General features: G+C 34.6%; 7 protein-coding genes, 1 long non-coding RNA gene and 1 pseudogene across 12 annotated transcripts in view; 4 read left to right on the plus strand and 5 right to left on the minus strand.

The window, feature by feature from the left end:
• The first annotated feature begins 1,249 nt into the window (after positions 1–1,249).
• LOC132174002 (VQ motif-containing protein 31 pseudogene) lies at positions 1,250–1,789 on the plus strand (annotated as a pseudogene).
• Positions 1,790–10,065: 8,276 nt separating this feature from the next.
• Positions 10,066–10,605, plus strand: LOC132173379 (VQ motif-containing protein 31-like). Its single transcript, XM_059584868.2, has one exon. The coding sequence runs from the start codon at positions 10,066–10,068 to the stop codon at positions 10,603–10,605; it is 540 nt and encodes a 179-aa protein (XP_059440851.2).
• Positions 10,606–12,291: 1,686 nt separating this feature from the next.
• LOC132175451 (protein CANDIDATE G PROTEIN-COUPLED RECEPTOR 2) lies at positions 12,292–16,757 on the minus strand. Its single transcript, XM_059587404.2, has 6 exons — positions 16,322–16,757; positions 15,576–15,767; positions 13,054–13,216; positions 12,863–12,965; positions 12,694–12,775; positions 12,292–12,606 (listed from the first exon to the last, which is right to left on the minus strand). The coding sequence occupies exons 1-6, from the start codon at positions 16,610–16,612 to the stop codon at positions 12,529–12,531; spliced, it is 909 nt and encodes a 302-aa protein (XP_059443387.2). The 5' UTR covers positions 16,613–16,757; the 3' UTR covers positions 12,292–12,528.
• Positions 16,758–18,538: 1,781 nt separating this feature from the next.
• On the minus strand, positions 18,539–23,327 carry LOC132176604 (flavonoid 3'-monooxygenase-like). The gene is made up of 3 exons (XM_059588861.2): positions 22,880–23,327; positions 19,706–20,146; positions 18,539–19,316 (listed from the first exon to the last, which is right to left on the minus strand). The coding sequence occupies exons 1-3, from the start codon at positions 23,324–23,326 to the stop codon at positions 18,660–18,662; spliced, it is 1,545 nt and encodes a 514-aa protein (XP_059444844.2). The 5' UTR covers position 23,327; the 3' UTR covers positions 18,539–18,659.
• A 675-nt stretch (positions 23,328–24,002) lies between these two features.
• Positions 24,003–27,263, minus strand: LOC132174935 (flavonoid 3'-monooxygenase). Its single transcript, XM_059586692.2, has 3 exons — positions 26,795–27,263; positions 25,332–25,775; positions 24,003–24,793 (listed from the first exon to the last, which is right to left on the minus strand). The coding sequence occupies exons 1-3, from the start codon at positions 27,239–27,241 to the stop codon at positions 24,146–24,148; spliced, it is 1,539 nt and encodes a 512-aa protein (XP_059442675.2). The 5' UTR covers positions 27,242–27,263; the 3' UTR covers positions 24,003–24,145.
• Positions 27,264–35,709: 8,446 nt separating this feature from the next.
• On the minus strand, positions 35,710–40,891 carry HSP101 (heat shock protein 101). 2 transcript variants are annotated; one of them, XM_059585255.2, is made up of 7 exons: positions 40,710–40,891; positions 37,988–39,173; positions 37,712–37,893; positions 36,986–37,611; positions 36,603–36,882; positions 36,315–36,512; positions 35,710–36,210 (listed from the first exon to the last, which is right to left on the minus strand). In XM_059585255.2, the coding sequence occupies exons 2-7, from the start codon at positions 39,138–39,140 to the stop codon at positions 35,908–35,910; spliced, it is 2,742 nt and encodes a 913-aa protein (XP_059441238.2). In that variant the 5' UTR covers positions 39,141–39,173; positions 40,710–40,891; the 3' UTR covers positions 35,710–35,907. The 2 variants fall into 2 exon arrangements, with proteins under 2 accessions (XP_059441238.2, XP_059441239.2); XM_059585256.2 differs by lacking the exon at positions 40,710–40,891 and adding an exon at positions 39,659–39,756.
• A 5,620-nt stretch (positions 40,892–46,511) lies between these two features.
• On the minus strand, positions 46,512–54,369 carry VIP4 (leo1-like family protein). The gene is made up of 11 exons (XM_059586475.2): positions 54,167–54,369; positions 52,950–53,281; positions 52,010–52,136; positions 51,711–51,896; positions 50,929–51,105; positions 50,008–50,139; positions 49,042–49,221; positions 48,829–48,960; positions 48,436–48,540; positions 48,079–48,339; positions 46,512–46,916 (listed from the first exon to the last, which is right to left on the minus strand). Exons 1-11 carry the CDS (start codon positions 54,278–54,280, stop codon positions 46,782–46,784), a joined length of 1,881 nt encoding a protein of 626 aa, XP_059442458.2. The 5' UTR covers positions 54,281–54,369; the 3' UTR covers positions 46,512–46,781.
• A 6,376-nt stretch (positions 54,370–60,745) lies between these two features.
• On the plus strand, positions 60,746–61,893 carry LOC148587088 (uncharacterized). The gene is made up of 2 exons (XR_015911808.1): positions 60,746–60,830; positions 61,732–61,893. It is a non-coding gene; the product is annotated as an uncharacterized LOC148587088 (long non-coding RNA).
• A 7,571-nt stretch (positions 61,894–69,464) lies between these two features.
• Positions 69,465–70,724, plus strand: part of LOC132173664 (dentin sialophosphoprotein-like protein) — a 16,856-nt gene continuing 15,596 nt past the window's right edge. For 2 of the 4 annotated variants that reach the window (XM_059585224.2, XM_059585225.2), the window contains exon 1: positions 69,465–69,624. The gene's annotated coding sequence lies outside the window, so the exon portion shown is untranslated. The remainder of the gene's footprint in view (positions 69,625–70,724) is intronic. The other 2 variants (XM_059585226.2, XM_088514604.1) reach the window with 1 other exon arrangement.

The raw sequence follows: 70,724 nt of genomic DNA on the forward strand, positions 1-70,724 counted from the left end.
TTCTAATGTAAAACTCTATCATTTTTTACACACTCAACATAATTTTATGATGATAGATGCTCTTGGTGCGTAATACTACGTGGACCATCATGTTCCCAAGCCACATTGCAAGTAAATTTCAAAATCCATGTAGCCAGGATTAGACTTTTCACCAAATTTTCTCTGCACAAGATCCAGCTGTCATAGTCACTCGCCTTTGTGCCCAAAACCAGCTAATATTATCCACATCTTTTGCTTCTCTTTCTATTTCTCCAACTCTGAATGAAAGTGTCCAAGACGGATGTATCGATCTTTCCATTTCTCTCAAAGCGTGAGTTAACAAGGGGGACATCACGTTAACTTGGAACAAAAGAATTGAAAATGACCAGACACGATAGGCTTAGTAAGCACATCTGCAATCTTGTCTTTGCTCAAAATAAAATACACTTCAAATTGTTTGGTACCAACCCTATCACGAACGAAATGGAAATCGATTTCAACATATGCTTGGTCCTAGCATGAAAAATAGGATTAGTATAGAGGTAAGTAACCCCAATATTATCACACCACAATTTGGGTGGAGATCGATGAGAGAACAACACCGAGATCCCGAAGTAAGGAGTGAATCCACAGTAACTCTGTAGCCGTATTGGCAAGAGATTTATAATATTCCACCTTAATACTGATCTAGAAATGGTTGGTTGCTTTCTAGAACTCCATGAAATCAAATTAGAACCCAAGAAAACACAATAAGATCCTGTGGGCCAACTACTATCAAGGCACCTAGCCCAGTTAGCATCTAAGAATTAAGGCTTCTAGTTGAGAAGAAGATGATAGATCAGTGAAGAAGAGACCATGTGTTTGAGATACCTCGTCGCAACTAGGCTAGTTATACTCTCTTAACTGACAAATTTTGCTTACAACATTTTTTGAAAAAAAATAAAGTGTTTATCACATATATGACTTCAATTCCAACATGCCACGAGTTATTGTTCATCTTAAAGTTAGGGTTAATGGGGTAGTTTAGCTTCTAAAATGCTCTCTCTAACTACTCTTGAATAGAATAAATTAGACAACTCAAGTCATTCACAAACATACCTAATAAGATTTAATAATCTAATTTACAAATATTTCCACCATGTTGTAGTTGCTATAAGCCTATAATCTTAAGACGTCAAACTCATGTTTATCTAAAAGATGTTTTTTCTCTAGTGTAGGTCAGAGTCTGAATAAGCGGTGAAAAGCTTGTCAAATGAAATAAACAATATCCATGGAGAAGCCGGGGGGCCATGGCACAGCCGGTTGTAAGCCCTTGACCACATTTGTACAAACAGATACAAATACTTTCCGAGAAGTCGTACAACGGCTAACTGGCCCATCAGAAGGTAATGCAGAACAAGAAGGGGCAGCAATGAAGGTTGTGGGTCTAAAGAGAGCAACACCAAAACTCCATGAGAGAAGGCAATACTCTAGGCCTAGACTTGAGATAGTTAAACCACCACTCCAATTTAAACCTGCAGGCACATCAACCGACCAACACCCTAGCTTCTCCCCAACCTCATCAGGGAACTCAGGTTTTCTCCCAAGCCCTGTGACCCCTTGTACAATTTTCTCAAGGCTATGCATTCTAGAAGACGAAAAGAAAGGAGAATCAGCAATACCTGTATTGAATAGTCAAGAAGAAGAGAAAGCCATCAAAGAGAGGAGATTTTATTTGCACCCATCACCCCGGTCCAGACCAGGATACTCTGAGCCAGAATTGCTTACCTTGTTCCCTCTAACATCTCCAAAAACAACTGAGAAACCATGATTTTGAAAATACAGTTTCTCTGGTAACAACTTTGTTTTTTGCATATTCCAAACTACTACACACCATGTCACATTATAGAGAACACTTCTTCAGCAAAGCATTACTTTCCCCTTCTACAATTATCTTTAAATCTTGCTTGATTTTCGATTTGACTTAAAATTACATTAACTAGCTTATACCCCGCACATAATTCTTAATTATAATTTAATTTTAAAATTTAAACACATCATTTTTCATTATAAGTTAAAAAGACGTATAAAAATATATCTCATATCTTTAAATAAAAATAAATAAATTTTTATTCATATAAGTATATATGATTTAAAATGAATAGTATAATGAAAAAAAAATTAAGCAAGAAGAATACATGGATTATAATATAGTTAACGCAATTAATTATGCTAATTAATGACATGTGGATTATATTGAAATATAATTAATGCAATTAATTATATTGAAATATAATTAACGTAATTAATAGGCATTTCATCTTACTCTTGCTTGCTTGACTTTTTTCCACTAAGAAATAGGCCAAAAAAAAAAAATGTTAGTTTTTTGTTAAGGAAGATATCATTAATTTTGGTATATGTTAGGTAAACTAACAATAAAGTAAAAATATGGGACCTCCAATACAAATTCAGAAGAATTTTCTAGGCTTTAGATTTATCATTCTAGATCAAGTTCGCATAAAAGTATGTGCTAAGTTACTTTGGATAGAGCTATGATCAGTTTTTCATTGCCTTCATTTATTTTTTTTTAGTGACTTCCAATTTAGTAATCAGTCAAAATTAATACATTAAGACAGATTGGGGATCCTCAGCAATAGTTGAGGAATTATCCATTAATTTTTTTTGAAATTTTGGCCATTAAATCCCATCTAAGGGTCTACAAGCTGCCATGTGTCCCATTAATTAAAAAAATAATATTTTATTATTTAAATTGTAAAAATAAAATATAAAACAAAATAAAAATAAAAATAAAAAATATGGCCACCCCCAAGGGCCGATTGGGGGTGGTAGCAGCCAAAAAAAATTTTGAATAGGGCCCCAAAAAAAAAATTTTGGTAACATTTTTTTAATAAGGCCCAAAAAAAAATTTCCATAAAAATTTAAAGCCTCTAATCATGGTAAATGAATAATTTAAAAAATGGCTCAATTTAATAAGGCCTCAATTCCTCTACAAGCTTATGTAGAAACATAAATGGCCATGTGTTATCTTGACTCTTGCCCACGATCATCAATTATAAGTTTCAATTTAAGACGTTTGATCATACCAACAAGTATGATCTCATGGCCTTCACACACCATAATTGTTATTTGATAAAAGAGAAATCATATATAAAATTCTTAGGTCAACGTGCTTTTATTAAAAATTTTCTAAGTATTTTTTTTTGAAAATTTAGTCCCTGAGTCACTCGAAACTACTAGAAAATTTCCTACCGTTAATTTTTGTTAACTGCCGTTAGTCAACTCAAAACTCCCCGTAATATCTGATTAAAATATTATTTTTTATTAATTTAATTCAAAAAAATAAATCTTAAAAAATAAAAAAAATAATAAAAAAATTGAAGGGTGGCCAGGGGTGGCCGTAAGCCACCCTAGGGGTGGTTTGCCCACCCCATGGGTGGTTTGGGGTGGCTCGCAAGCCACCCCAAACCACCTGGGGGTGGCTTACGGCCACCCCATAGGGGTTGGGGGGTGGCCAGGGGGTGGCACCGCCACCCCTGGCCACCCTTCAATTTTTTTTATTTTTTATTTGTTTTTTAAAAAATTAAATTAATAAAAAATTAATATTTTAATCAGATAAAACAGGGAGTTTTGAGTAGACTAACAGCAGTTAATAAAAATTGACGAAATGAAGTTTTTTAGTAGTTTCGAGTGACCTAGGAACTAAATTTTCAAAAAAAAAAATACCTAGAGAATTTTTAATAAAAGCGCATTAACCTAAAAATTTTATATATAATTTCCCTGGATAAAATTGTATTACAGTTGTATCACACTATCGAATAAACAAACCTTGCATATAATCATGTGCAAGTGTAGAGGTATAAGATTTGCTTCACGCCACTCGATGCAAGAATCTCAAGTGTTGATTAAAGAAAGTAAATCCATGATTCAATAATAGCTGTTGAAATAGATGCATAACTGTGCATGCAAAACACAGAATAAATGCAATTGTAGTTGGTGCTCTACTATAATTCAATGGCCTGTGTTAAACATCCAATGGCCCTGTACATTCACATTTTGCTGCGCCTCGAGATCAGTGGTCTAAGATTAGTGGTCTAAAAGCAAAACAGCATATATTGTCCCACTCCCATGTGATTAGTTAGTGGTCTAAGATAAATTGTTATAAAAAATGATTACGAAAGGGGTTCTTATTCCTATTCTTTTTCTTTTTTATTCTTTTTCTTCCAATTTTCGCCGCTTTATTTTTTTTATTTTTTATTTTTTCTTTTTTCTTTTCTTCTTATTTTTGCTGCTGTTAACATTGGACAACCTTCTACACATTCGATAACCAACATCTACTGTTGTAAGTAATCCGATTAAGGTGACAAATTCGATCATGGAAAATGGAGTGATGGCTGCTGCTGTTACTCAAAATATTGTCACTCACTAGGACACTAAAATCTTAACTGCTAGGACGGATGCTTTAGCCATCCAAGAAACACTAGCATTAGGCATCCAGGGAGCTATTTTTGCGTCAATGTGATTTTATTTTATTTTAGTAAATCTTGAATATAAAAAGTTAATCAGTAATTTTGCATCCAAAAAAGCAAGAAGAATTATTTTTAAATAAAAATATTAAAATAAATATTATTTCATTAATATTTAAATATTAAAAAAAAAAATAAGGTCTCACTTACAAATTTCGCCTAAGGCCTCCAAATACATTGGGCCAGCCCTGCCCTTAATGTCTCCTTTACAATTGAATTTTCATATTTCCAATTGATTTTTAGCATTTGCATCTAACTAGTCCAAGTGTTCTAAAACAGACGAATATTCTATAAAAAAGGAAAAAAACTTTAATCATAATAATAAGTAAATAAACAGTTTCTTTTTTTTTTTTTTTTTTTTTCCATCAACTTAGATTTTGTACCTAGGTTTATCGGATTTAAAACTGAACAACTCATCCTCTACACAACAGATAAATGATGAGGAAAACTTTCTTACGATGAAAACACATCAATAAGGCGTCTAAAATTTTTGCGCATATACTGGGAAATAGTCGATTAAGTGTTTGATTAATTTGCTTTTGAGATCTCAACTCACTTCTTTGTATCCTCAGTTTTGAGTGAATTAGAGCTGATTTTGAGTGACATGACGATGTTATTACATAAAAAATAATGTCAATAAACAAAAAATATTATACTAATAAATTTAAATTTTTTAGACAGATGAAAAACTTATCAAATCATTTCGATGAAATGATTATGAATACAACGAATAAACCATGGTACATAACCATAGCATTTGCCTTTTTTTTGTTGTTTTTGATGGATTACTAGGAGTGGATCTGTTCGCTATACTTGTAAGAGAAGGGTTGTGACTAAAAAAATTCTTCATTCATGTAGCTAATAGGCCATTTTATCCAATCTGAGATTTGTGTCAAACAGCTTATGATTACAACTTCGGTAGTCTGCAATTGCACTTATAAAATTAAGGCAATCAGCACCATTAAAGATTGCCCGATGGAAGAGTTGCATGAAGATGTAATGGAGTACGACTTTGGACCTCCTTGATGTCAAACCCTTGGAAAAGTGCAGAGAAAAAAAAACAAAACAAAAACAAAAAATTTAAGATCATCTGACAGAGGTGACAAATGATTTCCATCTTTCAGAATCAGCTTCATAACAAAAAATCGGAAGTGTTTGGTATCTGTTCTTATGCCTTTTAAAAGTAGAGCCTTATCATTCACTGATTTTACAGGTTGAAAGGGAAATGTAATGGACATAGAAGGTAGATGAATATGTACTCTCCGAAAAATATCACCAAAAAAAGAACAAGACTGGTAAATGATTATGAATACAACGAATAAACCATGGTACATAACCATAGCATTTGCCTTTTTTTGCTGTTTTTGATGGATTACTAGGAGTGGATCTGTTCGCTATGCTTGTAAGAGAATGGTCGTGACTAAAAAAATTCTTCATTCATGTAGCTAATAGGCCATTTTATCAAATCTGAGATTTGTGTCAAACAACTTATGATTACAACTTCGGTAGTCCGCAATTGCATTTATAAAATTAAGTCGATCAGCACAATTGAAGATTGCCCGATGGAAGAGTTGCATGAAGATGTAATGGAGTACGACTTTGGACCTCCTTGATGTCAAACCCTTGGAAAAGTGCGGAGGAAAAAAAAAACAAAAACAAAAACAAAAAATTTAAGATCATCTGACAGAGGTGACAAATGATTTCCATCTTTCAGAATCAGCTTCATAACAAAAAATCGGAAGTGTTTGGTATCTGTTCTTATGCCTTTTAAAAGTAGAGCCTTATCATTCACTGACTTTCAGGTTGAAAGGGAAATGTAATGGACATAGAAGGTAGATGAATATGTACTCTCCGAAAAATATCACCAAAAAAAGAACGAGACTGGTGTAACCCACGGACATAATGAGCAACCGTCCGTACCACCTTCCTCCCACTTTCTTCGAAGCCCTTAATCAAGGCCATCCCAAAGGCTAAGCGACTTAGGCCGTTGCCTAGGGCCCCCAATTTAGTAAAGCCGAAAAAAAATTTTGAATAAGGCCCGAAAAAAAATATTTTGGTTACATTTTATTAATAAGGCACAAAAAAAATTTTCCCTAAAAATTTAAGACCTCTAATCATGGTAAATGAATAATTTAAAAAATGGCTCAATTTAATAGGGCCTCAATTCCTCTACAAGCTTATGTAGAAACATAAATGGCCATGTGTTCTCTTGACTCTTGCCCACGATCATCAATTATAAGTTTCAATAATTTAAGACGTTTGATCATTCCAAAAAGTATGATCTCATGGCCTTCACACACCATATAATTGTTGTTTGATAAAATTGCATTACAGTTGTATCACACTATCGAATAAACAAACCTTGCATATAATCATGTACAAGTGTAGTTGCATAAGATTTGCTCCATGCCACTCGATGCAGGAATCTCAAGTGTTGATTAAAGATAGTGAATCCATGATTCAATAATAGCTGTTGAAACAGATGCATAACTGTGCGTGCAAAACGCAGAATAAATGCAATTGTAGTTGGTGGTCTACTACAATTCAATGGCCTGTGTTAAACATCCAATGGCCTTGTACATTCACATTTTGCCGCGTCTCGAGATCAGTGGTCTAAGATTAGTGGTCTAAAAGCAAAACAGCATATATTGTCCCACTCCCATGTGATTAGTTAGTGGTCTAAGATAAATTGTTATAAAAAATGATTACGAAAGGGGTTCTTATTCTTATTCTTATTCCAATTCTTTTTCTTTTTTTTTTATTCTTTTTCTTCCAATTTTTGCCGCTTTATTTTTTTATTTTTGATTTTTCTTTTCTTTTTATTTTTGCTGCTGTTAACATTGGGCAACCTTCTACACATTCAATAACCAACATCTGCTGCTGTTAGTAATCCAATTAAAGTGACAAATTCGATCATGGAAAATGGAGTGATGATTGTTGCTGTTACTCAAAATATTGTCACTCACCAAGACACTAAAATCTTAGCTGCCAGGACGGATGCTTTAGCCATCCAAGAAACACTAGCATTAGGCATCTAGGGAGTTGTTTCTGCGTCAGTGTGATTTTATTTTATTTTAGTAAATCTTGAATATAAAAATTTAATCAGTAATTTTGCATCCAAAAAAGTAAGAAGAATTATTTTTAAATAAAAATATTAAAATAAATATTATTTAATTAATAGTTAAATATTAAAAGAAATAAGGTCTCACTTACAAATTTTGCCTTAAAGCCTCCAAATACATTGGACCGACCCTATCTATCATGTTCGGATATGAGCTGCAATACTTGTCGATCGTCTTAAAGAGATCTTCATCATCTTTACATTAAACTTAAGTATAACAACTACCAATGTTCCAATAAACATAAAATCTAATTTTGGACACAAAATGAGCCAACCGATAAATTTAACAAGTTGAACATGCATGAAGGCCTTGCATGGAGATGTGGCCTAGAGGACTCGCCAATTAACCAGTACCACTGTACGTACTAGGGTCAACTCACCTCAAGCAAGGGCATGCCACCCATATCGGGGCATTAGTTATTCATTCCCTAAAAGTGAGAAGCTTTGCAGAATCTCAACAATCAAAGGCATTTCCACGGTTATTTTGAAGGGGTTGTGATATGGGTTTTTGCCCTTTTATAACAAACAACATGAGATCTGGCAAAACCAACGGCTGCAATGGCTTTTGAGGTCACATTTTCTGTCCTAACTGGCTAGTAAAGTGTATGCCAGAAAACCTTAGCTGCATTTTGTTCTCTATTTACTCTCTCCTCCCATATACTTCTCTCACTTATTATTTCCTTTTCTTTCTTCTTGCTCATGTACGTTCTCTTTCTTCTACCTAATTTTCATGTTTCGACGTGTTGAAGCACGTACAGCTACACAGTTCTTGAGGTGATGTTTGGATCTTCTTTCATATATATTATTCTCTCCATTCCAACTTTTCTTCCTTTATGTTTGATAAATTGGAATCACATTATATTGACATGCATTAACTGAGAAGTAAACATGAATCATAGTATCTTGTGTTGTGGACTATGATTAGATTTTCCACTTGTTTATGTTCTTACTTCCATTTCCATATGTTCCTACTAATGATTAAAGTTGGTTGCATTTTGTTTAAAACCCAGATTTTGATAATCTTTTACGTATCTTATTCTTATTCTTTTTTAGTTCTATACTTCTACCGGTAGTGCACGTACATTAATTAGGTGAGTGTTGAATTTAATTACAACCTCAAACTTGACCCTGTTTTGGTAAGGCAAGAGAATCACTTGAATTAGAGTTCACTAACGAATGAAGTTAGTGACCGGCACAGCCATGCCATAAATTTCAAAGCATCAATTCAACAACTCCTTTAACACTCCACAAAAAAATTAACACCCTACAACAATATTAAACTATCCTTTTTACAACTCCAATAAACGGGAATAAAACAGAGGAGAAGCTGTTTACCTTTGGAGTGATTTCCTTCTCCTCAAGCTTCTACACACTCTTGCTCCAAGGAGTCCTCAAGAACGCCCTCGAGCTCTCACCACACCCTCAAGTTTTGAGTATTCACTATGTCATTTTCTTTCCATTGATTACATACTCAAAACTTGACTAGTGTGGATCAACTAACTGAAATCAAGATGGGGATTCCATGCAATGAGATTGATGTAAAAGGTTGCTCAGGCATCTCGAACTCCATCTAATCGGGCTGATCGAGCACGTCTTCGAGCCGGTGGGCCCAAACAACCTCATTAAACTGAATCATGATCCCATGCGCAATAGACAACCTCATTGAATTGGATCTTTATCCTTTATATCATATAGCATTTCAATCACATTCACAAGTCATTCTCTTTTTATTGCTTATGTACTGAATCTTAATTGGTTTGGGTCATATAATTGAAACATGCAATGAAGCTTATGAGAGAGGTTGCACAAGCCTCACTTGTTCGGGTAAGTGCCCAGTCAGCTCGAGCTCCATTTACTCAGGTAGGGGCAAGGCACCTGCCTGAGTAGATGAGGCCCGAGCAGCCACTCAGATGTGGTTGGCCATTACATGCAATGGACAGCTTCATTGCATTATATCCTTATTGCTAATATCATATAGCATGTCAGTGACATTCACCATTCATCACCATAAATGCAACTAGGCTGGTTATACTCCCTAACTGAAAAAAAAATTGCTTACAATATTTTTTGAAAATAAAAATGTATATCATGCACATATGACTTCCAACATGCAACAAGTTGATATTGTTCATCTTAAAGTTAAAGATAATGTGTTGGTTTAACTTCTAAAATGCTCCCTTTTAGCTGCTCTTGACTAGACTAAGTTAGGCAAGTAAAGTCATTCATAAACATACCTAATAAGATTTAGTAGTCTAATTTATAAATATTTCCACCATGATGTATTTGCTATCATTTAAAGATGTTAAACTCCTATCTATCTATAATTTGTCTTCTAAATGAAAACACATCTATCCCAGTTTATAAGCGGGTCTCTATTGCAGGTAAGAGCTTGGATAAGTGGTAATTAATTAAAAAGCTTGTCAAATGAAATAAACATAATCCATGGAGAAGCCGGGTAGCCATGGCACAACCGGTTGTAAACCCTTAACAACATTTGTACAAACAAATACAAATACTTTCCGAGAGGTCGTACAGAGGCTAACCGGCCCATCAGAGGGTAATATTGCAGCAAAAGAAGTGGCAACAACGAAGGTGGGTGTAAAGAGAGCAACACCAAGACTACATGAGAGAAGGCAATACTCTAGGCCTAGACTTGAGATAGTTAAACCCCCTGTCCAATTTAAACCTGCAGGCACATCAACCAACCAGCACCCTTGCTTCTCCCCCACCACATCAGGAAACTCTGGTTTTCTCCCAAGCCCTGTGACCCCTTCTACAATTTTCTCAAGGCTATGCATCTTGGAAGATGAAAAGAAAGGAGAATCAGGAATACCTGAATTGAATAATCAAGAAGAAGAGAAAGCCATAAAAGAGAGAAGATTTTATTTGCATCCATCACCCCGGTCTAGACCAGGATACACTGAGCCAGAGTTGCTTACCTTGTTCCCTCTAACATCTCCAAAAACAACTGAGAAACCATGATTTTGATAATGCAGTTGCTCCTGTAAGATTTTTATTATTATTATTATTCTAAACTATAGTACACCATGTCACCATAAAACTAATACTTCTTGAGAAAAGCACAACTTTCTAGTCACTGTCTCAAATTAAGGAACTTAATATGAGAAAGGCTCCCTTTTTGTTTAATTTTTTAATAATTTTAATTTTTTTGCAAATGGTAATTTTTTTAATAACTTCAAGGGCATTTTGGGACAAAAAATGAAAAAGTGTCTAATTTAACACTAGATCGTAGTTTAGGGCCCCGATGTAACTTTTTAAAGTTTTGAGGCATAAATAAAAATATGGTCATAAATTAGGAGCAATTAAACTAGTCTTTTTTTTATATATATATAACTAAAATAAGAGAAATGTTACGGTTCCTCATGGTGTTCTCTTAATCCTACATGGATATTGTTTTCCAAAAAAAAAAAAAAAAACCTAACCCTACCAATCCCTCATTTTCTTAAAAAAAAAATAATAAAATAACATCAACGTAGGATCAAGATAACACTAGGAAAAACTGTAGCATTCCTCATCAAATAATGTCAATGACCCAACCATGAAATAATATGTAGTCGAATTAAAGCCATAAAATAACTGTCACTTTAATTCATTACCTCTTATCCTTAAGTAACCAATTTAATCTATTGATTATTCTTGTACTTGTGAAATCTCATTTCCTTATATACATAATAATTTTAGTAACTCTTACTAAAATACTTTGACCAGAGATTGAGAATAGCAAATTTTATTAAATATACCTCAATGGGATATTTCTTATCGCTTTGATTAAATCAAAGAGTGGTTTTTACCGTAAAAAATCTCACTTGTAAATGTATCAAAGTGATCTACTTTTCACATTTGAGTTCATGACCCTCTCAAGATTGAGAGTGACTACTATTCTTTTGTTAGTGTTATAAAAGACTAACAACTTATGTAGACCATTCAATGCATTGTAATCCCACCAACACATCAAATCCTAAATCTCCAATTCACATTATTAAGATAAATCATCATGATTGGTGTGTTATAGTCTTGGCAAATGGAATGCACAACTTCATTGTCAACTATGAACTACAATTTATAAGTTACAAAATTTATGACTTAAATTTTCTGTGTTATAATCACATTACTCACACCTATATCACATTCTATAACTTATAGACTTTATATGTATATAATAAATAAAACCCCAAGGGATTGGCCTAGTGGTTGAGGCGCGTGGTCTTAGGGAATATCACCCCTTATATCCCAAGTTTGAGACTTGCTAGATGCAAACCCCCTTTGGGGCCAAACCCCTTGATGTAAAAAGCCAGCAATTTACTCTGATCCGTGTAAGAAAACTTTCGAGGGTGCGTTGCACAGGTTCAAGATTTACTAAGTAGGAATAGGTCCAAAGAGCCTTGCTTTGTCGAGGTTCCTCGTCATAAAAAAAAAATGTATATAATAAATAACAATCATTAAAAGCATACATGTAACTAGTTATATGCCTCATGTTCATTAAATAAATTAGTAAATAAACAACTTTATTTAATAAAACAAAAAATGTCATTCGGTAATTGGAGTTTTATGGCATTATCCTTAACAAAAACACAGCTTCAGTTTTCTTCCTCTTTTTCTTTTTTTTTTTTTTTTTTTTTTTTTTTTTTGGTATTTTAGGGTGGGCCGTAAAAGGAAAGAAAGTACATAGCAAGTGGGGTAAAATTCACAATTTAGTGATTTACATTGTAAGAGAAGTGCTCTGCTCCATGGCACTTTTGTAATATAGCACCTTTGTAAAAACTTACAAAAATGCAATGGAGTAGCACTTTTTCCGGAATGCACAGAATCCAAGAGAACAACCTTTACATTTATTTACATAGTAAACAACAAACGGTATTGCAATGCAAAAATTGTCAAAATGTACTAATCCCAATCAGCATCGAAGAACCCAGCATCTTTCATCTCGGAGTAATATGCATTTTCCAAAAGAAAATCGTCCTCCTGTAAACATCAAAATTTGAGCTTTGTGTTATCGTCACCATGCGCACAATGTAAACAAGAAGATAATGTATGTGGTAGAGAAATCACCTGGAAAAAATCAGCTAGAAAAGTTATATACAGAAAAGGTAGATAAAATGAGTGATAGCAGACATCTGTGAGATTGTACAACCTGCAGTAGATCCATGTCAAAATGCAGTAAATGAATATATGAGTACATAATTTTAACTTCATTGACAAACTTGGAATTTAGAGTTACCAAATCCCAAAGCCAACCCCGATCCCGGCAAGCCCGCAGGCAAATAATGCTACCGCATTAACCACAAACATTATCACGATGTAGTTGTAGAATGCTGGTCTGGCTGCAAAAGATAAAGAGGCAACTGCATGTTAAATTACATCAAATCCTGCAAGAATAACAATGACAACCAAAATTTGAGATGTACTCACGAGGCAGCTTGTCTCTCCATTTTGAGAAATGCACAAACAATATGAAGGCATAGACTGCAGTAAGCAATAGTTTGTGGATGATCCACAAACCCCACTTCACCTTATTTGAACTTCCAGCACCGTCGATGAACAGTGGGACCCCAAACCCAAATACATAAATTACCTGAAAATGGAAGAGTTCAAAAATGAAAAAGCTGATAATCACACCAATAGATGTATAAGATGAGGTACAAGTAAATATATATATGGAGACTGGTTTCTCGATTTGGGGTTTATGCTTTTTAAGTTTCATCTACTAATTTCCTTTCTCCTTAGTTAGCCAAAAAGAAAAAAGACAGTATATACATTTTTAGAGCAAGTACAAGAGTCTAATATGTCAGAAATTTGCTCCTCAGTCCTCACTTGTCTACCAAAACCAACTAGAAAAAATCCATAAAAGAAAAACTACAAAATCATATGATCCTAGGAAACTGCAATGACTGATCTCACCAAATATGACAATATTACAAGCTTTGTTTAAACTAATTGTATATAACAATACATACAGGCCTGCTGAGCAATGGGATCTCGTTTTGCAATCAGTGAATAATGTGACTCCCTGTATTGCGGCACAAACACCACATCTGCCCAGAGGCAGGAAAGACGCTCAAGATCCTCATCTCAGAATCTTACTTCAGCGAAAGACACAATTCTAGCAAACTTGGTAGAAATTGACCATACAAGCAAATGAGCATGTACATTCTGTGCATAACTGAACCCCCCCGGGAGTATGTAAAGTAAATGAATAAAAATTGGGCTTCATCTGATCATCTTCCCAGATACCATTTCACTTATGTAACTTCCGTGGTCCCAGGTAATACCATAGAGATAAATATTATGTCACCACTAATATCCTTAAATGTGCACATAAATGGTGAAACGTTTATCTAATTTAGTGTAAGCATTCTAAAAATGCCCCAGAATAGTCCTCTTCCCCCTCTAATCAACATTCTATACAAGTACCAAGTAATTTAAGTGATCGCCTCAATACAAATTAGTCAACAATATGATCACATTGTTTTTTTTTTTTATAAGTAATGATGATATATAAAAAGAGCGCAGAGGGGCGCAACCCACATACACGGGAAGTATAAACAGAGAGCGCCTAGGAGAGCTTTCTTTTAATGTGCTCACATTCTTGCATATCAGATAATGAAATATATGATCACATTGTTGCATATAGATTCCACATTCCTCCTTTATATTTTTTTTCTAATCAAGAAAGGAAACGTCTATCACAAGCAGATGATTTTTAATCACAAATTACATATCTAACCCTGTAAGTAACGACACAAATTTTATATAGTTAATTTCCACGGTGTATGTCAACAATTTAGAAACACATGATATCTTATGGATAAACCCACCATTTCCTACTGTATCAGTTCTATGCCAGTGCAATTCCAGCCCCACATCTAAAATAATAGTGTATCCATTATCATTTTGGTAGTGTGCCATGTCCAACAGGAGTCCATGCATGCCCAAGCTCTTCCAGTAAGAATTCAAATAAGTTATTCAAGAAAATTACATTTTTGTTTTCATTTTCCAAATTATGCATATACAACATGGAAATTAACTTCATAAAGTTCATGTTTTGTTAGTTAGAGAGGTAAAAAGCTATTAAGAATAATGTTATTTAGTAGACTAATATACGACTTCCATAAAATTCGATGATATGGTAATGAAAATTAATCATTGGATCAGCATTTGTAAGATAATAAAAAAAAACACACTTCATCTTAATTGAATAGATGTCTACTAAATAGCATCGCTCCGTAATTAATTATTAAAGATATATGTTTCCATTCTTAACAAAGATAAAAAATAAATAAATATCAAAAAATAAAAGAAGGAATATCCATCAACTCTAGCACATAAGCAATTTGGTGTTTTTATCATGCTAGAGCAAAGCGATAGTCTTAAATAGATTCCTCCAATTAATCTAAATATATGAGATAACTTGCTCAGCCTCTTTGATTTGTTGCTAGAGATAGTACCCATTGCAAAAAGAAAAAATACTTACCCAAAATCACTCCTAAACTCTGGCATTTTCTTCTAGCATGAACTTAAAGAGCTTTTATGTAAGCATAAATGTAGTATGCAAAAATGGCAACTTGGTTAGCTTGAAGTGGCCTAAATAGACCCCATTTAGCATTACTGCTTAAATGAAATAGCAGCGGGAGCATTAAATAACAGTAAAATTGCAATGCTTGAGATAACAAGGCAATATTTGCAGAGCATGGCTTTTTCCATACCCATAAATCTGATCACATGTAAACAGGAGAGTATGACTTTTTCCAGATAAAGAAAGGCCCCAACATAGATACCAAAGGGGTGTCACTCGTTAGAGACAAAACTTTCTTTTTTTTTTTAATGCAAGTATCAGTGACAAAACCAAAACCATCACAGTTCATACATAAACATAAAATGTTACACAACGAGAATGACCACCCATATCTTTGTAAGGAAATGCCAAATATTACCTTAAGAAGCATATCCACACCAACAACAATCCCCGAGACAACGAAATTATGCGCCAAAGCATCCAACCCAGTACTGTAATCTTCCTGGAGTAAGAAAGCCAACAAGCTAATCTCCAAACAAAGCATCCCGGATGCCGTGAACAATGACAGGACATTCCACGCTGCCTCCTTCCCAGGAGAGCATTGCCATGCCTGCCTCATCAAATCAAATTTCAACCCATTAAGCACTATCAAAAAAAAAAAAAAAATCTATCTTCAAGGACAATGAATGACAATCACCTAATTATCTAGCTTCTTGCTCCACAAGATTAAGGTCTATCACTTTCCACCACTCAATCAACTACACCTATTATCACCATAATTATCATCGTTCTTACAGGTGAGCTTGCATCATGTTTCATTAGCAAAATGCACATCCGCATTGAGTCAACAAGTGTGATTAACCAATGAGTACTGTCTGTCACCACATTGCATCCTACTCCAAACTAAAACAACAAAATAATTAATTTAAGATCACTATCAGTAACAATATTCTTTTTTTTTTTTTATGAATAATATCTTATTATTTTTCTAATACCATTATTATTATTATCATCAAAATTATTCAAGTTAGGGGTGAGTTTGCATCCCTATAATTGATTGAACTAAAGTTGGCAAATGAATATGATATTAATACCAAATATATTGTTGTTGTTGTTATTGTTACTAAGGAAAAAAAAAAAAAAAAAAAACTTGTTTTAGTGTACCTGGAGAGACGACCAAGCGAGGTTGAGGAGGGTAGCGAGCCAGAGAAGGGCATAGTAAGAAATCACAATGTAGGAGCGTCGATTGCAGAGCTTCTTCACGTTCTTCTTGGTGTGGAGCGCCAGGTACACTACGAAGCCCACCGAAAAGACTACCAGAACGGCGTCGTGCCACAGCCCGTGGCAATCGGAGGTGTGTAAAGCCCGATTATGGCCGTCCGTTTTGGCGGGAAGGCTCGTGAGTGGCGGGAGAGAGAGGTGAGGGTCGGTGGTGATCTCGTGATTGGTGGGCATTTTCTTTGGGGGAGGTGGAGATCCAAGAGAGGGTGGTGTGTCTATGAAAACCCTAATTTGGACGGGTCTGAGTGAGAGAGCGAGAGAGAAAGCATTGTTTGGTTGGTGAGAAAGAAAAAAAATGAGAAAGTTGAGCCAGATGAGACGACGGCGTTTTTGTGTGTTTTTTCTTTTTCCTTCCTTTTTTTTGCCCTTTTCCTTTACCTATTTGTTTGGATTAGTGTTTTGTTCTAATAGCATCGTAATTCTCGGACTCCTACAAATCAAATTTTTGTCTAGTCTATTAAATAAATAAAACAACAAGAGTGAGTGCGGTAAAAACACCAAATTTTTATCTTTATCTTTTGATTTGTTCTTTATTTTATGATTTTTTTTTATTATTTTATATTTTGTGGATAAATAATAAATTTTACTTTTGTTATTCATGCTAATGTGTCGTCTTATCAATGGAAGACACAAAACACTTGACTTATATGCTATGTAATTTCTCTTTTGATTTATTCTTTATTTTATGATTTTTTTTAAAAAAAAAATTTGAATTTTGTGAATATCTGATAAATTTGGTGTTTTCACAAGCCTCACTTTTGTTATTCATGCTGAAATGTCATCTTTTTAATAGAAGACACAAAAGACTTGAATTGTACCGAGTCCCCAAAATTTAATTATTCTCAATTTTAAAAGATAATGAAAATATAGGTCTTTTTAAAAATATTTAAAGATTATATACAAAAAACTATAATAGGCTCACAACATCAATGCTATTTTATTTTAAAAGGCAGTAATTGGTAAAGAACCTGGAATTTTTTAAAAACTTTTTAAATAAAATAGTTAATTAAAAAATCATTTGGGAGTTATATAGTTAAAAATTTATGACATTGGTTTGTTTGTTTATGGTTTGCAATCGAGTAATAATATAAGGAGGACTAGAATCCTCCCAAATGTAATGTGCCTTCTAAAATTATCATTATATGTGAGATAATCATTATTAAATTTTGATATATTGATGATTTTAGAAGGCACATCACATTTGAGAGGACTCTAATCCTCCTTATATCATTACTCTTTGCAATCATTTTCTTATTTTTCCGTTTTAAATGTAGGAGAGGCAGTGAAAAAAAAGGAATTTTTTTTTTTTTAGTGAAAAAGGGTCATTGAATGTGAAATTGGTATGCTTGGGCAAGCTATATATATATATATTTTGGGGAATTATTTGTGGCTTGAAACCCCCAAGCCACGTCCCCAATGGATAACTCAATCAACTGAGGACCACGTCTTATGAAGCAGAGGTTACTAGTTCGAATCCCACTCACCCCTCTTGTGTGGACATTTCAAAAAAAAAAAAAAAAAAAAAAAACCAAGCCATAAGTTAGTTTCTCCCTTGGTTGCACCCCTACTCTTGGGTTTGGATCAGGTGCTCTAAAAAAAATTATAGCATATGTGCAGTAGTTTTTGAGTGGTTCAGATTTAATTTTAAGTTTTCCATAAAAAAATTAAAAAAAATTAAAAAAAAGATAAATAATGAACTAAATGTGAACCATTAAAAAACCTAAAACATATTTTTTTTGTAATTTTTTTACACCATCTAAGCCAAATCCTCTTTTTTAATCTCTATGAAAACTATCACCTTCCATTGAGATAATTAAGTGCAGAGATGACCACACTTGTTATATTGCAATCATCCCTTCCATGTCATTAATACTAAATACAAATTGTTTGCTTCAATTATAGAGAAATATCAGGGGTCAATTTTTTATTTTTTTTTCATATCTAGCTCATATTCTTCTAGAAATTCAATAGATCAATTATTAGATTTGTAGGGTTCACCATTGATTTATGTGGGATCCACATAAGTTCACAAATTTAATGATTGATTTGTAAGATGAGATGGGTTAAATATGAAAGAAAATATTGACTCCAAACATTATTCTAAAGTATCCCTTATTGAAAACTAAGATAAATACATCTTGGTGGCTCTATTTGTGGCAAAATAACCACCCTATCACCCAAATAGTGCATCATTCAAAACATACAAATGTTTTGTTGTAAATCATTTCAAGACGGTGCTCGATCGATAAACATGTGGAGACAACCTCGGTCGAGGGTGCACCACTAAGGGCTTGGCTCGTTGTAAGGTGAGCCCATATGCTTCATCCATGTTCAGCTGCTTGGGCATCAACCCATCGGGCAGGTCCCAATCAAATGCATGGACTAAGGACGCAGTTAGGAAATGAACCATTCGTAACCCTAAGCTCATCCCGGCACATATTCTACGCCCAGCACCAAATGGTATCACTTCAAAATCATTTCCCTTAACATCAACATTGGCCTTTTCGCTACCCTCTAGGAAGCGCTCGGGCCTAAATTCCAGCGGGTTGGGCCATTGGTCTGGATCACGAGCAATGGCCCATACATTGACCAAAAGTGTGGAGCCCTTTGGAATGTGGTAGCCGTTGATTTCGCAACTTTCGGCCGCCATTCGTGGCAAGGAGAGCGGTGTTGATGGGTGGAGCCGAAAGGTTTCCTTGACCACGGCATGGAGGTAGGTCAATTGGGGTAGGTCAAATTCGCTTACAAGCCGATCTTGGCCCACAATCGAGTCAAGCTCTTGTTGGACTTGAGCCAGGATCTTGGGGTGTCGAATGAGTTCGGCTATGGCCCATTCTACTGTGCTAGATGATGTGTCGGTCCCTGCCGTGAACATATTCTGCAAACATGAATTAATATCATATTAGGTGACAGCTATGATTAATCTTTTAATAGCAAAATAATGAATTAATATCTTAGTTTTTTTGCCATTCCTATTCTATAATGCATTAATAGTATATGGAATCAACTTCATAAAGAAAAATAATAAAAATCAAAAATCAAAAATCAAAGCAAGATAATTCCTAAATGAAACAAGAACATCAAAAGCAAAATGTGTGGTCCTATGACTCCTATTGATGTTCACAGACACAAACATCAAGAGCAAAATGTGTGGTCCTATTCTATGGTCCGTACAAATTTGTGTACTTCTAGCTATAAATGAAGACAAGGTGTTCTTTAATTTCTAATCGACCTTTAAAAAAACGAAAGAGAAAGGGAGAGGTATACCAAAAGCAAAGCTTTGATCTCTGTGTCTGTGAGCTTCCCTCCCTCACCATCAGCATTCTCCTTCAACGATATCAACGTACTCAGCATGTGCTGCCCACCACCGTAGATCTTTTTATGCTCCTCAACAATTCCGGTCAAAAACGTGTCAAACCTCTTGTGGAGGTTCTTCATCTTAGCTGCTACCCCCTGTAAGTCCAACCACTCCAAAGCGGGGATAAAGTCACCGATGTTGAACACTCCAGCCAGCACCATCACCTCTACCACCATTGATTTGAACTCATCCGCCTTAGCATCGCCGCTGCCACTTCCATCACCGAACACCCTTCGCCCTATCATCACCCGCCCTAGGGTGTTCGCTGTACACATGTTGAGCAATTGTCCCAAGTTGACTGGCTTCTGGCTTGCATTCGCTACGGCACCAGTTAGCACTGCCACCTCCTCCTGCACAATATCATGTGGATTGTATTAATAATTCATAACAAAAATATTGACTAGATAAAAATTCATAACCGACGTCAAAAGCGGTTAGCAGTTGGTGTGATGAACGAATTAACCGCATGCCTTCTCATCCTAGTATGAGATGCACTTTGCATTCAAGTACGAATTTAAAGAAAAGTTGAATGTCTGTACTTCTCATTTAGGTGAGAAATTAAAGAAAATCTAAACGCTTTCCTTGGAAAGGTTTAATACACTATTAAAGGTGTCTATTAAGTTGGATTTGATGATTGCGATTTGTGACCATCGGATCAAATGATTTTGAAGCATTGAATGTGTTCAAGATTGACCCTCTAGTGATCATATACAAAGACTTCTTTCTATTCTTCTACATATCTCTTTTCTCCTATTCTCTTCATAAGGATGTTTCTTCTTACTCTAAAAAGTGTTATTATAAAGTAGCTTCATTATATCCTGTGAACTATTTTATCAAATCCTTTAACACTTAAAAATTGAACAAAATACATTCTAAAGATATTGGCGTTACAGTCAAGCCTTTAAGTCCCAATTTCTATTTTTGCCTTCATATTTTCCCTTTTTATTCAATAATATTTCTAACAGAGAAACATCTTACCATTAGAAATAGAGAAATGTTATGGTTCCTTATGTGGTTCTCTTGGTGTTCTCATAATCCTATGTGAATACTGTTTTTTACAAAAGTAGAAAAAAAAAAAAAAAAAAAAAAAAATTGTTCTTACTTTCTTTTTCACATTTTTAGAAAATAATATCCATATAGGATCAAGAAAACATCTAACATTCCCTTTAAAAATATTTAACTCATTGTCCCGCACTCGAAAGTTGCATTAAAAATAATCTAAATTCATATAAACTCCTTTGCTATTTTCTCTTTGCATTAAAAATATGGTGCCTAATTAAGCGGATCCCACCCTTATATAATTTTTTGAACTCAACTTTGTTTATTCAAAGCAAGTTTTAGGTGTTCTCCTAGTGTTCTCATGGTGTTCACTTAATCCTATGTATATATTATTTTATAAAAACTAAGTAAGAGAAATAAGAGACTGTTTCTGTTTCGATTTTTTAGAAAATAATATTCACATAGGACTAGGAGAACACCTAGCATTTCCCTTTATTTAATAAACAAACAAATTTTAAATATAAATGTATCATCGACTACTAAATAAGTGAAACTCGACTCAATTTGACTTATTTGAAGCTTGTAAATTGCTTGTAGGACAAAGTTTTATCCCAACTAAGATTTGAGAAAATTCCTCAAACTCATTTTGTTAAACTAATTTATATTTAAAATCCATGTGACTCTCACGTTTGATTTTAATTCTCACATACATTTATAATAGAGCATGTATATATATGTGAGAATCACATGTTTCTCACATGCATTTTAATAATTGGGTTAAAGACATTCATCCAACTCAGTTTAAAATAAAAATGTGTCCTTACTTGTAAGAGTGTACAAGCGGTTATTGCCTCTAACTGCAACTGCAACCACAACCGCTTTACGCGATAATCAAATTTTAAAAACTCACATGCAGCATCTTGCCTTAAACGGTTAGTGGTTTTGAAATAACCGCCAGTTATGGTTATTGAAACCCAAAACCTCACCACATAAATGTTTTTTAGATATGGACATTTTGAGCTTATTTTGGTGTTTATGAGACTACCTTGCTACCTTGCTCCTCTTTCTAGGGTCTATTTTAAATAGTTTTTAGATTATTTATGACCTATTTTTAATGGTATTAAACATCAAAACCAAGCCATTTTTGTATATATATATATATATATATATATATATATAGGGCTACCCAATATTAATAAGTGAGCATTAATTAACTGTCTTGCCTATCCCTAAAATCACTAATCTCACTGTCATGTAGCCCACAAAAGTGATTATGCGATTATCTGGTCGTCAATAACTACTCGCTTGTACACCCTTCTTAATTGTATTTAAGGAAAAATATAATTTAGCTCCCCAAACTGCCAATCATTTCTATTTTAGCTTTTTAATGTTCAAAAAGTGATAAAGTAGCCACAAAACTACCAAACAGTTGCAATTTGGCCATTATATTAGTCATTACCGTCAAATAGGATAGAAAATTCAAACCTACGTCGTTTTGGTAAGGTTAAGTTACTAAAATGCCCTTTTGAAAAACAAAATCAATTTAAAAAATGCCCTAAAACGACATCATTTTAAGGAAAAAAAGAAAAAAGAAAAAAAGAAAACCAGTGGTTTAGGGGTGGCCGCCGAGCCACCCCCCAGGCCATGGGTAACATAATAAATATCGTTTATTATGTTACACCTTTTGCTAATAAACAGAAAATACCAATGCTCTTATTCCAGCTTCCAAGGTTTTACAGAAACTCCTTTGCTATTTTCTCTTTATAATTACTAGATTTTTATAGGTTTATGATTTATTGGCTATAATTCTGTGTTATCTTGTTTATTAGTGAAAGGGTTTAATTTTCTTCTGTTGTTTAATTAGTTTTGCTGTTATTTTCTCTTTCTCCTCTTATTAGCTCCTTGTTTGCTTCCTACGAAAACTGGGGAAAGTTCCAGGAATTTGAAAAGAAAACATAAAGTAATTAAGAAACTTGTAGTCCGTACGTGCGAAATAACATTTCTCTACAAACACGTCACTCACGACAAAGCCTTCGGCAACAAAATTAAAAAATAAAAAAAAATAAAAAATCAGAAAATCAAACCTGGCGCACGTGTCTGAATTCATCCAAGGCCTTGCCGGAGAAGAGATGAACGGAGCTGATCTTCCTAAGCATGCGCCACCGCTCGCCGTACGGCGCGAACACGAGGTCCTGATAATTGTACGCTATATACTTGGCACCTGCATTGGGCGGCCGGCTCGAGAAATTCGTATCATGGGTCTTCAAGAACTGGGACGCCACGGACGCCGACGCCGCCACAACCACGTCAACGAAGCCGAGCCGGAGGTGCATGAGCGGCCCATAGGTACGAGCCATGGCTGCCAGGGAGTGGTGAGGCATAGGGCCCATGTGGGGCAAGTTCCCGATGATGGGCCATGGTTTTGGGCCTGGAGGGAGGCGGAGACAGCGGCGGTGGGTCCGCAGGTTGAGAAGGAAATAGACAAAAATGGCTAAGCCTATGGTGCCCAAAATGAGAGATAAGGGAGTCATGGCTGTGGGTGTTGTGGACTTTTTAAACCATCAACAGCATAAAGAAATCGAGGATTAATTAAAAACCTCTTGCTCTCTAAGAATTTTTCTTCAACTCCTTAATAAAGGAGTTCCGGCAACCAAAAAAAAAGCTGGGTTTTTCGGCAACTTGAGAGACCAGAACCTCCAACACCCAACAGTTTTAGTAGCAAGGGTCGGGTGTGGCTGTTTTTGACCATTTCTTTTTATAAAAAAGATGAATGGTGGTTAGAACATGACCCAGCAAATATTTAATTAAATTTTAGTTAAATGCGTACTTTTTGTAATTTTAGTTACCCATTTTTTTGAGACATGTATACATTTTAGTTATTCATTTTCGTTATTTTATTTAAATATTATTTTTTGATGTTTTCAGTGGGTAGATCACTCGCGGTTGGAGATCACGCCTCATTAAATTTTAGTTAAATGCATACTTTTTGTAATTTTAGTTACCCATTTTTCGTGACATAGATACATTTTAGCTATTTATTTTCGTTATTTATTTAAATATTATTTTTTGAGGTTTTTAAGGGGTAGATCACTCGCGATCGGAGATCACACCTCATAAAACAGATGTTACTAGTTCGAATCCTATCTTTTATTGTGCGGACGTGTATATATATAACCAAAAGCCAATTATGAATGCTCTAATACTCACTTTACACGTAATTTTTGCTTAAATTATATAAATCCTTATTGAAAACTAAGATAATACATCTTTAGTGGCACTATTTAAAGTAAAATAACCACACAAGTAGTGCATCATTCAAAACATACAAACGAGTTTTGGTGATAATCCTTTCAAGACGAAGTTTGATAAACATGAGGAGACAGCCTGAGTCGAGGGTGCACCATCAAGGGCTCGGCTCGTTGTAAGGTGAGCCCATATGCTTCATCCATGTTCAGCTTCTCGGGCATCAATCCGTTAGCCAGGTCCCAATCAAATGCATGGACCAAGGATGCTGTTAGGAGATGAACCATTCGTAACCCTAAGCTCATCCCGGCGCATATTCTACGCCCAGCGCCAAATGGTATGACTTCAAAATCATTTCCCCTAACATCCACATTTGCCTTTTCACAGCCTGGTAGGAAGCGCTCGGGCTTAAATTCCAGCGGGTCAGACCATTGGTCTGGATCACGCGCAATGGCCCACACATTTACTAGGAGTGTGGAGCCCTTCGGAATGTGGTAGCCGTTGATTTCGCAGCTTTCGGCAGCCATTCGTGGCAGAGAGAGCGGTGTTGATGGGTGGAGCCGGAAGGTTTCCTTGACCACGGCTTGGAGGTAGGTCAGTTGGGGTAGGTCCAATTCGCTTACAAGCCGCTCTCGGCCCACAACTGAGTCGAGCTCTTGTTGGACTTGGGCCAAGATCTTGGGGTGCCGAATGAGTTCAGCTATGGCCCATTCTACTGTGCTAGATGATGTGTCGGTCCCTGCCGTGAACATATTCTGCAAACATGAATTAATATCATATTAGGTGACAGCTATGATTAAACTTGTAATAGCAAAATAATGAATTAATATCTTAGTTTTTTTGCCATTCCTATTCTATAATGCATTAGTTGTATATGGAATCAACTTCATAAAAAAAAATAAAAATAAAAAATCACAGAACGATAATTCCTAAATGATAGAAATTTTCTCCAACCCATTTAAAATAGTGTCAAATATTCATAAACATTTAAAACATTAATCTAAATTAGTAAACTGCTATTAATAATCTTAACAATTTAATGTGCGTTTTAAATGTGTATAGATACTTGACACTAATTTAAATGAGTTGAAGAATAATTCCTCCTGATCAATTTGGAGGAAATTTATGTCGGTTATTAAATGAAAGAAGAACATCAAAAGCAAAATGTGTGGTCCTATTGATGTTCACAGTTTTCCTTACAAATTTGTGCCTAGCTATAAATGAAGACAAGGTGTTCTTTAATTTCTAATCGACCTTTAAAAAAACGAAAGAGAGAGGGAGAGGTATATATACCAAAAGCAAAGCTTTGATCTCTGTGTCTGTGAGCTTCCCTCCCTCACCGTCGGCATTCTCCTTCAACGAAATCAAAGTACTGAGCAGGTCCATGTGCTGCCCACCGCCGTTCTTTTTGTGGTCCTCAAGAATTCCGGTCAAAAACGCGTCGAACCTATTGTGGAGGTTCTTCATCTTAGCTGCTACCCCCTGTAAGTCCAGCCACTCCAAAGCGGGGATAAAGTCACCGATGTTGAACACTCCGGCCAGCACCATCACCTCCACCACCATTGATTTGAACTCATCCGCCTTTGCATCGCCGCCGCCACTTCCGTCACCGAACACCCTTCGCCCTAGCATCACCCGCCCTAGGGCGTTCACCGTACACACATTGAGTAACTGTCCCAAGTTCACTGGCTTCGTGCCTGCATTTACTAGGGCACCAGCTAGCACTGCCACCTCTTCCTGCATATTGGACCATGCGGATTAATTAATTAAGCCCTATAATAATTCATTACAAAAAACATAAGAGTACAAACCTCGTTAGTTATATTTTAAGGTATATTTTTGAAGATAACAATTAATTATATTTGAAAAATATTTTGTCAATAAGACCAAAATATTCTTAAAATATAAATAACTAGATATCCTCCTTAAGATTTTAAAAGGCCTTGATTGTGATTGTATGAGGTATGGCCAAGAGCCACCTCTTCCATTTTTTTTATTATAAAATTTTAAGGTCAATTTTTATTTCTGGTTTTAAGATAAAAAGGGTATTATAATTTTTTGTTAATTTGGAGAGACAATATTAATGAATTTTTAATTCTAAAAATATTGCAAATTAAGTGTTAGTTTCAGACTTTTTTACTTTTCCTTATTTTTTCTAGAAAATTGATTTTTTGTAGCGGTCATGACTGACTTTTCTTTTGTGTATATCTCTACTGAGTAGGCATGCTTCATTTATCATTAATTAAATATATTAATAATAAAGAACATGTCAACTACCAAAAATTTACTCTAGATGGTCATAATGCATGCAAAAGAAAAATAAAATAAAATAAAAAACATTTCTTTATAAATATCCTTCAACCTATTTTAATAAATGTTAACTATTTTTAGCATGTTTTAATTCGTTAAAAATTAATGTTTAGATTTTTAAGTTGGTAGAAGCACTGAAGCAGAGGGATCCTCGCCATGCAGCTCAAACCGTTCTTGTAAAAGAGAGTACTTTTGTTCAAAACAACGTGAAAAGATAAAAATACTCTCTCATTTAAACAAACAGTCTTTTCTCCTATTCATTTAAATGGGAGAATAGGATCGATTCCTTAATTAGGGGAAATTTATGTCCATTTTCTAAGGATGACGTAGGATTAGCGTGTAGTTTCTGGAATATTCCAAATAAACATGTAGGACAAAGCGTTTGGCTTCTTCACAAAAATGAAAGGGACAAAGCATTTGGCAGAAAAATTTCAGAGAAGTCAAACCTGGCGCACGTGTCTGAACTCATCCAAGGCCTTGCCAGAGAAGAGATGAACGGAGCTGATCTTCCTAAGCATGCGCCACCGCTCGCCGTACGGCGCAAACACGAGGTCCTGATAATTATACGCTATATGCTTGGCACCGGAATTGGGCGGCCGGCTGGAGAAATTCGCGTCATGGGTCTTCAAGAACTGGGACGCCACGGACGCCGACGCCGCCACAACCACGTCGACGAAGCCGAGCCGGAGGTGCATGAGCGGCCCATAGGTACGAGCCATGGCCGCGAGGGAGTGGTGAGGCACAGTTCCCATGTGGGGCAAGTTCCCGATTATGGGCCATGGTTTTGGGCCTGGAGGGAGGCGGAGGCGGTGGCCGTGGGTGCGGAGGTTTAGCAGGTAATAGAGGAAGATGGCGAAGGCTATGGTGCCCAAAATGAGAGAGAAGGGCGACATTGTTGTGGCGTCTGCTTTGGAGGGAGGGTGGAGCTTATAAGCATGAGAAAAGTGGTTGGTTACAACTTTTAGCAGGTTAAAACGTGGTCGTTAGTGACTTTTGCAGGTGTTTGGTAGGTTACTCTGACTGTTAGCTACACATTATGATATATATTATTATGTAAGGCTCTTTTAGTCCTAAATAATAGCCACTCTAGTCTCTAGCAATATTTTATCCACTCAAAATACTATGTTTCTAATCTAGCCATTATTATTTTTAATTATTTATTCAACTATTTTTTATGGAAAAAAGAGAGAGAAAAGAAAGAAGAAAGACAAATAAAAAATTGTTTTAATGTGTTAAAGTAACACATTATATCTGTTTTTTTTTTTATTATTATTGTTTCTAATTAATAAAGTGTAGGCTAGAAAGATCAATTGTTAATATTTTATTTGGGCATGACCATAAAAGTACTTACTCGCTAGGAGCCGTACAAAAAGAGCCTAAACAGTAGGAACCGCAGGCGCTCTTTCAATTCTGACTGAGTCATAGTCTGACCCAGTCCCACCAAGGCATCAATGAGAATACAAAGCGGTTAATACTAATTAAGTATATGTGTGAATTCTCTATTATAGAGATTCAAACTTACACCCTAGTACATATCCTAACCACTTAAAAAATTTATTAGACCATTAAACCACCACCTTTAATGGTATATTTTGAAATATCTATTTGGGACTTAAAAAAGCTGAAAATAAATTAATCTAAAATCAGCACTTAGTGATGTCACTTTCTTGCTTTTTTTTTTTTTTTTTTTTTGTTTAGGGGGAGGGGGGGGGGAGACTTAAAAGCTACGTTTGGCAAGGGGAGGTCCAGCACTGTAGCTGGAACGGTACTGTTCCAGCTACAGTGCTGTCTGACACCAACCTTGACTTTGCCATTTTTTTTTTAAAAAAAACAAAGCATTAAAATGGGGTTCAAAATTGCTGCACGTAATTAATTTTTTTTTTTTTTTTAAAGCAAAAAAAAAAAAAAAAAAAAAAGAAAGGGAGGAGAACGATGGGGTGGCTCCAGCCACCCCTTGGCCACAATGGGGTGGCCGGACCACCCCATTTTTGGCCAAGGGGGTGGCTAGAGCCACCCCCAGGCCGATCTGGGGGTGGTTCGACCACCCCCATGGCCAAGGGGGTGGTCCGGCCACCCCCTTGGCCAAAAAAAAAGAAAAAAAAAAAAAGGGAAGGGGTGTATTTGGGGGTGGCCGGACCACCCCCAAGGGGCTGGGGTGGTTTCGGCCACCCCACACCGCCGTATGGGGTGGTCCGAAACTACCCCAGCCCCTTGGGGGTGCTCCGGCCACCCCCAAATACACCCCTTCCTTTTTTTTTTGTTTTTTTTTTGGGCCAAGGGGGTGGTCCGACCACCCCCAGATCGGCCTGGGGGTGGCTCCAGCCACCCCCTTGGCCAAAAATGGGGTGGTCCGGCCACCCCATTTTGGCCAAGGGGTGGCTGGAGCCACCCCATCGTTCTCCTTCCTTTTTTTTTTTTTTTTTTTGCTTTAAAAAAAATAAAAAAAAATAATTAATTACGTGCAGCAATTTTGAACCCCATTTTAATGCTTTGTTTTTTTTAAAAAAAAAAAAAAAAATGGCAAAGTCAAGGTTGGTGTCAGACAGCACTGTAGCTGGAACAGTACCATTCCAGCTACAGTGCTGGACCTCCCCTTGCCAAACGTAGCTAAAGACTTTACAACTCACCAAACCGTAAGCTTAGTGCAACTAGTGGCGTAGCCAAAGAATTTATATTGAAAGTGCGGTCAAAATTTTTTTGACATTTTAAAATTTTAGTAATTCACACAATATATACATTACAACAAAATATCTATAAAAGTTCATACTTAAATCTCTTTATTATATATATTTTCTACCTTAAAACTCACCCTTCTACTGTCTACAACCATTTCTTTTATTATTATTATTTTTTTCCTTCCTCGCGCAAGTCTACAGCCTACTCCTTGCAGTGTTTTTTTTTCCTTAAAAAATTTCATTCTTATCTTTTAACCACTCATTTCTTATCTTCTATTTCCAATTTTCCACCTTTCACGAGACAAGACTCCTCACTCCTCACCAACTCACCTCCTCACTCCTCACCAGACTTTACCTCTTCTCTTCCCATCTCAAGACTAAGCTTTCAAAGTTCAAACAAATGAACAATCAAACATGAAACACCCACTAGGACTACTTCTACACAGTGCAGTATGCCGTTGGAGTGTCATGGGTTATGCGGGTAGGAAAAAAAAATTAAAATTAAAATCTTTGGAGTGCCGTGGCACCCCAAAGACCACCCAAAGACCAAGGTGGCTCCGCCACTGAGTGCAACTAACACCGAAGGTACCTTTCTATTGTTATTAATAACAAGCAAAAATTTGGTATAGCTAGCCCACTCAAATCAATGGGACAATTTTAGTGTTGTGTCAATTAGTTGATTGGTTGCCAAAAAGAAAATTCCATGGATATGATTCTTTTCAATGAAACATTTAATGATGGGCCCCATAAGAATGGTATTGCCAAGGTTCAGACTTGTTGCATGTGTTTAGGAGTTAATAGACTGATATGAAGGGATGAGTGTGGACTATGTGCGGTTCTAGCAAGAGAATATGATTTAGGTATTTTTTACCCACCCAACCCAATTGATAAGAGGGGTGGAAGAATCTCTTGCTTAATTCATAAAATTTTATTAAATTAGAGAAAGCAAAGTAGAGAAATTCACTAGCGATTACGTCGGTGTGAAAAATGTATTCCGAATGACCATGGACAAAGGAAGGGGTTAGCCCATATAGGCCATGGCCACTCCCAACTCATAAGGAAAAAATAATTGAAGGTAAAAAAAAAATTTACAAGGTAATTTATTTATTTATTATTATTATTATTATTTTTGCATATCAGCCCCTAGCAACACAATTTATTGGCCATTGGCTCCCGCCCATACTAAACTCTACCTCCGTCCCTGCGAATGATTGTTTACAAAATTAGTTGGAATGATGTAGGCATCATTATTGTGAGGAACCAAAATGTTTGAACTATACGTGTTTATATGGAACGCATATAAAAAGATTTAACTATAGCTTGAACAAAGGGAGTTTGATTGCAACAAGAAGTTTTAACTATACGTGTTTATATGGAACTTGTAGTTGTGGAAGCTTTAGTGGCTTTGTTTGCTTCATATTTAGTAGAGAAGAAGATCCAAAGGAAGAAGAAAAAAATATTTCAGAGGAAGAAGGAGGTCTAGAGGAAGAAGAAGACAGTGTGGAAGAAAAATCCCTAACAGCCCAATATGACGCCGTTTTGATCAGCCATGAAGAAGATGATTTCAGCCCCATTCAAAACGACGTCGTCATGTGCAAGTGGGACGACGCCGTTTCGGGCGTCACTATACATGCGTCTTCCAGCGCCTGTACTAAAAACGATATCGTCCCAATGAAATGTTTTATGATTAACTCTCATTTGTACGTTTGTTTCTCATTCTCTTAGTCTTCATTGGATTTCCACCCTAACGGGAGAAATCCTTGCTAAAGATCATTCTACATAAGCCTACAGAAAATATGGAAAACATTTTTCATAAATTATTTTACTGCGAAACAAACGGAGCCTAAGTCACACTTGAAGACTATCACTGAGTTACAGTTTAAGTCTAGCGATAAGTGTTAAATATTGCATATTCAAGCCCTTTAATTCACATATGCTAAGCTCTTAGTTTTGTTATAGTTTGATGTTTTGTTTTGTTTTTGTGTTTTCTTGTATTTTTAGGTTTTTGTAGAAAATGAAGCGTTTCTAGAAAGCTCCAAGCTTAAAAGACAATTTGGGAGAAAGTTGGAAGCAAGGGATCGATCACAGGCCAAGCTAAGCTCGAGCGCATCAGCACTCGAGCGCACAAGCCACTAGGATCGAGCACATCAATGCTCGATTGCACAAGCTGCCAATGAGCTCGAGCCCACATCACTAGGATTGAGCGCACTCGAGCGCTTAGAATGCTGCCAGACTCCTTTTTCACTTCAGATTGGGTTTTCAGTCTCCTTTTTGGATTAGGAGACTCACCCACAATTTTCCTAGAGTTTCTAAGGCTACTAGGGTTCTCTTAATCCTTATAAATAGACAATCTTGGAGAGAAGAATTTCGGGCTCAATCAAGAAGTGTTTTCGGTTTCTTCTTTTCCCTTTTATTTTTAGGATGATTAGCATTCGAAGTATGTGTAACTAATATTTTAGTTAAGGCTCGATTGAAGCCCTAGTCATGTTTTTTTAGGATTTCAATTTTGGCATCTTTATTGCAATTATACTTGACCGCTTAATTTGATTTTTTCATGTTTAATCGAATTCCTCATATGAATGTGCATGACAAACATATGCATGTGTTTGAATTTGTTATTTGTGTCAATTTGGATGACCGAGTCGTGAGCATAATAGAGTGACAAAAGAATCTCCTCACGGGTTCTTGGTAGGGGTGTCAAAAATTACCGGAAAACTGAAACCGAAATCAGGAAACCGAAAAACCGAAAACCGGGGACCCGGTTCTAGTTCGATTGCAAAAAAACCAAAAACCGGGGACCCCGGTTTGGGTCCCGATTTTTGGCACCAGGTAAAAACCGCGAAACCGGAACCGGGTATATATATATATATTACTTTTGTTTTTTATTTTAGGTTAGGTTAATTACTTCACGCCTCTCTCTTTCTTTCTCTCTCTCTCTCTCCCCCCTTCACGCCTCTCTCTCTCTTGTCCGTCAACGACTCAACGCCACTCTCTCTTTCACTTCCACCACCATCAGTGCATCACACATGAAGCCTTTTGCAAACTCCAGTGCGCCAGTGCGAGAGACTTGGAGGTTTCACCACCATCGATGCATCTCGCCAGTTAGAGATGTGTTTGGTTGCCAAGAAACAGTGTGAAAATAAAATTCTTTCTAGCCGATTGTTGCTTATTTTGCTAAATTAATTTGTGGGTTTGGCAGATTGTTGCTTATTTTGCTAAGTTGAGTTGTAGGTTTGGCCGATTGTTGCTTATTTTGCTAAATTAAGTTGTGGGTTTGGCCGATTGTTGCTTATTTTGCTAAATTAAGTTGTGGTTTGTCGATTGGTGCTTATTTTGTTAAGTTGAGTTGTGGGTTTGGCCAAAAATTGGCTTCTTTGATGTCTGTGTTTGATTGAAGCTATAATAAACAGATGGCTTATTGATAAATTTTAGCTCTAAAGTCCCTCCCTTAAGTTGTTTAATTTTTGTTTTGCAATTGAATCTTGAATTTTTCTCATCATCAATCAATTTTCTTAAAAAACCGGTTACTGGACCGGGTACAAACCGGAACCGGCCGGTAACCGGGACGCTGGTTAACTTGGACCCGGTTTTGGCAAAAAATTGGGAAACTGGACGTAGTTGACATCCCTAGTTCTTGGACTAATCAACATGGAGAACCGAGAGTAGATATCATGCCCTAAGCTTCATGTATTTGTTGATTTCCATAGATTTATGCTTTCTTGAATAACAACTTAGTAGATACCATACTAAATCTTTTGAGGAAAAAAAAAAAACGAATTAGAGTAGATACTATGCCTAATTCGTTGCTTAGGATAATCAATAGTTTAGGGAGTAGATATCATGCCCTTACATTGGCAAGCATTAAGTATATCGGTATAATTGTTAGCATTTGCATATTGTTTATCTTAATTGAGTCTAATTAGTGGTGGATGTCAAAACTCTAACTCTCGTTCTTATTATTATTTATATATTTTATTACCTTTTTATCTTATTATTCAATTCAACCTGTGACATCTTGTTTAATTTAGTTAATTAATTAGGGAAAACATTATAAGCATAATTTACCAATCCTTGTGAGAATGATCTTGTATTTACCTACTATACTATCATTTTGATCTCGTACACTTGCGAGTAAAACGTACCAATTATTAGCGTATTAATTTGGGTGGGTAATTGTCACGACATCTAGCTATAGTTAAAGACTTTATTTGTATCAAACGTGATTCTCCTATAAATAGAAGCATGAATATTATTCAGAGAAATAAGAGCTTAATGCAACCTTAGAGCTTTATCCTATGGACGTAGGTCATAAACCAAACCACATATATCTTTGTGTCACTATCTTATCATTCTGCTCTATTATTTTCGCATTATTAGTTTCTTTCAGATAATGAATACAATGAAGGTTAAAGACATAAATTGGAGCCGTTTTAGTCAACTTATGGATGATCGAAAATAATAGTCAACAGAAAACACTTTCGATTTAACCAAAAAGTTTTTTGAATTGTAAATATTAAAATTATTATTATTTAAAAAAACAAAAAAAAGGGTAAATCATTTTCCGAGTTTGAGTTTTTCATTCTCTAATAGTAGGAGTTCTTCGGACCATCACGAGAACACTGTCAGAACTCAAATTTTTAAGTTAATTTTTTTTATAATTATTTTATATTAATATTTTTTTTTATATTGTGAATAAATGTTGATTTTTATAAGTCATATTAATTGAATGAAAATATAAAAAATATTTTGTAATTTGCTTAAAAATTATTTTTCTAAAAACATTTTCAAAAAATTTAATCAAATTATAATTAAAGCTTTCTAGAATGAACTTCAAAGCCAACTCTCACCCATCATTGAGTGTCGGCATAGTTTGAAATTTGAATATTGGTGTCGGCTTTTAACGGTTGAAATCGTGACACAACTAACTTGGCAGAAACCTGCGCATACATACACACATCACGGAGCTGGTAGTTGGGCTTCCACGGTTAGGACTTAGGATTAGCTCGTGCTACCTACCACTTCTAGCGCCTATCCATATATCTTTTGGACGAAACATTATCTTAAAATGTTGATAAATTATTACATATTTCAAAAACTTTTAAGTTTAAAAAAATGAATAAATTTAATTTTTTAATTTTTTTTAAAAAATAACATATACTTTCTCAAATTACTACTCAAATATTAATGTCTTCTCTCAAAGGTCTACACATAGTGAAACTGTGTAGGCCTTTGGGGGGACAAATGTCTACCCAAAATTTTAAAATTATTCTTAAAATTTAAAATTTTACTCCTAAAATTTATGGGTTTTTATAAAATGTCTATCCAAAAACGAAATTTTTACCCATAAATTTTGATTTTTAAAATTTTGTCCCCCCACTCTTAATTGTCTAATTCCGCCCTCATAGTCTCCCAGTGACAAAAATATTCATCATAAAAATCAAATAAAAAATGTGAAGCTTCAATTAACCCCTAAAATTTCATTGTTTTTGCAGTCACTATCTTAAAATTTAAAAACTCTCATTTAATATATTCAACTTTAAAGTGATGGTGGGCATGTAGGTGGGCTGTTAATGTGATCTTGATGGGTGAATTTTATGGCCGCCAGTATTTTTGTCATTTTGGGTAAATAGGGGTGATAATGTCATTTAAAATTTACTTTTTCCGCATCAATATTTAACCAAAAATTATATAATAAGTGATATAATTTTTTTAAAAAAAAAAAAATCCCTATCTTATCAATTGTTCACCCATTATGAATTACTTTGTAAATACCAATTTTGTAGTAAAAATTAATTGTAATGGAGGCAAAATAACAGTCAACCACCCACCAAAATTAAGAAATTCCAAACAGTCCATTCCCTTAAAATGGACGTGAGTTCACCGAAAAATAAGAGTGTAAACGAGTCAAACTTGAATAAGCTTCTCTTGTTTGAGATTAGCTCGTTTAAGTTTGTATCAAACTTGAGTTTGAGTACTTTAACCTAAATCAAACCACTCAACAACGAAACTCGTTAATACCCATTGAACACCAACAAAAGGACATCCAAACCAAAACTCAACCTTAAACAAAATCCTACAAATTGATATGAATTTTGCAATTAAACCTTAGTAGGTAAGACAAAACTGTAAAGAGAAGCTTAACTTGTTAGCTCTTCTGCTTTCAATGGTCAAAACTTCTCCATCCTCCAAATTGCGTCACTAACTGGGTTTGCTTCTCTCTCGATAGTTCTCAGTTCTCTCTCCTCTGCATCTCGATCTCTCTCTATCGTGATCTCTCTTTGTTTCATGTGTGTGCCGACAACCATAAAGGAGAGGAGGGTTCGGGTTGAAGAGAAAAAGAGAGGAAGCATAACGAGTAAGAAATAAGAGAATAGAAAACGGCTTAGCCCTTAGGGTTGGGTCAACATAATCCACTTCTGTATCTTTATTTCTCATCACATTATTACCCTGACTTACCTTCTTTCTTTTTTTTTCTCAATTGTTATTTAAGGCCTTCTATTTATTTTATTATTTGAGCGTGCTCACAAATCTAACCGAGTCTAGCCAAACTTATATCGTTTAATATTTGAATCAAAATTTGTGTTCATAAACGGCTCATTTGATAATCAAATCTAACTTATACGAGCCGATCACGATTTCGCTCACTTACACCCCTATCAGATATCATTCTCCATAACCAAGTAATAGGAAAGAGAGAAAAAGAGATTAATAATAAGGGATGAACTCCTCCCCCCTTACATTCATCACACAAAAGTACTACAAATGCTTTTTAGAAAGAAAAACAAAAAACAAAAAAAAAACACTCACACACCAAAAGTTGCATTCCCATATTATAACGAAAAAGACTCATTTACTTTGCATCTTTTCCTTGAAGAAGAACAATCTTACTCGTCCATCTCATCGCCGTCATCAATTTCCTCGATCTTGATCTTCTTCACTGCCTGAGCAGCATCATTTCTTGGGCCATTGGCATTGGGGACTTGAATCAACACATCTGTTTTCAGACCAGTGGCTGCATTAACAAACCCTCCATTCCTCTCCACCCTATACACCAAATCACTCCCGTTTGGCCCAGCATCTATATAAACAGTTGAGTTTTCATCAATCTCTTCCCTTATAAGCATTTTTGACAGCTCTGTCACCACCTTCTTCTCCAGCCACCTCCTTATAGGTCTAGCACCATAAACCTGAAAACAAAGAAAACACAACCATTGTTCAGTATCAGTATCAGTATCTTGATGCAAGCTAAAAGTAAACCAGATTTCAGCCTCCAGCACCCAATGACACTAACCGGGTCATAGCTTTCCGCCAATATGTAGTCCAGCGCCGCATCGGTTACAGCCAAGGCAACTCCCCTCTCGGCAAGGCGGCTTGCGACGTCCTTCATCTGTAACCTGGCTACCTTCCTTAGCTGCTCATGCAAGAGAGGATCAAATACCACAATCTCGTCGAGACGGTTAAGCAACTCTGGCCTGAAGTGCTTCCTTACCTGCAAAGTAACAACAATGATATCTCACTAACTTCCAATTTCAACAAGAAAAACAAACCTATAAATACCTCATTGAATCAAAATACATACCTCTTGCATTACTCGATCGCGTGCGACTTGCATCGAGACTTTTCCCGTTAGTCCAGAAAGGAGGTGCTCAGCTCCGAGGTTTGAAGTCATGATAATCACAGTATTCCTAAAATCGACAGTGCGGCCTTGGCCATCGGTTAACCTTCCATCATCTAAAACTTGAAGCAGAGCATTGAAGACAGAGATGTGTGCCTTCTCCACTTCATCAAAGAGTACTACGCTATAAGGCCTGCGCCTCACTGCCTCCGTGAGCTGTCCCCCTTCCTCATGTCCAACATACCTGAGAATTGCAACCAGGAATGAGATAAGAAACTATTCTTAAACGTAGAAGTAAAAATCAACCCTTATAAACACATTGAATAAGATGTGCTTAAGACACTTACCCTGGTGGAGCACCAATTAACCGAGAAACCGAGTGTTGCTCCATGTACTCGGACATGTCAATCCTAACCAGCAGATTTTCATCATCAAAGAGTTGTTCGGCAAGAGCCTTTGCAAGCTCTGTCTTACCAACACCAGTTGGACCAAGGAATAGGAATGACCCTGTTGGCTGCTGGGGCCTTCCTAACCCAGCCCTTGACCTCAACACTGCCTCAGCAACAGCACCAACTGCTTGATCTTGTCCAACCACTCTTTTGTGCAACCTCTCAGCTAGCCCGATTAGTCTCTCTTTCTCGTTCTGCCCTAGCCTTGTGACAGGTATGCCGGTCCAGCGGCTTACAACCTCAGCAATATGGTCGGGCCCAACAGTCTCGGTTAACATCAAGTTCTCTTGATCAGTGTTTCCTTCAAGCTGTGCTATAGCAGCTTCCACTTCCTGGATTGCCCCATATCGTAAGTCAGCAGCTCTAGCTAAATCATATCTTCTCTCCGCCTCTTGTAAAGCAATCAAGAGCTCTTCACGCTTTTGCTTCAGTCGGCGAATCTCATCAATTCTCTCTTTCTCCTTTCTATACCTCATCATCAAAGGTTGAAGCTTGTCCCTTAAGTCATCAAGCTCTTTTCGTACCTATGAAGACAATAGATTCAAATGTAAAAAATCCAAACAACACCCAAATAACAAAACATAATTACTACCTAACCATCCTTTTTGGAGACATAAAACTTACTTCAACAAGACGAGCTTTACTAGCTTTGTCCTTCTCCTTTTCCAGTGCATGAAGTTCAACTTCTAGCTGCATTCGCTTTCTTTCAAGGTTATCGATTTCTTCAGGCTGGCTATCAAGTTGGACTCTCACATTTGCACATGCTTCATCAACTAAATCAATGGCCTTATCAGGGAGATGACGCCCTAAGCAAAAAGTAGACAATTACATCAACATTCACAAAAGAAGAAATTTCAATCCCTACGTCAACAAAAACAAGAAAGAAAGCTAAGTACATACCAGTAATGTATCGGCTTGATAGCTGGGCCGCCATAACAAGGGCCCTGTCGAGAATCCGAACACCATGATGGCCTTCGTACCTCTCCTTCAAACCTCTAAGGATGCTGATTGTGTCAGCAACACTAGGCTCAGCCACATACACCTGCTGCAGCCTTCTCTCAAATGCAGCATCCTTCTCCACATATTTCCTATACTCCTCAAGCGTGGTTGCACCAATGCACCGAAGCTGCCCTCTAGCAAGCATGGGTTTAAAGAGGTTGGCAGCATCCATAGACCCTTCCGTCCGACCAGCACCAAGAACAACGTGAATTTCATCGATGAAAAGTATAACTTTTCCCTCAGCCTCTTCAACCTCCTTCAATACAGCCTTCAACCGCTCTTCAAACTCTCCCCTATACTTTGCTCCCGCAACCAGAGCACCCATATCCAATGCTATGAGCCTCACATCCTCAAGATTACTTGGTACATCACCTCTGACAATCCTTTGAGCCAAACCTTCTACCACCGCAGTTTTACCAACTCCAGGCTCTCCAATGAGGACCGGATTGTTCTTAGTTCTCCTTGACAGAATTCTAACAACTCTCCGTATCTCCTCATCTCGGCCAATGACCGGATCGAGCTTTCCTGCCTGCTCGACAAGGTCACGCCCGTAAGTCTTCAAAGCCTGGAATTGCGTATCCCCAGAAGCACTCTCCACCTTCTTTCCTTCCTTCCCACGAAGCTTTTCGAGCTCCGACTTCACTCTGGCTGTGGCAATACCAGCTTCTTTCAACAAGTCCCCAATTTGGGAGTCTTCAAGAAGGCCAATAATTAGCTGATCAACAGCTAAATGTGTGTCCCCACGTGCTTTTTGCGCCGCCTGTGCCCGACGAATAACTTTAATTAGGCTTGTGCTCGCTGGAATCTCATCAGGGGTAGGAGACTGAGATGGGAGTTTCTTCAATGCCTGTTTGAACACTCTCTCTACCGACTTCGTGGCTTCTTCACCGCCACCGGCACTGGCAATCGCTTGGCTGAAGATGCCACCGGGATCGGAGATCAAAGCAACCCCAAGATGGAGAGGAGTGAACTGTACGTGGCCTGCACTCATTGCCAACTCATGAGAGCCTGCAAGCATCTCATTCGTCTTGTGGGTGAACTTGTCAGGATTCATCTTTGCTTCTTAGTTTACACCTACAAACAAGGACTACAACCCAAAAAAATATTGTCAAACTTTTGAACCATAAGATCAAAGCCACAAACAATAGAATTCACATTGAAGTTCAGTAAATAAATCCTCGTAACCAAAAGACATTTAAAAAAAAAAAGACATATGCGACATTGAAGTTTAGTAAATGAATCCTCGCAACCAAAAGATATATATATATATATATATATATATGAGCGAGAATTACAAAAGAAGAATGCAAATCGTAAAAAGACATATATACAAAAGACATTGCAAATTGCCTTCCAAAAGAAGATTGAAAAAAAAATACAGTGAACGTGCATTTCTCTGGGGTTTAAAGAATCACAACATGAGCAAGAAAATGGAAGAGAGGTGACAAGCTGTTCTGTTAAATAGAATTTTGGGCAATACCCAAAATGTATATTGTTCCCAACACCATGAAAATCTGAGCTAGACAATGAGAAATACGTGCAGACAGAGTGCTAGAGAGAAATTCTCCTTACCGTTTCAGCGGGCACCGGAGTTCTTCAAAAACTTGCTTGACAGATATTTACAACTATCTCTTTACCAAGAAGATATGCGCTATGATTTGAATACAAAAAAAATTCGGCCTTTTTGTTTTTCTACACTATGGGTTTGCGCGAAGAGAGAAAACAGATTACTGGGGAGAGGAAAGGATGGGAGTCCTTTTGTTGGGCAAAAAGAAACGTCTGGAATGAGCAGAGAGAAACTTCTGGAAGGACGTGAAAACCTGAGAAGTGGCACTAGAAACGTCTAGAAACTCCCTGATTTCCCTAGAGTTATCGCCCACTCGCCGAAAAAGAAGTTGTGTACACGTCTCGTATTTTATTGGGTAAATGCATGTTTTCTTCATTTTCTTTACAAAATAATTGAAAAATGTAAACGAAAATTTAAAACTGATTTTTGGTCTTGATTAAATTTTAAAGAGTTAAATACGTAATTCTCCCTCTAGTTTCGGCACTTTATTTTTACCCTTAGAGTTTCATTTAGATCACAGAAAGTATATGCTTTCGTTAAAATTTCATTTTTTTACTTTTAAAGTTTCATTTAGATCACTGGAAGTATATACCTCTATTAAAATTTCGTCTAACAAGTTGTAATTAATTTTTTATTTTTTATTTTTAAAAAATATATTTAATCTTTTAAATTTTTTTAAAAAACATAGATTGTGGTGATAGAGATTTTGAATTTTTTTTTTTTAGTAACAAGTACATAGAATAGGAAAATACCACAATCTTTACTACAAAATCAAATCTCTTACAAAAAAATGCAAGAGTCTGTCAATTAAATTAAAAGACTAGCAACCAAACAAATTAAGACAAATTCTTTAAATGGGAGAGAGAAATGTTATAGTTTTAAGATACTAATTATACTGTAAACCCAAATCGCAAAAAAACTGAATCCAACACAACAATGATCCGAGGAGACAGGCGTTAATTAATTATGATAAACAAATCTTGTTCAACGCAACAAACACAAAAACAGAGTCACTGACATACAAAAACAGAGTGTTAGAGGGAAGTTTCTCCTTACCGTTTCAGCGGACACCGGATTTCTTCGAATACTCGCTTGCCGGATATTTACAGCTTGATCTTTGCGAAGAAGATTTGCGCTTCGATTTGGAAAAATTAAAAAAAAAAAAAAAAAATTAAAAATGGCCTTTTTTTGGTTCTTCACTTTGCTGTGCGCAGATAAAAAAAACAGTGTAGTGTGAGGGGAGGAGAGGGATGGGAGCCCCTTTTGTTGAGCACAGAGAAACGTCTGGAAAGAGATGGAAACCTGTCTAGTGGCACTAGAAACTACTAGATTTTGCCACGTCATTTTTTATAATTAAATATTTGGTACGGGAAAACTCCTTGATTTCCCTAGAGTTTTCGCCCACTCACTCGCTGCAAAAAGAGTTGGTGTTCACGACTCGTATTTTGTTGGGTAATTTGCAAGTTCATCACTTTCTTTACAAAAACTTGAAAAATTAAAACTGATTTTTGGTCTCGATTAAATTTGAAACCACACTTCGTAGTTTGCTATGATTAACATAATGTAGATATTTTGATTTGTTGATGATATATTTTGTTAGTTTGTGGCAATAAAGATTTTGATTTTTTTTTTTTTTTTTTTTTATAACAAGTGTATAGAATATTAAAATATTTAGGGTACTATAACTTTTAGTATAATTTGTTTACAAACATACGTTGTTGTATTTTAGTAGTGAAAAAATTAAGAAATTAAATTTTATGAGTAAATTAAATTTAATTTCTAATATGATAAATATTATATGAATTGTTAAGTTAGTTTAAAAAAAAAAAAAAAATTGTAGTAAAAGTAGTAATAACATGTATCATAGTATTCTCTCGGTCTGCTCCCTCCTCCTCTTCCCTTCCCCTTCTACTTCCCGCTCCTACCTCCCCTCCCCTTTTGGGTTTTTTTTTTTTTCTTTTCTTTATGTTTGTAGGTGTTCTCCGACCATATCAGCAACTTCGGTCTCTCTACTATGCGTCCGTACACCTTCCACTGTGTTGTGTCGTTCATCTCCTCCTTGGTTGTTATTACTGCTTGTTAGTTGTTTGTTTGTATTTTTTGTTTTGAATAAAAAGTTTCTCTCTAAATCTGCCATTATGGGTGAGGAAGAATAATTAGATGTGAAATATTATTTTTCATGGCCTGAATAATTAGGTGTGAGGGGTTATCTCTCACAACCAGTTTAAATAAATTTTGTTAGGAAATTTGGCTACCCATGTCTTAGATCTAATTTGCACAGAGTAGATATGCTTTTTAACTTCATTTGTACATGAGTTATTGGAAGATTGAAATCATAGATAACACCTGATTGTAATAATTTTTGTTTATATCTATGACTTTGAACCTTATAACATGTGGCTATGATTTTTACAGAATAAAAAAAATTTTAAAAAAAAATTATAATAATAAAAGAAGGTTTGGCAGCCAAACGAATTAATAGAATTTCTTTTATAGATAAAAAAAAAATTAAAAAAGAAAAAAAAGAAAAAGAGAGAGAGAGATTGTCTGGATATGAATTAATGCTAAAGTATAATCAAAGGCTTTCTATATTATTATTAAGGAGATGAAAGTTACATTTTTTTTTCTTTCTAATTGATGAAAGTTACATATTGATTTATAGAGTTACATGATGTCATAATAACATTTAGGAATGATAATTTGTGTTTTCCACCTTTCATTAATTCTAATTATTTAATTTTGTGTCAAATTAAGAAGTGTCGTCAAAAATTGTTAACCATCGTTATAAAATCTTTTAAAGATTTTATCAAATCTTCCCCAATTGTGAAAATAAAATAAAATAAAAAATCTCATGGTCAAACTTAAAGACAATCAAGTAATATTAGTCAACGGCTAATTATCATTGTCATCTTAGGCCTAATTATATTACATAAACTGAAGCCTTCGACAGTTTATAGAAATGTTTATACCAAAAAAAAATTAAAAAAAAAAAAAAAAAACTAATTTGTTGTATAGAATATCTTATATCTTCGGTTCACAATTGAATGCTATTTATATATATATATATATATAAATAAAAAAAATAAAAAATAAAAAAATTAAGTTATTTTTTAATATTTGATTTTGAAAATAAAAACTATTTTAGAGAAGCAAATTTATGTATGTTTTTTTAATTTGTTTCCAGCTAGCACTATAAAGTAGAAAGTACGAGAACCTACCAGAGCTCACAGCCCACTCGTATTTCCTTATTTGGCAAGTATTCCATTCCAAGACGATTCGACAATGTACTGCTTGGCCACCGACCAGCGCGTGCATCTTACCTGTGCAAGTTGCAACAGCGTGTGAAATGTGAATTACGCAATTGCTCTCCATTAAAAGAAATAAACAAATAAAGCTCTCCATAAAGTATTTACTGTATCCATCGGATCATCTTTCTATTCAAGATTTTTTTTAGACTATCCATAAAGTATTTTCTGTAATCATCGGACCATCTTTCTATTCAAGATTTTTAGTTATTTTGATTTAACTGATTTACAATTAGTTTATTGTATTATTAAAATAAACTAAAAAAATTTTGAAGTATGCTAAAAAAATAATTTAGTCATTACACTTGAATTTCGTCAATTAATTTAACAAACAATATGACATTGACTTAAATAGAACAAATATCACAATTTTATTGGCTCTAACGTTTCACGCTATTAGAATTTGTTAAGTCAGTGAATAAAATGTGACTATAAGGACTTAATTATTTTTTTGGCATTTCTAAAGGACATTTGAATTCATTTTGATACCTCAAGAAGTTAATTGCAAATCAGATAAACTACAAAGACTGATTTTACATTTTTTTCCAAACAAAATAATGACTTTGAATTTTTAATTATGGCGAATTGAAGTCTTAATTAGGCCCTGTTTGGTAAATCCCTTCCTTTTCCTTTAATACTATTCACTTCATTTAAAAAAAAAAAAAAAATCAACATCAACATCAAAACATTCTCATTTTTTTTACTTTTTATATCACATCATTTACTTTATATATTACATCATTTATTTTTTACTATTATTTAAATAAATAAATAATATTACAAATCAAAATTTTTTTCACTTTTCCATTCACTTTTTTACTTTCTTTTTTTTTTTATATCAAACATTGTGCCACTCAGCTACAGTATCCAAAGACAAAAGGGTTTACCAAACAAAGCCTTTATCAAGTGACAAATAGGTTTCTGTCAGATTTTCAAAAATGGGTTTTCCTGGCAGATTTTCGTCCAATCTTTAACATAAAACTAGCCACTTATTTCATTATTCAAGTCAGGCTAATAAAATTGTGTTCAGTTACTCAACATGCCACACCAACAATTACATCAAAATATTTTAGAAATTAGGGGAGGGAAAGAGAGGTGGAGATCCACCCATAGTCAGCCTCCTCCCCAAAATGGGAGGTGATGGGTGGCTCCACCCTGCCCACCTCACAGAAGAGGAAGGATAAGGTAGGGGTTGCTTCATCCTCTGCCCAATGCCCCACAGAGTGGTAGTCAAGGTGGCATCAACGTCCAAAGAGTGGAAGAGTCGTTGCCAAATGTAACATTTTGAGTAAATTTGTTTTGAGATTTGGTCTCGTTTGATTATGAGAATTGCTTGAGGGCCATAGAGGGACTTGCGGTTCGAGTCCATGGGTCGGGTTTGTGTCATATCGAACAATACAAGTATATGGGTCAATCCGAACGCAACACATTTTATTAAATAGGTCAAACTTTTCAACTTAGACATAACTTGTTTAAATAGACTCTGTCACCTAAAAAACTGTTTGAGAGTGGTCCGACCACCCTTATATATATACTTTTTTTTAAAAAAAAAAAAAAAATTTATTAATGATATTTTTTTAGTTGAGTTGAATGTAAATCAACAAAGAAAAAAGTATGTTGATATGACATAAAAGTTAAAAGAATATCAACATAAAAGTTAAAAGAATTTTGAATTTTTTTAAGTGAAAAGTAAGGAAAGTCATTTGTTAATCTTTATACTTTTTCGTTAGAAAAGAAAAACAAAAAATAAGAGGTTTGTCAAACAAACCCTCTTTCTCCTCCTTGCCAATATCTTTTCTTTTTTTTTTTCTTTCATTTTCGAAAAAAATATCTTTTTTTCTTTCCCCTCAGATTCTATTTGTTTTGATGTAAAATTTTATATATATTTGGTAAGAATAAAAAACATTAATCAACATAAATACTTTCAAAGTAAAAAAATAAATAAATAATGCATTTAGGATACTTGCGCCTTTTACACCGCTCACATTAACACAAGAGCTCATACTTTCTCATAAAAAAAAAAAAATCACAAAAATTCGTTTATCTATTCTTGAAAATCATCACCCATCGTTGGTGTGTAGCAAGCTACCAAGATTTTCAATTTTTTATTCTTCGTTATATATATATATATATATATATATATATATATATATATATATATATATTAAACTGATCTTTTAGTTTTCATTATATATTATTGTAAATAAAATTACTAGATTATATAAAAATATTAATGATTTTCGTCTGAAACAAATATCAGAATATGTTTTCAGAATCATTTTTAAAATGTCAAATCAGTAATTTTCACTTGCAATGTTTTCAGTCAAAGATATTTTCAGCCAGAAAATGTTTTACGCAGCCTTAATTAAAATAAATATTTATTAACTTCTTTCTTAATAAAATTGAGACACCTCCACGAAAAATAAAAACAAAGAATTCGAACTCTCTATTGGGTACACAATGAAAATCTTATTTGACACATACTTTCAGGTCAAAAAGAATACTTACATTTATTCTGCATTATATTTATCATAAACAAAATGAGGGCTGTGCACACAAAACATTGCTTTCTGCATACTACAACGGATAAACGCCCCTCACCCAACTAATTTTCCGTCTCGGATGGTAATCATGCATTGAGAAGAAATACGAAGTTGCTTTAAGAGAAGAAATAACATTAGAAAAACAATTAATGTCAATAATTTGCCAATATTCTTCTACAAATTTAATAGATTAATCCTTAAATTTGTAGAGTCCACTATTAACTTACGTGGAGTTCATATAAATTCAAAATTCTAATGATTAATTTATAAGATAAGATGAAAAAAACATTGACATCAATCATTTCTCCAACATTAGTCATTGAAACAAAAGGGATTCGTTCTGCCATTCAGAAGGTTCCCCACCCCAACGGCCCAATCTCACTGGGAATAACAATAGAAGCCTCAATACAATACTCCTTCCAACTTCATCACAAATAAAAATACCCAACTCGGTGACAAAATTCAGGATTATTTTAGGGGATATTTTGAAGAAACTACATAAAGGCAAGAACATCTCCTAAATAATAAAACTACATAAAGGTCAGAACATTAAAGAGTTGCAAGCTTTGAGAATTGGGGTAAAAAATAGGCCACCGTTTATGCTTTTGCTGCATTAGTGTCATATTGACGACGTGTAATTGCAAAGGTGGTTCATCTCTAATTCAGCTGAAACATAAAAATATGACGCAAGATCTTAGCCAGCTAAAGGTGGGCAAATAAATCAGAATAACACTAAAAGTAGGACTTTTATCCCCTTCTATTCTCTCAAACATGATGCGGCCTTTAAAAATCACTATTGAATTTGGAATGAATGACCATTAAATTTTGATCTAATAGTTTGGTAATTTTAAAAGCCACATTACATTTGAGGTTTAAAAAGGGGATAGAAGATCTACTTATAACATTACTCAATAAACCATGCGCCAAACAGTACAACCTTTCTTTTTCCTGGTATAACTAGATATCTATCATTTTGACATAGTGCCATTTAAACTAATATTGCAAGACAATCAAAGGGGAAAAGAAATTATAACTAAGAGGAAGCGATAAGCAGTGATATCTGATGAAAAAGAATACAAATTTGAATATGCTCTTCCATGTACATAAAGGTTATTCAGGCAAGTGTTTTCCATGTAAACTCTTCTCAGAAAATGTGCCTTCTCCATCTCCAACAGTTTCTACTCTCGCAGCAAGCATGACCACAGACGATAAACAAGAAGTCTCTATGTACATTAATTAAGGAGATACTCACTTATGAGATTCTTGTCTGAAGCAAGTTTTCATTCCTCATCGCTATCATAAACAACTGCCATTCGGCGGTGGGATGGCATCTTTCTTGGAGGAGAGTCCTCATCTGACTCGATCCCTTTGCGCTTCAGACTGCCTCCAAAGTCCCGGCCCTTGTGCTTTGGCTCCTGAAACATATCCAAAAAGCAGGATAATTGATAAAAGTTTATTTCACATGCCTCATATATAAAAGGACAATGTATATATTCCACACTATCAGAATCTCACCCAATTAGAACGACTTATCTGAGGTAAATTTATGCTTTCAAAACTATAACTGAACTATCTAGAAACAGATACTTCGTTGCTTATATGATGCTGAACAGTTTCACAACCCCAAACAATCCAAATCTGTGTCAAAGAACTCTCAGCTTCCCCAGCAAAAGTGTAGCCCCATCAGCCACATGAATTATAATAAGCATGGTTCATTTATCACTGTTTCAGTTAAGACTACTCATATTTTCTTTGGCAGCCTCCTGCGCAGACTAGACCAAGGGCAGTTCACACTACAACCAGAACTTGTAAAGAGTGTTTCAGTTCCTCTCCAGGATGGATGCCAAGGCATTTTAAGATTTAGATGCAGAATGGAACATACACCTAGTGTCCATTGTCACATCAAACCATACACATGCACGGATACACAACAGTAAAACCCCATTAAAAAAAATTAAAAAGGAAAAGAAACACACACTGACATAACTATCATATTGACAGATGGCAAGCTTTTTTTAGTCAAGCCCTAGTAAAAGTAAATGATAGATCTCGTCCGCCATCCAAACAGCAGAAACATATCTTACAATCTTTTGTTTAGCTCTAGCTTGTAGTGTCACCAAGCTTATTCCTTTATTTATCAAAAAAAAATATCTTACAATCTTTTGTTATGTATTACAAGTTGTTCATCCAAACAACCAAAGAGGCTGGATAATCAACCTGTACTGCTAAAAAGTTAAGATCATAACATCAAGCACAGAGGAAACATTAGAATCCTAAAAAGTCTAAAGGTATTATTTTTCGAAGTATGTGTGGATGTAAGACTTAATATTAAGGACGCATACACTCATAATTTGAAGTTTCCACAAGGGATTAATATTTCAAAAACAAGGAGTGCCGACATTAGATGCCAAAATCACGGAATGACGATTTTAATGAAGTATCAAATCTCTTGTGCCCCAGTTAGAAGAGTAACATTATGTTTCTACTTTCAAGACCTACTCTTCTATGTGTAACAGACTGACTATTTTGTAAAATTGTAGTCTGGAACATCTGGATTAACCAAAGAAAAGGGCATACCTCAGCCTCCTCCTCCTCATCCTCCTCTGATGCTTCTTTCACTTCTGCCTCTTCTTCATGATCTTCTTCTTCCTCCTCCTCTTCGTCATACTCCTGCTCTGGCTCTGCAGCCCTCTTCCGTGGGGGAGACCTCTCATCTTCCTCCCCATCAGTTTCATACTCAGACTCCTCTCTTTCACTGTCAGAGAAATCCACTGGGCGCCGAGATGATTTAGCAGTAGGCAGGGATGACTTGCGAGGGATGTCTTTGGGTCCCTGTGACTAAAACACCAAACATGAAAGCTCCTTTTAGCATAACAAGTAAATCAACACCATTTAGGAAAAAGAGATTCACTTAAAAGTTCCAAGTCATGAGACCTTCTTAGCATTCATAATGCGTTTCTCAGCTCGAGCTTCCACTTCCAAATCTTCCTCAAAGTGGCGGCGAGAACGTCGAGAATCATAATAATCTGCATCTTCATCCTAAATAAAGGTGGACAATTAGGATAATTGGTTCTGGCTTGGACAGGCACATATAGAAAATAAGATTCCAGCATATTACACGAAAATGAAGCCTACAGGCTCTTCCACACCTTTAAAAAAATGTTTGTGGTCCCCAGAAGTAAAAAGATTCCAGTCTAATTATTTGAGCAAATTCCAACAGAATCCAGATTTCAAGTGTAAAACAACTGCCCATAGATGAAGGAAAATAAAAGGCCAAAAATTATACTTTTTCTCCTTTTCCTATACATGGTAAGAGCAAGAGCTGACCTCATCAAGAGCATCCTCCAAGAACCCAGGAGAAAGTTGGCGCCTCCTGTCTACAGTTGGGGTATATTTCCGGCTTACTTTTTCCCTCTTCCGGTTAAGAAGTACACTAGCTCTGATCGATTGACTTTCAGCCTACAAAACCATCAGAAAAGTGGATATATGAAATCCAAGACACTTAATACAACACACACTATAGCCAATGCAACTAATTACCTTTTCTTTTTCCTCCTTTTCCCTCTCAGGATCAATGTCAGTGATGCAGTTCTTAACCTTATAAACCTTTTTATGCCGTGAGTCAACAATAGCAGTCAGCAGTCTATGAGAATTTGATGACAAAGACGATGGCATGAACCTCATCTTTCTCAAAACTCTTCCTTGAGATTGGAGGATTCCCTGTAAGCAAGGCATATAAGGATTCAAGAACTTCATGAAGTTCAAAACAGAATATGGAGAGAGCCGCACAGTGTTTTAGTAAAAAGTAGAAAATAAGTCATGACCCTACAAGAAGAAATCAAATATGAGATCTTATATTGCAATGACCAAGCTTGGCGGGCTAGAATCAAGCTTCAGGATCAGAACCCAAAGTCAACAGAATCTATTAAGTATTTGGTATGCATATGTATTATATAGCATGATCTTCTGATGAATGGCTAAATTCTGTTCCTGCTGATATAGAGATGGCCATAAAGTTAAAATATTCTCATCCTACATGTGTATATTGCATTTTTGTTTGCTAAAAGAACATTTGAGGGTTTACACGTGATGTGATGTACCCATGAGCAGCTTACAGGGAATTAAAAAATGGAAAAAGGGGAGGGACAATGAGCTTGGAAATTTAATAGAAGTTTAATGATCTTGCAGTGATTTTAATGGGTCCAGGAATGCCATGGCAGGAAGGAATAATCACCTCAATTATTCTGGTGAAAACATTACAGCATAGACATTTTTTACTCAGCTAAACATGCAATAAAGAAAGAGTGGAGGGTAAAAGAAATTGGATGCATCTTAATATATTGTTTGCTTATGGTTCTCTTTAATGCATTGGGCAGTTTGCTAGATTTGATGAGGAAACAAAAAAAGCTGAAATGATTAAAGACGTTATATTCATGTATCACACAAGATATCGAAAAATAAATAAATGAATAAAATATCAGACATTTCATATGGATATAAAGTCACCTTTCCATGTCTAAGAAAAAGATGTGCTTGATCATGTTGTGCATCTTGCACAGATATGTCAAGAACTTCATTCCCAATTAATAACTGCAAACTGCCGTCTGACCATCTCACAAAGCGCGCATTGCTTTCATGCTACAGATCACAAGGAAATATTGAGACACTAAATGAAAATCTTACAGTAAAAGTTGAACCAATTTCAGAATTTAAAGCCGAAAGACAGATAAAGATGTTTCAATTACAAATAACAAAAAGTTAAATATAGTAAGTTGAAGAACTGCTACATAGAAGGTATCCACAATTGGAAAATCTACCTTCAACAATGCATAATTCATATAGAAGGTAGCTCTAAATTCAGCATTTGTAAAAAAGCTCTCTGAATTCACTTTGGCAAAAGCATTTTAAACAAATAGACACCAAGCAACTTTCTAAAACAATAAACGCAATTAATCAGGTATGTGTGTGAAAATAATCAGAGAATCTTTTGATCAATCTCCTATTGAAGACAGTAATGTAAGAAAACAAATGTAAAGATTAGCAAGTTTGATGAGCATGGTGACATAGAAGGTAGCTCTAAATTCAGCATTTGTAAAAAAGCTCTCTGAATTCACTTTGGCAAAAACATTTTAAACAAATAGACACCAAGCAACTTTCTAAAACAATAAACGCAATTAATCAGGTATGTGTGTGAAAATAATCAGAGAATCTTTTGATCAATCTCCTATTGAAGACAGTAATGTAAGAAAACAAATGTAAAGATTAGCAAGTTTGATGAGCATGGTGACATAATCAGAGGAACTGTGACTTGTATTCATCCCAACAGATTTGACTTCTGCCTTTCTTTATATGAATAAACGTGTTTGACTACTCTTTTATGCATGTGGGTATATGTATAACAGATAACAATAAGAGATAATTACTTACAGATGATGTGCCATCTGGATTTCGAACAGTCCTCCAGCGCACAATATTGTTCTCTAAGCGTATACGTTTCTTAGATCCAGATTCATCAGTCACAAAGGTATCCTCTTCCACATATGTTTTAGGATCAAATGGTTTTGGGTCAATGCCCATTATATTAGAAACTTTAATCATGTTCATCTGCAAATAGATAACGGAGTATTAAAATTTTGCACCAAGTCGTGAAATTAAAATAGTTGTGATCCTTTTCTAAATTCACATGATCTGAATGCAATTATAGTGAAGAAAAATAACCATCAAGTAATTACTTTGCCCACTTGCAAAAGAAAGTAAGATGACCAAACTATGAAGAACTTCATAAAAAATAACAGTAGAAGAACAGCAAAATATGTTCATATACATTTTGATGACTGAACCATGCATGTATATGATGCCGATGGCAACATAAGTTGAACAATTCAACAATTTCTCACCAAACAGGTAAGTAAAATGCAGTTTAGCAAGATCTTTTTTCAAAGTACAAATTGACCCCAAACCTCAACCTCCACTTACACAATTGCATCCTATGCTAATTCAATAGGACATGAAGATGAGACCATTATTAAAATCTGGAGTGACTAGTACAAACAAGTAGACCACCTGAATTAATTTAGCTTCAACTTTATGCTATATAAAGAAAAATACAATGCATACCCATTAAATAAGGTGTGCAAGCACCATGTAAATCAAGCAAAATAGATAAACTATGAAAAAAATCATAGCAGCACAAAGAATAACGTATATACTTTTTCTGGACGAGCTGGAGGTGGACGTAATGGAATCTCGAGCTCCAATGGGGGACCAACCGGCTTCTCTTTAAATTTAGCCTCAATGTTTTCCTCTTCTGACTCATACTGAGCATCTTCATCAGCCACTATATCCTCTGGTCTTAGACTCTTCCCATAGCTCCCTTCCTCTTCCATAGGAGACCTCTAAGACATGAAAATATTTTCTATCATACGTAGACCACAAAGATATATGAACGCTTAACAGGATCAAAAGATGCATATACTAAGCATATTGCATCATGACATCCGATACTTACATTTGAATCTTGCTCAATTTCATCATGAACTGCATACTCAGCTGCTTCTTCATCATCAGACTCACCAAAAACATCACGAACAGCTGAATGTGAAATTTGAGTCTGATCCTTCTCTTCCTCTGGTGATCTATTGTTAAGTCAAGTTTCCCACAGTCAAGATAGCTGACTACTTGTCATCATCATGTGTAGGTACAAGGATTATGGTAATAGTAATATTCTTTTGTTTTAATATCTATGCAATGCATAGTGCTTAGTGAGCACACCATGCATGGCCAACCCAGCCCAGAAAACAGCATCCAACAACAAATAAGAAGCCATGTTAGTCCATTGGGAACATCAAATTTAGCTATGGACATGAGCCTAAATGCAACCTTAGTAAACCAAAGCTTTGACTCTTTTTTTCACGAAATATGGGATCGAAGACAGGAAAAGAACAAAAGGGGGGTCCATAGACTAGGTTAGAAGCATGCATGAGTATTGTGGATCTAAAAAAGGTAATCAAAAAAGTCAAGACCCCAAACTAACAGGAGGTTTACAACCAAACTTAACCCTAAAAGCACCTAAAGATACAACCTTCTCATATGTTTTTTGTATCTCCATCAAATACCTATACTCTATAAATCCGATGCACTTAAAGTACCCATTCCGTATGCACCCATAAAGATGCAGACAAGACATACCCACATACAGAATGTAAAAACAGAAGAATGAACAGCCCCAACCTATCCCCCCCCCCCCCCCCCCCCCCCCCTTTCTCCTTTTCCAGAACATGCATTGACACGAGAGAATGAATAAAAGAGGTGATAAAACTACCTAAAACCATAAGATTGAATAGTAAGAGAACCCAAGAGCAGCAAGAGATCCTTCAAGATGCATCTGAATGAGTTTGGATGTGCACAAGTGTGTGTGTGAGAGAGTGGAGTGGTCGTATGAAAATTACCTTGGACTTCTACCCTGATCCACCCCCTCGTCTTCATTGTCAGGATAATGATTTTCCTCAGATCCACTTTCAATAACATCGCGTCTCTTGCTTGTTACAACTCTTTGACCATACTCTTCTTTTTCATCACTATCAGTATCTTTTCCTTCACTTTCTTCTCTTTGATCACCAACTTCTACTTCTTGGGAACTTTGATCTCTTTCACCCTCACTTTCTCCAGGATCAGGATCTACATCATGCAATTCACCTTCACTCTCTACTTCCGCCTCCCCATGCCCCTCCACTTCACCTTCACCTTCAGCCTCAGGCTCCAGCCCTCCCTCTCCTTCATCCTGGAAACAAAACCATCGCATTAGGAAAGAAAGAAAAAAGTTGAATCAAGCAGCCAAATACCATCAGAAAAATAAATAAATAAAATTGAGCCATTACACTCCTTAATGTGACTTGGCTTTCAACAAAGACTTCATGCATACAAAAAATTAGCATTTTCTTTGTTTCCAGAAAAAAATAAAATAAAAAATAAAAAGGAGGCATATATTTTCGCAAAGCTCAATCTTGATGACACGGGCACAACTTTCTAACTGTAACTCAAATTTTTTTTCAGTTATTTCCTCTATACTTCAATCACTAAGACCCAATTTTGACCATCTCAACTGCATAAATATAAAACTTAACCACAATCAAGCAAACTTAACCACATGATTTGATGAACAATTCAGAAATCATTTTTGCCTCTTAAACCAGAACGCAATAATGAGTACACATACACAATATATACGCACATACCCATTTATTTAATCTTCATTCTTCAACATATAGCATCTAATGCAATTCCCCAAACCCATAAGCATCTATAATCGATTTCTAATCGAGTAATAGTACCTCCAAATCTCTAACACATCCATATACAAAATAAACACCCATAAACAGATTTTTATATGTGCATGTATTACTCTCTAAATCGATAATAACATAACGAAACTCATAGACCCTAAAAGCCGCAACATGAGAATCAGATCCAGACCTGCGAAAGAATGTCTTTAAATTGATAAACCTAGCATTCCGAGCAAGAAATCGTATCTGAAAACTTTGTTAAATCTATATCTATAAATCTTTCTAAAGAGAAAAAGAGGGGAAAAAAGAGATAATTCTTAACAGAAAAATTGGTTAAATCTATACCTATAAATCTTTCTAAAGATAAAAAAGAAAATTCTTACAGAGACGTAATTGGGCTGAGGATTGGACTCGTGCTCGGAATCAACCTCTTCCTCCTCTTCCGATTGATCGCCGAACAGGTTCTGCATCATCTGGTGCCGCTTCTCCTCCCCCATCTCTCTCTCTCTCTCGCTCGCTCTCTCGCTTGCTCTCTGTGACTGTGTGCGGAGCTGGGAGCTCTGAGGGCACTATGGTATAGCGCGGATCGGACTTCGCTCAATTTTCTTCGCGTTTTATCGACCCCCAATATTTTCTTGACACGTCAGCGTTGGGTTCGAAAGGACGGGACCCACCAATGCCTTCTCTTATGGGTCCCCTTAATGCAATTAACCACGTAACCTTTTTATATTTTTACTAATTTTGAATTAAATATGTAAATTTTAATAGTACATAAAATGTTAGGGCCAATATTTTTTTTTTTATATTTGGAATATCTTATTTTTCAAATCAACCATTAGATTTATAAACCTATGTAAACTTTACATAAGTCAATGGCAGATCCCATAAATCTAACAATTGATCTATTAAATTTGTAAAAAAATATGAGTTAAATATTGAGAACTTATTGATCTCTACCATTTCTCGGAGTTTATAATAAAAAATTAAAATATTCTTTTAGTGTCATCATAATCCTAAGTGGATATTATTAAAAAAAAAAAAAAAAAAAAAAGGCCCCTATTTCTCTCACATGATTTTTATAAAGTAATATCTACTTAAAATTATGAAAACACTAAAAAAATACCTAACATTTATCATTTTAAAAAGAAGGTTACGTAACTTCTTCTGCTCCCATTATATTTTCCCCTATTATGCGTCCTGCTACTTGCTACACCATTGCTCCTCGTTTCTTGCTCCAATAGCCTCTCACGCCAAAACAGTGTAGCACCAATGTAGCTGGACTTGGACTTGGTTTCCTCCGCCCAAAAGCCCTCTCCGGTCTACACCGCTCTCAAAGACCTCATCCTCACCTTTACTGTTATAATGGACGGAAATTTGCTACAAACTAATTTATAATTAATTCATACAAATTAATTTAATAAAGTAACATATATCTCATAGTTATTAAAAAAAATGTGAGAACTATATGTAATTAAAAAAACATATGTTTCTCATATGCTAAATGATACATGTCACTTTATTAAATTGATTTATATGAATTAATTTTGTCCATAATGAACAGCTCGACACCTTCGCCTCTAGGTATGAGATCTTAATCCGCAACCGACGGGCCAAACAGGCGACTTGGGCCTACCTCCAGCCCATGTCCTCAAAAAGTAATATTTTTATTTATTTTTATATATTTTCAAAACTAAATCAAAATGAATTTCAATTTTTTTATTTTTTGTTCAGAAACACTTTTTAATTATCCAAACAAAATTTCACCTGTAAGCCGTAAACAATAATTTTCTCTATTGATTAATAAAACAATAATGGCTTAGCGAAAGCGGCTCGGAAACAACCCATTGATAAAACTTGGAATTTTGATATTCCAAATTGTATCTGTTATACTGTTTGACATATCTAAAAGATCTGTCTTTAATTAATATATGATAATGTGATCTTTTTTAAAAATAATAATAATAATAATAATAATTTTCAATTTTAACTTTTTTGAAAATATTTTTCAATACAAAATCGAAAACTCTTTTAAAAAATGCTACCTAATAGGACATTTTCTCTATTGATTAATTAAAATCTTAAAACTAGTTTTTTAATAGTTGATTATATGAAGAAAAAAAATATTTGTGTAAAAATTTTAAAAAAAATCTGTAAAAAGTCGATAGACAAAAATTAATTAAAAATATTAGCTAACTAAGAGATGTTTGCCCCATCTCGCCCCTGCTCCCAACACTCTTGCCCCAAAACACATTAACAGATAGAACTATAAGTTTTGTTTGAAAGCAAATTAGAAACTTAAGCCCTATTATTCACACTTGAGTATAATTTATTGTTGATATGATGCATTTTTAAAAAAATTAATTCCCAAATGCACTAAACAAAAGAAATATGAAAAATGGTTTTCAAAATCAAAACAAATGAATCCTAAGATATTTAATTTTTTATTATTATTATTCCATTACAGGATTTGTTTCAAATAAAAAAAAGACAAAGTTTTCTTCTAAACTGAGTTTGAGGAATTTTTTTCAACTTACTCTATAAAATTGACATGTGTTCATTTTTTTAATAACATGTAAGATGTACATGAGTTTTAAATAAAATTTATTTTAATTTTGTCCCTACTATTAAAAAAATATGTGCATTTTACATGTTCAAGAGAAATATGTCATTTTTACAAAGTAAATTAAAAAAAATTCTTTCAACTCAGTTTAAAGAAAACTTTATCCGTACAAAAATATCATTCCTTTTGAATTCATTTTGCAGTGATTTTTTTGTTCTTTCATTCAATGACTTCACATATAATACCCAAACGTCTTTTCTTCTTTTCTTTTTAAACCTTTTTGTATTGTGAAGTCTTGTGTTGGATGATGATGTTTTTGTCTTTTGTGTTGGAGGTTTCATCTTTATTCTATCGCATTCTTAACTGACCATTGAATCAATGAGAAAGGAAGAGAAACAAATAATTGCATAGAAAAGTACCCAATACTAGCAAGTTTCGTCTACATGTGACCAAAAAAAAAAAAAAAAGAAATGATGAAAAGAAAGCCATTTAATTTATGTTTCTTTTCTCTTTCAATACCATGATCCATCCATAATAGGGAAAATAACATTCTTGATCCACAAGTCAACTATTAATTTATATTCTCTTTTTTGCTTTCTATCCACTATCCATGATACCCATTTGATTTTTTTTTTTTTTTTTTTCTGTTCCTTCTTTGACGTTTGTTCTTTTGATTAGCTTATTGTAAAGTCACAAGTATATATTATTCATCAATAAGTCAGCTATCAATAGACCCACGTGTGAATCAATAAGTGTTGTCACATGTTTGTTTATTTTCTTTTTTCCTTCCTTTATTTTTCATGAGTATGGGAATTTCTCTATGTAGTTGACAAATCAGTTGATAGCAAGTCAAATCTCAAATCAAGCATGGATAGTATTTGGTAGTTAAAGTTAACAATATGTTATTATTGCACCATTGTCACAACTATATTCACAATATGAGTTTCACCACTAATCTCTCACCCTTCAGTTAGACAATTGGTTCTACTATCTTTGTCATCGCCACTTTCAATATATCATCATCCCATCCATAGCTATAAATAAGAAGGGTTGGAGTCAAACAATAGTTATTGAATATTTATACGACATGTTTAATATATCATGTCATTTTTGTGTCATTTTAAAATGGATGTACCTTTTAAAACTATTATTGAATCTGTGATAAATCACTTTAAAAGTCGCGTCAATTTTAAAAGAATACAAGAAGGACATGAGTCTTCATTTTAGCATTACTTCATCTTCGCAATACTAGTATACCGAATATCATTTGAAATGATAATTCTAATGAGTTGGGCAATGCGTTTATATGTATGTGTACTACCAAGTGTTTGAGAAATATAGCTTTTAAATCAAAAAGAGCTTTTGGGCAAAAGCTTTTGCTAAAAGTATTTTTTTGCCATTTTTAGGTCTTTTGGACCTTTAAAAACGCTTTTAATTTTTTTTATCTAATGAGTATTTTTTCTTCAAACAGACTTTATGAGTGTTAAAAGCACTTTTATGCTCTTCAAACGTAATCCCAAACAGGTTCTTAAAACTTGTTTGGGATTGCGTTTAAGAAATAAAGCTTTTAAGTTAAAAAGAGTTTTTGGGCAAAAACATTTTTAAGCTTTTGCCAAAAGTGCGTTTTGGCATTTTTTAAGTTTTTTGGACCTTTAAAAGCGCTTTTAATTTTTTTTACCAAACGGACTTTTTGAATGTTAAAAACACTTTTAAACCCTTCAAATACAATTCCAAACAGGCTCTTTCTCTTTTGTATTCGATGATGGTGTTATCACTATTAAACGTGTGTTGTAATATTTTGAGATTTGACTTGGTGACCGTTTATAATTGATGTTGCCTTTATTTTGATATGTTATGTTTTGATGTGGGATCCGGATTCCCTATAATTCATAGGAGAATTCGAATTTCTGAAATTTCAGATTCAGGTCATACATTATTTTATTATTTTAATAGTATTGGGACACGTGGCAGGATAATGGCTCTTTGATGAAAATAAATGGCTTGGATCTGAAATTTGAGAATTATAGGGGATCCGAATCCTTTGATGTGGGGGAGTGGTAGACTTACAAACAAATTTTACAGAAAAACTTTTACAAACTGATGTGGCACAACATAATTAGGTTTTTCAAAATTTGAACTTATCTTATATCCAATCATGTTGTGCCACATCAGTTTGTAAACGTGTTTTTGTAAAATTTATTTGTAAGCCTAGCATTTCTCTTTAATGTGTTATGTTTTATTTTTATTTAATTTTATTTTTTGTATTTTGTGCTTTAAAAAGTATTTTGTATTTGGATTTTTTTTAATTCAAGAAATTTATCTGTACATGATACTTTAACAAATAAACTAATTTTCCAAAAAATAAAATAAAAACATGAATCTCATTATAATATTCGATGACATGCACAATAACATAAAGATCCATGCACTCAAAACATGATATCTCATTCTAAGAGTAATGTTTATATATCACATTTTTATTCCATAATTATTTTATACTATTGACTTGATAGTTTTAACAGTTATTTTTTCTTTTAATAATGACTTATTAGCCACGTTAGCATTATGGAATAATTATGGAATTAAAATATGTTTTTTTAGCAATACCCATCAATTTTAAATATATATACTTATTCTGCTCCAGGTACAAGAGGCCCAAACATTTAAAATGGGGTTTTTCATCTTAAAGTAGTAATATAATATTAAAATTTTATTTAAAAATCATTTTTATAACTTTTGAGATATAAAATTACTAATCAAATTTCCACATTAAAATTTTCTTAATATATTATTTTCAATAGATAACATAACTAATTTATTTTATCTTTCTAATTAGATAAGCCATTGTAAGTAGGATTTAATTAGTTGTGTACTTCAACGACACGCGATTGAAACTTGTAACTACGATCAACAAAAATCAATGGCTTATAATAGTAAGTATAACATAAAAATATCAAAGAAATAAAAAATAATAGAACCAAGAAGCAAAAGGTTAGAAGTGAGGGAATAAAATAAGATTAAAAAAATATTTATTAAAATGGGTTGTGCTTTAGTTTTGAATTTTTTAAGATTTTAAAAGTACAACATCACTTTTTATTTTTAACCATCATAGCATGTCATGACTGTAATTCCCCAAAATTCGACTTGATCAGCTTAGTAGGATTACTCGCAATTACCTTAATTCAACTAACTGGTAGATAACTAGGGGATTGTCTATCTCTAGCATAATCAGAGTAAATGCATATGTGTGACATTAATGAATATTAGGAATCTAAAATCATCACATAAGCATGTATCATCAAGCAAAGACAAGGAGCTAATCGAAATGCAGATATTCTAATCAAACTTGATTACACAAAGTAGGTCTCCGACTCATCTTAATAACCAAGAGTGGCAATCTTGCCATGGTCATCTTCTCAAAAAGAGATTTCCTACAAGTTGTAATAAATGCGTAAGTCTAAAGACTTAGTAAGTAAACCTCATAGTTGGGTATGAAATTAGCTAGTTATTGGTGAACGAAAATAAACATGCATTTTTAATAAGAATTAAAATGAGGTGTTGTCTATGTTAATACACCATGAAAGTATGGTTTTATTTAAAAATTAAGAGGTGTAATTCCAACGGCAATCGCTTATAAGTTTTAATGCAGAAAAACTAATGCTTTAATAAGTCGTAACTATCATATATGGTTTACCCGATATATTACCCATTCTCCGTAGGGTTGGCACTGTCTCGAGGGACCTGTAATACAATGTCGGTGCCCCGGCTATTCTACGCTACCGTTCATGTAGTGTCCCAGAATTTTCAAAGCTATTTAAATAGATTATTTTGATAATGATGTTATTTTAATATCCATTGTAGCTAAGGGTTTTAATTCTTGGGAAATTTATGAGAGTGGTAATTAGAGAATGGTAATTGGTAAAATAGTAAAATGAGGGTATAATTGTAAATTGAAGATAGAATGAGGGTATAATTGTAAATTGAAGGTAGAATAGTATAGGGTTGGTGAAATAGTATAGGGTTGGTGAAATAGTATAGGGTTGGTGGAATAGTAAAATGAGGGTATAATTGTAAATTGAAGATAGAATGAGGGTATAATTGTAAATTGAAGGTAGAATAGTATAGGGTTGGTGAAATAGTATAGGGTTGGTGGAATAGTAAAATGAGGGTATAATTGTAAATTGACGATAGAATAGTGTTTGATTTTCTCCTATAAATAGAGCTCTTCTCCTTCAGAATTTTCACCACTCATCTCCTCTCCCATCTCTTGCATATATTCTTCCTTCTTCCGCTTTTTACTCGGTCTTTCTTCTTTCTAAGAGTGTTTACTCAGAACAGAGAGAGAAAGGGCGAGACCAAGCGCTACAAGAAAGAAAGAACACAAGAGATAGCAGACTTTAGAAATTAGTTTCAAAAGTTATACTAGTGGTGTTAGTCATATTGGAGCAACTAGATTCCTTCATACCACTTCTAGTTTCAGTCTAGAGGTAAGTAAATTCACTACCCCTTCTAAAGTTACTTCATGTCATGCTATTTATTCATTCTTTAGTAAATTGTAAATGATTATTTTATTTACGTATTATGAAGTTATGTTGCATGCATGAAGGATTTCTAAATGAATTATCTAGAAAGTTTCTATTTCTTTAAACGCTTTCTAAGTACAACGAGTTTATATTTGAAAAGGTTTCCATTTTAAGAAAAGAAAGTTGAGAAATGATGATGATTATAAGAAAGAAAAAAGATGATAAACCCTCCTACATGTTGCCCTAAGATGCATCAAAAGAAGTACAAAGAAAAGTACAAGAGATGAGATAAATGTTTATGAAATGAGGGCACATGTATGGAGGAGAGTATTTTTGGCCCCAAGATAAGATAAGATGAGAGTTCGGTACCGATACTCGGATGGAGGCGAAACCACTGAAGGAGGCTATGCCAGAAGGTGGTATTCCATCAACTAGACCGTTGAGTGCACCAAGAAAGAGTTAATTGACGGTCGGGCATGGCTGTGGCCACAGTTCAGTGCCATGGTCACAAGGACCCGCAACCCTCGTGCACAGGGGTAATAGTGTACATGGGCCTTATTATGAGAAAATGATACTATATTTTCAACGATGATATGCTATGATGATTTACAGAGATTATTTATAATGATGCATTATGATGATGATTTATAAAGATGATTTACAACGATGATCTATTACTAGATGTAATAGTATGTATATGTTACGGGAGATGCAACCGTACATACAGATATTATTATGGCTAGAATTATATTTATTTGCGAAAATGATTTTCAAAACTGAGAACAAGGAGTAAAACTATTTATGGTTGTGGATTTTACTTGCTGGGCCCCCTTTGGGCTCATTCAGTTTTATTTCTTGTTTTCAGGTAGAAAGGATGCTGGAATAGGAGGCCGGAATGGGGACGGGAATAATTATTAATTTTCAAAGTCTTTTCATATAAGTTATTGTAATAATATGATATTCTGCAACTCAAGTTTAATGTTTTCTAATTTCGCTTGTAATAAAATCTCTTGAATAATGTTTTATACATTTATCGTATCCTTTAAAATCAAGTACTCTGATAGACCTTATAGATCTTTGCAAGAATTTTGTTGTAAAAGAAGAAAAGTGGCAAACTCAGCCTTAACGGGTTGGGGATGTTACAGTTCATAACTAGCAACCCGACCAAATCTGACATCGGGTGGCCCACATTACTAATAATGTATGTCCAGTAATAACCCACCAATCAAATATTGCTACATCGGCCACGAAACAATCATTGGATCTAATGCCCATATAATATATCCACACATATTTGACCATAAAATCAAGTATATATAGTAAGCCTATGGCCATTATATTGTACGTACTGGTGTCTTATGTCATATGATGCATCTTATTAAATCAATTATTAAGACAATTATCAAGTTGTGTAAAATGTAAATATGCTTATATCATACGCGTACTTAGTCAGCTAAAATATCACACATTTTTAAGGAAAGTAGTCGTAAGTATTTACTTACCTCATACCCTCGCTTGAGTCATCAGACATTCTGAATGCATGTTATAACGAAACATGGCTATCATTATACACAGTGCTAAATGTTTTACTAAAGACACATAAGGTCCTAATTGAGAACAACTAACTAAAATGTCACAAAACTTTCCTTCTACACATTTTGGGCTCTGGTCGAGCATTCTGTCCAAGGAGCGAACGTTCGGACATAATGGGTAGAGAACGTTCAATCAGAGTCAAAATGCAATATTTGAACTTTTATCTTCAAGTTACCATGTTACAAACTACACCATGTTCTAAAGTGGAAAATGTTCATTCTCCTGGGTTATTGCAACCTTTGCCTATTCCTAAGGGGAGCTGAACTTATATTTCTATGGATTTTATAGAGGGTTTACCTCTTCCTCATGGAAAAAGTGTGATATTGGTCATAGTTGATAGGCTTACTAAATATGGCCACTATCTTTAGCACATCCTTTTACAGCTATAACTGTGGCTAACCTATTATTTGAGCAAGTATTTACATGGTCTACCTCAAACTATAGTCTCAGACATGGACAAGCTGTTTACTAGTTTGTTTTGGAAGGAGTTATTTACTCTTCAAGGAACCACATTAGCTTTTAGCTCAACTTACCATCCCCAGTCTAATGGTCAAACTGAGGCTTTAAACAAATGTTTGGAGGGATACTTAAGGTGTTATATTGGGATGAAGCCTAAAGTTTGGACTAATTGGCTGTCTATGGCTAAGTGGTGGTATAACACTAACCATCACCCTAAAACCGGTTTAACTCATTTTAAAGCTCTCAATGTTATCTTCCACCGAGACTACTCTCTTAGAGCATTCCCAGCAGCTACCCGGTCATATTCCCTAAGTTTAAGGATCCAAACTACTTTTTACTTCCCTATATCAATTTGCACCACAATGGCTTCCTTATACCATTAAAATATTATTATTTTTATTTTATCTTTTTTATATTTTATTCCTTTAATTTAACCTTTCTTTCTCTCTCTCATCTCATCTCATCTCATCTCCGTCTTCTTCTTTCCTTTCTTTCCCTTCCAGCCATAGCACCAATTTCCCTCTCTGCCTCACTCATCTCCATCTCACTCTCTGCCTCACTCTCTTGATCTCCTTGAATGGTGAAGTCTGGTGAGCATATATGATTTCTCTCTCTCATCTCATCTCATCTCATCTCCGTCTTCTTCTTTCCTTTCTTTCCCTTCCAGCCGCAGCACCTATTTCCCTCTCTGCCAGCATATATGAGAGCCTTGAAGTTTGATTTGATCGGTCTGGGTTTCTGGGTTTCTGTTGGGTCTTGATCGGTCTAGGTTTTTGCTGCATCGTCTCATCTTCTCCGAGTTCTCTGTTTGGGTCCCAAGAAATGGAGGAAAACGAAGATGCGAATATTTTTCCTGTTCATTTTTTTTTTTTTTTTTTTCCGATTTTTCATCTCGCCGGAAGAGGGCTGGTTCAGCTTTGCCCAGGCGCTGCCCACTGCACGACGACGGTGGCTCAACCACCGTTCTTCAGTCTCTCTCTCTCTCGGCTTGAACAGAACGCTCACCATTCTCTCTCAATCTCGAACGTTCTCTCTTTTCAGTCTCCTCTGTACCTTGTGTCGAACATGGATGAAAGTTGAGAGGTTGAAGAAGATGGAGTTTTTGCAGCAAGAGGTTGTGTTCAGAGAGGGATGGCGTGTTGACAGGAAAGAGAAAGAGGGTGCGTTGAGAGTTGGGCTGACAGGAGAGAGAAAGTTTTTTTTTTTTTTTTCAATTTAATAAGGCTTTGGATCGCTACAATTGAACCCAATGTTTTTGGTTCAACTGTAGCATCTGATTGTTTATGAAACCATATAGAGAATCTGCTGTGGGACGTTTTTTGTGATTTTTTAGACATATTCCCTAAATTTAGGGAACAAACTCCCTTATAGGGAGTCTACTGGGAATGCTCTTATGTACTAGGTATTACTGCAAATGAGGCAATGAATTGGCCGGTCATTAAAGAGTAGAGAGTAGCAGATTATTCAAATTTTGAGAGACAATTTAGAGAAATCACAAAGCAAAATGAAAATAAATGCAGATAGACTAAGAACATAGAGATCATTTGAAGAAGGTGCTTGGGTGTTCCTCCGCTTACAACTATGCATCTACTTTTTCAAAACATTTATGAAAAAATTATTTATTTATTATTTTATTTTTTTGTATTTTGTGCTTTGAAAAGTATTTTTTAATTTAGAAAGTGTTGTTTTATTTTTAGTTTTTTAATTGAAGAAATTGTCCATAGATAATACATTAACAAATGTATTGATTGAATCTTATTCATAATATTTGTAACAGTCCCAACTATCAATTAATTTTTTTTTAAAATTAATTAATTCAATGATTAGTTGGAACTACCACATTAACATTGTGGGATAAAAAATGTGTTTTTTTTATGATTACTCCTCACTCTAAATAAATACTTCTTTTTCGCTCAGAGTGAGGGTGGCTCAATAAAAATCAAGGCCGAAGTCAAAAGTTAAAATGCAGCGTTTTAAATTTTAAAATATTAATATAATAAATTAAACAATTATTTAAAAAATCGTTTTTATAGCTTTTTGAGATGTAAAATTACTAATCAAGTTTCAATATAAAAAACATTTTCGAGGCTTTTCATAATTTAAGAGCCTGGCCTAATTGGCCTAGCTATAAAGCGGGCCCTAGAGCCTCCAAGTTTTTGAAACAAGCAAGAGCAGAGCTAACTCCCACTACCCAAATTCATGTTCCAAACATAAAACGTTCAGAAGAAATACAAATCTCAAGTAATAACTACTATTATAACATCAATTAAAAAGAACATTATTCATGGATCAATAACTTTGGATAAACTGCCATTACAACCTATTTTGCCATCTAAAATAGATTATTGCTCTACCATTAGAAAACCCAACAATTGACTTTATTTTTGTTATTAGTAAGTTCACTTAATATTGCTTACTATGTAAATGAACTAATTAAGTTAGAGTGACTACTTGACTTATTTAAGGTCAACAAAATATTTGTTGTTTATATGCAATATTTTAATAGAAGTAGAATTTAAGTTCAATATATAATTGTATCAAATAAAAATGTCTAAAACTGATTTTAGAGAATATCTTCTTAAAATAGATCGTATAATTTGTTTGCAAAGTGAATTAATTAATACCTAATGGATGGTAAACGAGGTCTCGAGACTTTTCCCAAGTAGATAAAGTTAATATTATAAATGAAATCAAATTGAGATAATGCTTAAAGACACACTTAAAGTGATGAGGAATATTTCTTACTAAGTTGTTCGAATTTTACAAAAATTTAGGATGCAAGGATATTGCATGGCCTATCCGTTATGAATAATCTAGAATATGAAATCAACTTACTCGAGACATGTGAGCACCGCAACCCAAGACATCTCAATCCCACTTGAATCCCTTAAACACATTTGAAAGGAAAAAAAAAAAAAAAAAAACTCTCATAGAGTTACAATAACTCAAGAGTTTAGAGTTACAAGAACTCAAGAGATAAAAGTTATAAATGATAAATCACCAGTTATCTTAAAAGCTTAAGCTTATAGGAAGATGTAAATTTAATCACTTAATCATGACTTTAACACTCTCCTATAAGCTCAAACTTCCTTTTAAAATGTGATGCTTAACACGTTGAATATTTAATTTAAATGGGGTGATTTGACAGAATTCAAGTTCGATTCATGAACATTTGGCTCTGATACTATATTAGAACTTATAATTTAGGGAAGATATATGAGAACAAGGAAGAGAGATTCAGAGAATTAAGGTTCTTCGACAAGCTACTATTTCATTAAGCAAAAAGAAAGAAAGATAAAATGAAGGTTGTCAAATATAAAATATAGAACATGTTTCTCTTATTTCTTAATTTTTTTTTTTTCATGTTTATAATCTTTTAAGACAACATTTAAGTTATTAGAAATATATTAATAATCTTTTAAGACAATAATTAAGTTATTACAAAAGGTTTGAGTTACACATGATTGGTCCCAAATTAACGGTAATTGGACCAATCCAATCATATAGCTCTCTACACTGGCTCCACAACCACGTGGCAAAATCTAATTGCATGACCACCTAAATCTCTCCCTACTCTTATTTATTATTATTTTTTTTTTTTGTATTTTGTGCTTTGAAAAGTATTTTTTAATTTAAAAAGTGTTGTTTTATTTTTAGTTTTTTAATTGAAGAGATTGTCCACAGATAATACCTTAACAAATGTATTGATTGAATCTTATTCATAATATTTGTAACAGCCCCAACTAACTATTAATTTTTTTAAAAATTAATTAATTCAATGATTGGTTGGAACTACCATATGAAGATTGTGGGATAAAAAATGTGTTCTTTTATGATTACTCCTCATTCTAAATAAATACTGGGAAAAATACATTTTACCCCACTGAACTATCCATTAATTTGCACTTTGACATCCAATGTTTAAAAAGTGACACTTGACTCCCCAAACTTTCAAATGGTTGCAATTTGACAATTCTGACTTTTTTTTCCCCAAAGGGTGTCCGGTCTGAGGTGGCAGAAGCCACCCCTAGGCCCAACTAGGGTGGCCAGCCACCCCATAATTTTTATTTTTTTTTTTATTTTTTTTTTTAAACTTGGCATGGGGGCATTTCGGGAAAAAAAAAGAAGGTCATAATGGTCGAATTGCAACAATTTGAAAGTTTAGGGGGTCACGTATCACTTTTTAAACATTAGAGGTCAAAGTACAAATGAGTGGATAGTTCAGGAAATAAAATGTATTTTCCTATAAATACTTCTTTTTTGCTCCAAGTGAGGGTGACTCAATAAAAATTGAGGTCGAAGTCAAAAGTTAAAATGCAGCATTTTAAATTTTAAAATATTAATATAATAAATTAAACAATTATTTAAAAATTTGTTTTTTATATCTTTTTGAGATGTAAAATTATTAATCAAGTTTCAATACAAAAAACATTTTTGAGGCTTTTTATAAATTAGGGTCCTAGCCTAATTGGCCTAGCTATAAAGCCCCTAGAGCCTCCAAGTTTTTGAAACAAAGCAAGAGCAGAGCTAACTCCCACTACCCAAATTCATTCTCTAGACATAAAACGTTCGGAAGAAATACAAATCTCAAGTAATAACTACTTTTATAACAAAAATTAAAAGAACATTATTCATGGATCAATAACTTTGGATAAACTACCATTACAACCTATTTTGCCATCTAAAGTAGATTATTGCTTTACCATTAGGAAACCCAACAATTGACTTTATTTTTGTTTATTAGTAAGTTCACTTAATATTGCTTACTAAATAAATGAACTAGACTACTTGACTTATTTAAGGTCAACAAAATATTTGTTGTTTATATGCAATATTTTAAGATGGAGTCAATAGAAGTAGAATTTGAGTTCAATATATAGTTGTATCAAATAAAAATGTCTAAAACTGATTTTAGAGAACCTCTTCTTAAAGTAGATTGTATAATGTGCTTGCAAAGTGAATTAATTAATACCTAATGGATGGTAAATGAGGTCTTGAGACTTTTACCAAGTAGATAAAGTTAATATTATAAATGAAATCAAATTGAGATAAGGCTTAAAGACACACTTAAAGTGACGATGAATATTTCTTACTAAGTTGTTCGAATTTTACAAAAATTTAGGATGCAAGGATATTGCATGGCCCCTCCGTTATGGATAATCTAGAATATGAAATCAACTTACTTGAGACATGTGAGCACCGCAACCAAGACATCTTAATCCCACTTGAATCCCTTAAACACATTTGAAACAAAATAGAGAAAGCAAAAAGAAAAGAAAAGAAAAGAAGAGACAAGAGTTACAAGAGTTACAAGAACTCAAGAGATAAAAGTTACAAATGATAAATCACGAGTTGTCCTAAAAGCTTAAGTTTATAGGAAGATGACTCAATCATTACTTTAATACTCCCCTATAGGCTAAAACTACATTTTAATAGGTGATACCCAATACGTTAAATATTTAATTTAAATTGGGTGATTTGAAAGAGTCAAAGTTCGATCCTATGACCTTTTAGCTTTGATACTATATTATAACTTATAATTTATGGAAGAGAGATTCAATGAATTAAGGTGGTTCGACAAGCTCCTATTTCATTAAGCAAAAAGAAAGAACGATAAAATGAAGATTGTCAAATATAAAATATAGAACATGTTTTTCTCTTATTCCTTATTTTTGTTCTTCATGTTTCTAATCTTTTAAGACAAGATTTAAGTTATTAGAAATATATCTCTAATATTTTAAGATAATAATTAAGTTAGGAAAAAATACATTTTACCCCCTGAACTATCAACTCATTTGCACTTTGACTTCAAATGTTTAAAAAGTGACATTTGACCTCTCAAATTTTTAAATTGTTGCAATTCGACAATTTTAACTTCTTTTTTTTTTCCCAAAATGCCCCCATCTCAAGTTAATTTTTTTTTTTTTTTTAAAAAAAATTAAGGAATGTCCAGTCTGGGGTGGCTGAAGCCACCCCTAGGCCCAACTGGGGTGGCCGGCCACCCTTTAATTTAATTTTTTTTTTAAGCTTGGGATGGAGGCATTTTAAGGAAAAAAAAAAAATCATAATGATCGAATTGTAACAATTTGAAAGTTTTGGGGCCATGTATCACTTTTTAAATATTAAAGATTAAAGTGTAAATGAATAGATATTTCAGGATAAAATGTATTTTCCCAATTAAGTTATTACAATAATTAAGTCATTACAAAAGGTTTGAGTTACACAAGATTGGTCCCAAATTAACGCGAATTGGACCAATCCAATAATACAGCTCTCTAAGCTGGGCTTCACAGCCACGTGGCAAAATCTTATTGCATTACCACCTAATTCTCTCCCTACTCTCAACAACTCCTCACATGCCCTCCCTCCTCTTGGTTTCTTACACCCAGCCCCTCGCAAGTCATACTCATAAGCAAAAACGCTTTCATTTCGCAAAGAAACCAAACCCGCAGCTTCGGACCCGAGCCACTCGGCTTCGTCCACCGAGCCCCAGCCTCGGCCCGAACCTCAGTTTTGTTCCTCAGTTCGTTGAAAATTTCGCACTATTTCGATCACTTTTTATCTCTCTGTCTGTCTGTCTCTCTCTTTCTCTCTCTCTCTCAAACACGCCCATTTACTCACTCTTCGATTCAAACCCTAACGTTTCGCAATCAGACACTCTCGGAGGATCGGTTTGGAGCTTCAATGGAGGCCGCTTGACGTTACTGTGAGTCAAAAGCCCTTATTTCCCTGTTAAAAAACCCTAATTTTCTCTCTCTAGGGACCATTTCTATTTCGAAAGCAAATCTATGCTAGGTTTTTGGTGTTCTGGGGTTGGGCAGCTTTCTCGCAGCTCATATTTGTCGTTTTGTGTGGCTTTGTTGATTAAATCACTGGTTGTGAGTTCGAATTGTGGTGTTGTCTTCTCGATCTTACGTGTTTCAGTTACAAATGCGGGATTTTGAGAAAACTTTTGGCTTTTGAGTTTGTTTGGTTGCTATGAAAATAGAGGAAAAGGAAACAAAATGAATTTGACTCTGAATTTTGTCGTTTTTGTTTGCCAGAAATGATACCTTTCGGCTCTGCCGAAGTCTTATTGTTGCACCGGGCTTTTGTTTGTTTTTTTGTGTTGCTGGAAATAGTTGTATAAGGCTCAGTTATGCCTTTTTCATTGTTTGCTTTGCGGCTTTCCCTGGTTCTAAATGAGGAAAGTTTAGCATTCAATTGAATTCTTTTTTCCCCTCCATGGCATACAATCACTAAGTAATAATGGAGAAGAAATGTTATTATGTTAGATATATTCTGGTACATACATTTTGTTTGTGCGTGTTTGGGTTTTGGTGGTACTGGGATTCTGGCGACTTTGTTATGGAGGCATTGGCTACTTCTTGTGCCTGAATGTTGTAGATTTTGTTTTGACTGTTGTTGTTAGTAGCATCAGCAATATTTGATTTTAATTTCTTTTATATGTCATTTGAATGAGTAGATTTTACATATCTTAAGTGAATTTTAATTTCCTTATGTCTTTCATATGTGATATGAGTTTCCTGGTAATTAACACCGGGAACTTAAGTCTTTGCTATATGATTGGGGCTGTATTCGATCCTAGCCGAGCCGAGCTTCGAGCTGATGGACTCGGCTTGAATACATAATATAGGGACTCGAACTCGGCTAGCTTAAGAAGCCAAGCCTCCAATCGAGCTCGAGCAGCTCACACTCGATTGGAGTTTTGAAATTTTTTAACTTAGTTGTTAAAAAGTTAAATAAAACTTCATTAATTTATCTTTAAAAAATGATAAATTATGAAGAACTATTTTTTCTCAACTC

The sequence above is a fragment of the Corylus avellana genome, chromosome 3 (assembly GCF_965113065.1).
Source record: "Corylus avellana chromosome 3, dhCorAvel1.hap1.2, whole genome shotgun sequence".
In the NCBI taxonomy this organism is placed as follows: Eukaryota; Viridiplantae; Streptophyta; class Magnoliopsida; order Fagales; family Betulaceae; genus Corylus; species Corylus avellana.

What these genes read in the sequence shown, in the direction of transcription:
- LOC132176604 (XM_059588861.2), bottom strand. Translation starts at nt 23,326, where the DNA reads ATGACTCCCTTATCTCTCATTTTGGGCACCATAGGCTTAGCCATTTTT. An exon ending in AATTCAGACACGTGCGCCAG is followed by an intron (nt 20,147 to 22,879) that starts GTTTGATTTTCT and finishes GATATTGTGCAG; the next exon opens with GAGGAGGTGGCAGTGCTAAC. An exon ending in AGATCAAAGCTTTGCTTTTG is followed by an intron (nt 19,317 to 19,705) that starts GTATACCTCTCC and finishes TCATGTTTGCAG; the next exon opens with AATATGTTCACGGCAGGGAC.
- LOC132175451 (XM_059587404.2), bottom strand. Translation starts at nt 16,612, where the DNA reads ATGCCCACCAATCACGAGATCACCACCGACCCTCACCTCTCTCTCCCG. An exon ending in ATGGAGAGACAAGCTGCCTC is followed by an intron (nt 12,966 to 13,053) that starts GTGAGTACATCT and finishes TATCTTTTGCAG; the next exon opens with CCAGACCAGCATTCTACAAC. An exon ending in TTCTAGCTGATTTTTTCCAG is followed by an intron (nt 12,607 to 12,693) that starts GTGATTTCTCTA and finishes TGATGTTTACAG; the next exon opens with GAGGACGATTTTCTTTTGGA.
- LOC132173379 (XM_059584868.2), top strand. Translation starts at nt 10,066, where the DNA reads ATGGAGAAGCCGGGTAGCCATGGCACAACCGGTTGTAAACCCTTAACA.
- VIP4 (XM_059586475.2), bottom strand. Translation starts at nt 54,280, where the DNA reads ATGGGGGAGGAGAAGCGGCACCAGATGATGCAGAACCTGTTCGGCGAT. An exon ending in AAAAGGAGGAAAAAGAAAAG is followed by an intron (nt 48,961 to 49,041) that starts GTAATTAGTTGC and finishes ATGGTTTTGTAG; the next exon opens with GCTGAAAGTCAATCGATCAG. An exon ending in GCATTATGAATGCTAAGAAG is followed by an intron (nt 48,340 to 48,435) that starts GTCTCATGACTT and finishes TTGGTGTTTTAG; the next exon opens with TCACAGGGACCCAAAGACAT.
- HSP101 (XM_059585255.2), bottom strand. Translation starts at nt 39,140, where the DNA reads ATGAATCCTGACAAGTTCACCCACAAGACGAATGAGATGCTTGCAGGC. An exon ending in ATCAAGCCGATACATTACTG is followed by an intron (nt 37,894 to 37,987) that starts GTATGTACTTAG and finishes CTTTTTGCTTAG; the next exon opens with GGCGTCATCTCCCTGATAAG. An exon ending in TGGCGGAAAGCTATGACCCG is followed by an intron (nt 36,211 to 36,314) that starts GTTAGTGTCATT and finishes CTTTGTTTTCAG; the next exon opens with GTTTATGGTGCTAGACCTAT.
- LOC132174935 (XM_059586692.2), bottom strand. Translation starts at nt 27,241, where the DNA reads ATGTCGCCCTTCTCTCTCATTTTGGGCACCATAGCCTTCGCCATCTTC. An exon ending in AGTTCAGACACGTGCGCCAG is followed by an intron (nt 25,776 to 26,794) that starts GTTTGACTTCTC and finishes TCCAATATGCAG; the next exon opens with GAAGAGGTGGCAGTGCTAGC. An exon ending in AGATCAAAGCTTTGCTTTTG is followed by an intron (nt 24,794 to 25,331) that starts GTATATATACCT and finishes TCATGTTTGCAG; the next exon opens with AATATGTTCACGGCAGGGAC.